Source organism: Rhea americana, unplaced genomic scaffold (assembly GCF_003343005.1).
Source record: "Rhea americana isolate MKP2758 unplaced genomic scaffold, rheAme1 scaffold_166, whole genome shotgun sequence".
NCBI classification, from domain to species: domain Eukaryota; kingdom Metazoa; phylum Chordata; class Aves; order Rheiformes; family Rheidae; genus Rhea; species Rhea americana.
Genome location: NW_028185772.1, coordinates 119,352 through 191,440, shown reverse-complemented (window position 1 = coordinate 191,440; position 72,089 = coordinate 119,352). Strand labels below are relative to the sequence as shown.

The following is a 72,089-nucleotide window of genomic DNA, read 5'->3' as shown; positions in this document are numbered from 1 at the left end:
TTATTTACCCTTTCTTTTTACATTCCTAAAAGTAAAGGTAGTTGATTGCTTATATGTGTCAAAAGTGACTAACATATCAAAACAAATTAAGGGTAAGCTGTGCTACCTGGGCTGCACCTTATGTTGGGTTCGCAACATGGATTTTCAGCTTGTTGTCGGCTGACTGTGCAGGGGATTCCTGAGTTCTCCACCAGCCTTTCATTTGCCATTTTGATAACTGATATCCAAATTTATGTGATGTGAAGGTCACATGATGAAAGTATCCACCAGTCTACAAGTGGAACATCTCCCTTCCAGAGGCACTTGGTAGACCAGACCATTTGGTCTACATTGCACAAGAAGATTAGGGCTTATCCTTTGCAATGTAAACAACAGGTACTCTCATACACAGGAAGGCCACAGAAGATCCTGCATAACATGTGTGCAGTGTGACTGAACTCATCCTGCTGTTCAAGCAGTATTTTTTATGTCTGCAATTTTGTTGATACCTCCCAACATTTATTAGCCCAAAACTGAGTTTTTCCTGACAAAGGGGAAAACAAAAATTCTGAGCTGAAGTTGCAGTTCTGACCTACAGGTAATTTCAACCCTTTACTAGTGTGTGCAGTAGGGAGCAGTGGCATCACCTCCTCAGGTCTATTAGGCTGAAGGTGAAGCTGTGGCCAGCTGCTCACACATACAGTGGCCGCAGGGATCGATGTGCACCCACCACTGGCTTTCAGGTGTCTCTGCTAGCAGCAGTAGGCATCTGCACAGTGAGAAGCTGAGTATTCATAATCTTTAACAACCTCATCCCTTGCAAGTGCTTTGAGTCTAAATCTTCGGCATAAGGTTCAAGTGTATTAGTATGTCACCACACCTTGCTGCTACTTCTTGCCGTTCCTCAACCACATTTCTGTGGCTGATGTTATAGGATGGATGTCTGGAGACAAAATAATCCCGGAGAGAAATGTATCTGCTTTGCTGCAGTCTCTCTGCCTTCCTTCCCTCTAACAGCAGTGATGGGTGCAGTTATTGTGCAGCCTGCGTTGCTTGGTACAGCTCATAGCCTGAGGAGGATCCTCTAAGGGTTATTTGGAATCTTTCTAAAGAGACAAAAAAATTGTTTATCAAAAGATGGCTATTAAAACCAGATGCTTTTGCAGTTGAAAGGACTGAATAGATGGCAGATTAGATTTTCTTCTGAATGTAATATAGTGTGGCAGTCTTTCTAAAATCAGCCATTTGCCTATAAATTTAGTCATTTGTTTGTTTGTTTGTCTGTGATGTTCTTTGTCAGATTCAAAGAGACCGTATCAGGAGGCCTGAAAGAAGAAGGTGTTCACAGGTGCTGGGAATGCTGAACTTTCCATGGGTTAGTCTTACAGCTCTGGCAGACCCTCATCACCTTTTGTATTGCAAGAAAGCAAGGATGGGCTTGCTTATGCGAAAAGAAAAGTAATCCTAAAGAGTGAGGACTTAAAATCTAGCTTTAAAATACTGTTTCCCAGTGATTTCTGGTGCAGAGGTATTTTTGAACTCAATTTATGCAGCAGAGTAGCGACAGGCTGTGCACTGAAACGGAGAACCAGGTTGCTGTGCTGATGTGCTGCAAACTAGCCTGCAGATGATTTCTGAAATCTAAAAAAAAAAAAAGCACTTCAGTAATTAAGGGCAGCTTACTTTCTCATTGGCGCCAAAATCACTCTGTTTGGTGTCTACTGTTCATTATCTCAGTCCAAATAGTGCATGTGTAAGATTGTTTCTGCCATGTTCACATGTAGTGTCTTAATTTAACATAAATTAACCTCAGAAGAAATCAAGTTAAGCTGTTTTACACATTTTGCCTGGCAGTTACAGTCTCCATGTGCAGCCTTAGATCAGAATAGCAAAAGGTGTAAATTAGAAAACATACAAGCAATCAAATCCAGACTTGTGTAGAGAAGCTCTGAAAGATGAAAAATATAATCTGAAGAAGAAAAACAAATCGTATGACTTCTTCTCAAAGAGAATGTGGTCATATGTTGAAACTATTGTTAAATACAGATTTTTTAGAAGCACGCAATATCCGACAGTCCCTCTCTGAGCAGACAAAGCAAATTGCAAAAGTTCCTCACAGCAGCGTGCTGGGGAGCACAGGATATCCGTGTGTCCTCAAACCATCTGTGAGAGACCAGTTCCTGAAAATGGTTTGAGAAAGAGTAATTTCCGTGCACAGGTAAGGTTTAATGTCAAAGTGCCCAGCTGTGTGAGAAGCACTGCTGAGTTGCACAGCAACTACCGTATCTGATTTATTACTGTGTGGCTGTCTGTGTTCAGCCATGCTGCATTTCATTCTGCCAGATGCTAGTGACCCCCTGCGAGGCGCTAAGATGCCTCATTTGTCAATGGGTGCTTAGCGCCTGGCAGAAAGCAGTCAGCACCCTGTTGGGTCAGACCCACATATGCCGAAGAGCAAAGGTTATCCAGCCTCTTACATGCAGAGGGGTCTGACACAAAGTCAGCACCCTGCAAAGAGCCTCTCTGCCCTCTGGGGTGAACGATTTTTAAGGATACATCACTTCCGAATCTGCTGAATCTCCTCCTAAGCTGCTGCAACAAAGATTTACTGTGAATAAATACTTTTTTTTCTAGCTTTTCTTCCTTCACTGTTTCAAAGCTAAAAAGCACCTTTCTGGACGCAGCAGAATGGAAATGATCTGAGTCCTCGCAGCCAGAGGATCTCCCTGGTAGCTTCCAACCATGGGAGCCTCCGCCAGCCGCGCTCAGCAGGACGATGCGGAGAGAGCCCTGCGTTGCGTGGCCCTGCCTGGCTGTGCTGCACGGTGCCGAGCTTCTTCCTCTGGAGGCTTATTTACATCCAGAACTTTGTAAGGTTCAGAAAAGGACTGAAAACTTAAAAGCTAACAGGAATTTGCAGGGAAAGGAAGAAAAGCTAGTGCAGTGTCGTTATACATATCTCCAGTTGTGAATTACACAGCTCTGGCCTGGGATATCACTGTGAGTGAGTTTTACGTAGTTGTGCCATGGGACATCTCCTGCAGTCCTAGAGGAGAGCCTGGATTTCTTCACGGTCTCTCAGTCACATCAATGTGCTCCTACCTCTGCTGCCACTGGGCATTGGGGTGCTGAGCCCACTCTCCTTTTGCATGTACCTTGCTAAAAATCAGTCGAGTAAGTTCGGTCTAGATGCATTGGCTGAAGTCAGAGTCCTGTTTCACCAGGCTTTGTAAAAAGACAGGATTACACTCAGCCTCTCATGAAGGTCTTGCAATCTGATGAGCTGGAGGGGAAACAATTATGATAAGAAGAAATCTCTTGCCAAAAGTCATGCTACAGAACAAACGCTGACCCAGAAATACTAGCCAGGTGTCCCYGTTCCTGCCACTGTTTGTTGGGGTATATTTGCTCCTGGTAGTTAGAAATGGATCTGGGTATCCATAACAGTGGCTGCTGCCTCTTAAGAAACATGCTCAAAAGATCATACCGCTAAATTAAATATACACTAGAGGGATGGCTAGTGCCTAGCAGGCTAGCACTGTACCCGAGGAACAGCTCCAGCAGTAGCTGCTCTCTCTGGATGAGTCACGCTACCTTCCTTGGATTTTGCAGAGCTAACAGCATACAAGGATCTGTCAGAGGGCCAGATGGTTCCATTGACTTCCAGTCCAAATTCACTGTTGATTTCAACAGAAAGTGCTACCTAAAAATACTCACTGTGGCTTGGCTCTGGCTTTGAGGAACAAAGATGCATGGATTTTTAACCGCTGAGAAAATAGTCTGGTATTCTAACCTCTCCTTCTGCATAAAAGCAGACCACTGAATTTCACCCAGTCATTCCCACATCCAGATCATTCGTTTTGGGCAAATGACAAATTATCCTACTGTAGTCTGTATGCCAGCAGAGCTCCTCCGCATTTCAGCTGGAATTAAACCATGCGAGCGCGAGTCCTCCTCCCAAGCCCCTCGGCCCCCCTTGGCTGCCCCGTGTCCCTGTGGACACCACGGCGAAGCTCCTCCCAGGGCTGCAGGGCGCCGCGGGCTCGCCCTCAGGCACGCGGCATGAGGTAAGCGCAGGCAGGCAGGAGCTGGCACAAGGAACAGGTTGCCCGGAGAGGTTGTGGAGTCTCCTTCTGTGGAGATCTTCAAGGCCCGCCTGGATGCAACCCTGTCTAACATGCTCTAGGTGACCCTGCTTGATCAGGGAGGTTGGACTAGATGATCTCCAGAGGTCCCTTCCAATCTTACTGATTCTATGATTCTATAAGGTACACTGCTCCCAAAGCGCGCTGCACTGGCAAGGAAGGGTGTGGGGCAGCAAACCCTTAATATTTTACTGGGCTGAAGTATTGCTCTTGAAGTGAGCTAACGCATAGGTAAATAAAGCTTTCAACATTCAGCAAATGATTATTTTCAGATAAAAGCGCTTCTTGCTGGCTCTTGGGCTAAGCACGAAACTTTAACACAAAGTATGTCCAGCAGTGGCAGTGAGGGGTGCGGGGGAATTGGTGCTGAGTAACAGTGCTGTACCCTAACACATACCTATAGATGGTCCTTATCTCCAACACCTTATTTAGCTGCTTCGTAAAAAAAACTTCTCTTAGAGCACTATGCTATGTGAACAAGAAGTTCTGTGCTGCTATTAATCTTTCCAGAGAATCACAAATTGTTTAAAATGCTTGCATATGTGATGGTAGCTGGTCAGCATCTTCCACTTTCTTAATTAAAATCAGCTCCCTGTGAAGGGGGATTAGGTTTAGCATTTGCTTTTGACAGTGTTGCCTGTTAAGAGCGTCAGAAAAAAGATACTGCTGTAGCCTGAGAAACATAACCCTGGAGATTTATATACTTGAGCCCTATGCATGCACTTAGAAGTATGTGCTGAGATTTTCTATTGTGGTTAGCCTACTGCATTTTTAACAAGGGAATCCAAGCCCTTTATAATAGTCAATATCTCTTTTAAGACTATTCTGCAATGAGCTGATCCAAATTATTTCAGCTCAGTCTAAAGTGTTTTTGGACAGCACCAAAATATAACGCAACATCCCCATGATACAAACACAAGGACAAAGGTGAGGTCCTCTGAATGAAAAGGAGAGAAACAAGGTACTGAACTCCAGAAATTACATATTTTGTTAAAAACTTACAGTCAACTGAGGGGAAGCAGATATAATGCTAAGGAAGATGACTGAGCAGCTTGGCTGCAAAAAAGAAGAAAAATCAGAAACTCAGGCATTCGCTATTCTGAGAAGGTGACTTTTTTCTGCGATGCTGAGTGACTTTGCTTTGCTCAGCGAAGGTTGAGCTGCCTCGTGTGGCTAGGGCTGTAGGAGTTACTGGTTGCAGTACTACCCCAGCTTGAGAAAGCCCTAGTGGTGAGGAAGCTGTTGTGACACTGGAAAACTCTAAGAAAAAGCTGCACAAGCCACCAAAATGATGTGTTCTCACCTGCTTGTGCAGCTCAGGTGCGAGTGGCTGTCACCCGCGGAGTGCGGAAAGGCGGCCGGCCGCGCGCAGAGGATCCCTGCGGGGCCGTTTAGTTGGCGCCGGACAGGTGCTTTCTTGTAGCTCGATGTAGCACAAATAAATAAAGTTTCTATCGAGAAAGGGACTTGCTGCCAAAGTGGAAAAGAAGCACAGTTATAGATACAGCAACAGAAATGAAGTTGAAGGAAATCCGAGGCCATGTCCTGTGCGGTGACCAGCAGCAATATTTTCTCCTCCTTCTGCTGGACTTCTTTCTAGGTTTTTAAAGCAGACAGGTCTGGTTTCAGAGCCATTATGTCTTTGTGTGGCCAAATGTTCTTTTCCTCACTTGGCTGTTCCAGCCATGTGAAATGAGTTTGATTCATTGCATGACTTTTACCATTTTTTGTTTGTTTGTTTGTTCTTTTATAAAATTCTGCATGGGATGAGCACAAATAAGGCAAAAATTATACTTGCCAGAGGCAACAGCTGTTACACTTGTGCTTGAAGAGGAAGAAAGAAAATCTTTTTGCAAGGACTGCCAAAAACTTCTTTATGCTTTTTGGAAAGAACGCAATAGCAGCTGGTACAGACACGTGCTCCTCTCCCTGCCCATCTTGTATTATTAGCAACTATTTGTGCAAGTCGAAATAATAGTCATTTACTGGCAATAAACATTTTTTTCCTGAAAACAGTTAATTCCTTACTGTGTGAATACATTCTCAAATAAAAAGATACTAATTATGATAACTTTATTGAAGTAATATTTTTAAAGGTTTTTTTATTGCCTAAAACTTGTGCAATTTTTAATGTCTGTGGCTATAGCAATAAAAGAATCACAAAAAAAATCATAAAATCATTTTGAATGAGAAGTTAGAAATTTGTAACCCACAGTCTGAGAAACTTATAATGTGACAATACTCTTCATTAAGCAATTGAAGAATTGCAGGAGGTAGGAAACGAGGCTGGCAACATCTCCTCAGACTGAGGGAAGAAGAACATCACCAAAACACACTTTGCTGTGATTGGAAGTCCTTCTGATGATTAGAAAAAATTAAAGACAACACCAGAGAGGTTCAAACCCAGCACCAAGAGCAGCATTTTGTCCTCTTGTCGGAAACGTGGTATTGGTGAGCTGTTCCTCAAGCTGGCTGCCTTTGTCATTCCTCGTTCTGTGGAGGGGAGATGGCCCATAACAACTTTGCTTTCCCCTTTCCACTCGAGATGATGTACCATTACTTGCCTTATCTCCCTTAGCTGCAGGACAAAGGAGGAGATAAACATGTGTCCTACCTTGGCTGTGCATGCGTTTTTTTTTTTTTCCAGAAGGAGTCTGTGTTGCTCATTGAGCTCATCTGCCGGCAGTTGGTAGCTCTTGCTGCCATTTCCTCCAGCAGCAGCAGGGCAGTATGTTGACAAGGGAGACCCTTTCCTCTGCCTCATGAAAGCCACGGTGCCCTCTGCTCTTGCCACAACTTCCCTACAACAGCTCTGTCTGGAATATGCCACTGAGATCTGCTTCTCACAGGGATAAATTACTAAAAATTGAGCAATCCTCTGGGCTGGATGAAGTCTCTTCAGCTTCCAAGTCCTATGGAGAGCCTTAGACCCAGCTAGGTGCTGTGAGTAGTCACCACTGAATTCATACTCATATGATCTCCACCTGCTACGTACCGCAAGCTGTGCATACCGATTCACACCTTCTCTGTATGCCTCTAACTTGCCATCCTGTTCACAGCTGTGCTGCCAAATTGCAAGTGTTGGGGCTGAAATGTGAGGATTTCTGGTAAAAAGTCAAGTGTGTTAATCAATTGCAAGACTATGATGAGTTCCCAGTGTGATGCAGCCATAAAAAAACCTATATACATAGTTGTAGGATGTATCAGGCCAGGTATTTTCCATAGGTTTTGGTGCCATTGTGTAGGCGCAGCCGGGTCTCTGTCTGGAATACTGTGAATAGCTCTGGTCACTCATGTTCAGGGAAGCTTAAGGCAAATGGAAACAGATGAACATTCAGCATATTCTTGGCAAAGAATAAGCTAACGTATGCCAAGGAGAGGTCCATATATTCTTCTCCACAACTGCTAGGGAAGCGAGCATGCTGGGAAACTCTCCAGCCCCAGCGCTGCCTGCGTTCAGCACACAGGCCCTGCGATATAAATCTCCAGAGGACTGGGGAGCCAGCTCCACCTCTGAGTCATCACCCAGCCTCCAGCATGGCTGTGAGTCATCTCTCCTTGACTGTTTCTCTTTACAGAATTTCAGCAAGGCAGGAAACCCCAAACAAAAGTGTGTTGGATACAGGAAATGTGGTGCTTTCATCAAAAGCGTTCAAAAGCTAACGTCCTGTGGCATGTCCAGGCAGACCCACTGCTGTCATTAAGAACTTTTCCTCTCTATAATGCCGTAATAACCCTGGGCATCTGGCTTCTAATGCCACATAATCTAAACCATTCCTCTGATTTATTCAAATGTTGGTTTACTCAATTCCCAATTCCTGCTTCAGCCAAAGGAAGCAAGGAATGGCTGAGGCTGTGAGCAGTTCATCACATCCTTCAAGGACCAGGAGTGGCATGGTGGCAGCAGACCTCAGACAAGATGTGCTCGGAGCAGGGAAAACTGTGAAACACAGTGCTACAGTGTCAGCTGACCAGTAAAGCCAGGGCTCAGCCAGAACAGCTTGTGGATCACAGGCTAACAAGTATTGTTTGCAAATTAATGCTAGTGATTACTTACATGTAACTGGATTATGTGTGGGCTGCAGGAACAGTAGGAATTTAGGCAAGTGGGAAAGTATGGAGCAACATCAGAACCATCTTATAAAGTCTTACTTCTAGGAAAGCCAGGCATTAAACCTTTTCTTGGTAGCCTTTCCAGCCCGGAATCATTCATTCACTCTACAAAAGGCATGGACAGACCAGTGTAAACCAAGGCTTGGCCAAATGGGCATCCCAGGCGACTCAGCCAAGCAGTGGCCACTAGCATCAACCCAGCCTAGAGGATGTAACACCAGTTTGAGAGCAAGGATGACACACTGTGCACGTATAGCTGCCTGCTGCTATGCATCAGAGTTGATGTTAGAAATGCTCCTTTATCCTAGCCCAAAGAGCTAAGTGTGGGGGTTGACTCCTTTGGGCAGAGGGCACTGGCCTTGTTGTTCCATACCTGCTACCTGAAACTCCTCATTCAGAGTCCCAGCGATGTCCTCAGCAGTGCGCATCTGTTTTCTGGTTTGGTGCTGCCATTGAATGTCCCACAGTGCTCATTGTCTGACCAAGGCTGAATTCTCAAGCTGGCTCATCCTGGCCATGCACCATCCATGGTCCGCACCCTGGTCTGAGTGGTCTAGGGGCTGACCCCATTGAGCCCCATGTGTGGCATAGGGAGCCAGCCCAGTGTCCACCTCCTTCGTGGCCTGCTGAAGAGCATGAATCTGGCTCCATTCTGTTCTTCTCCCCTTTCACTTGCTTTTACTGAGGGAAACTTGGTTAGTTTTCTTTCCTCCACTGGCTTATGTTTGCTACCTGGGATTATAGGCTGTGTGCTGGACAGAAAAAGGATAAAGATTGTTCCTAACAGATGCAAGTAGGTTACAAACTTACCTCTCCAGGGTGGCAAAATCCCAAATACAGCATCCTGGAGGGCCTCAAGCTCAAATCCTCTGGAAGGGGAACAGCCACTGAGAGTCAATTTTAAGGGCAGCAGAGGAAAACCCAAGGGGGCAAGAGGAGGTAGTGGAGCACTAACTCCACAGAGCCAAGTCACAGTTCAGGAACTGCCATTTCAGGTGGTGTCTGGAAATGGGAAGCTAGAGATGTTGACACTGCTCTAAACTCTGCATCCCTTATTTCTGGAGGCCTTGGAGAGGAAAATCTTCAAGGAGATTGATTGGTCTGCCCCATGAACAAGCAAAAACCAGTGCCAACTTTCAGTTATTTAAATGCGGTCAAATGGCCCAAGGTTTTGCCATCAGAGGATGCTGAGCCAGCTGCTATGGGAAGAAAGTACTGTGTGAGTTGGCCTCCATCCTGCTAAATGGATAGATGTTCGCAGCTGAGGTGCGCACGTGGTTATCTCTGCCCAAGAAGGTAACTAAAACGGACTGGGCAGCATTACCTTGATAGCAAAAGCAGAGAAAAGCGTTGATGGTACAAACACAATATACTCTACTCCTCCTTTTAGATAACACACAGAGAAACCAAGACATTAGCAGAAAAGAAATGCTGAAAATACCTGTAAAACAGATAGTCAGATATGGTGGAAACGGAAATATTCCCTTAGGAAACAAAAGTCGTATAAGTTGTTACGGCTAACACATTGCTGGATGTTGGATATGAACAGTGTTGAAAATCACTGGATACTGGCCACAAATATATCTGAATAGCTAAAACACAGATGAAACTAGAGCCTTGCTAAAGCCAGGGAGAATTTTGCCATTTGACATATTGTGAAGCACCAGTCGCCAAGCCTGAATTTGGTCCAGTGTAATTGCTACAACTCCAGAGCGTCCATCGCAGTTTTGAGGTGGTCACCATGTTTTGCTGTTTATAACTTAACCTAGTGGTATAATAACGTACTAACCAGTAGGTTAAGTTATAGTATAGGATTTAAGTTGCAAGAATAGGGTTTCACCCTGCTGCGCAGAAGGCAGCATTGGTACACACTTTCGTATTTACTACACACTTCAATATTTACTACCAAAATGCTGGTTCTGAACTCCCAGCCGAGAGAATGGAGAATTTAGATTCAGATTTAGGAGAGAAATTAGGCTATTCCATTGATAGAAACATATTTTAATTCTTTGAAACAAACTTTTTATTCTAGGAGTGATGCTTGCTGCTATTTTAAATTTGTTCGTTCTGTAGACAGAGCCAGCTTCCCAGACCTCTAGAAATCCACTCTGAACGTTTTCTTTGTTTCTTCTACTTAAGCCCTTTCTAAGTTTGTAACTGTTCTTTCATATGGACTGTAACAGAGGCTATCTGCTCCCGCAGGCTTTGTGACTGGAGCTAATGCTGTGCGGCTCTTGCATGAGCAGCCCTCCGTGTCCTCCAGGTTGCAATAAAATAAGATACTGCCACCGCTCGTCAGGTGCACGCTGGACTTACAGCTCTGAACACAGATTTTCAGGTCAAATGGCAAAGACAAATCATTTGATAGAGGTAGATTTCCAAGCTGTCTGCCTAGCTGTTCTCTCGCAGCAGAGGCAGGAGTCATTTCACGAGTTTCCATCAGGGCAACAAGATGTCCGTAGGGTCACGCTCCTGTGCCCTGCCGCGCCGGGCACGAGGAGGAGTGTTTTGTGCCTGGGGCCCTTGCCGCAGGGGTGGTGGGAATGGCACGGGGGCACGAGGGGCTCTCAGAGGGGCTCCCCCTCTCGCCCTGCAGGGCAAACCCGCTCTGCTTGGATTCGGTCCGTGCCCACGCGAGGCTGCCGAGCAGCTGGGCAGCCTCCCTGCCTTTTACACGCGGCGTGGAAATGTGACATTTCCCAGCACAGCGGTGGGCCTTCCCTCGCTGCAGCAGCACTGTAGAGCATCATCTGCAACACGAAAAAAATTCAGCTGAAACAGGCATGGTGTGCTTGATATAGCAGGGAAATGTGGCTCTGATGAGGTTATATAAATAGCTGAGAGAGGAGAATTGCCTACAAGGCAGAGAGTTCAGCAGTCACGGTGGTGAAAGCTGATGAAATGAGCTGTGGGGGCAGGAAGAGATCACGAGTTCAGTGTGGTCCTCCATCACGTACGCCTTATTTCTTTATATGTAAGGCAGGCGCCATCTCTTACTCTAAAATACCATGTGCCATGTAATGCTTTTCCCTATGTCCTCTCACAGCACGCCTGCTACTGGAGTGTAGCAAGTGCTTGCAAAAAATAAGATAATGAAATTCTAGCAAATTGTCAGAATATTGCTTTTCCAGTCCGAATATGAATGGTGGCATGCACACTGGAATACCTGTGTTTCCGTTCACTTCGTATGTGTGTGTATGTGTGTGTGTGTGTGAGAGAGAGAGTGTGTGTGTAATCTCATACTGCAAACTTGGGAAAAGTAGGCAAATAAACTGGAAAGCAACCAGCAGATACTCGTGATTTTGGAGGTGATGCGAGAAATGGTCAAATAGGATAACTCAGGTTCTAGAAATGAAACTGCTGGTAATGCCACCTAAACAGAACTGTCTCCCACCTGGCAGTAAACAGAGAATATACCATTAATGGGATGAACCAAACAGGTATGGGCTCACTTGGGTGTGCTCCTACCTCCCCTGATTCATTAGTGAGATTTGGGTAGGCTTCTGGCTTCAGTGTTGTGAATCATCATCTGAAGGAGCTAATGTCTGTGTTGACTCTTGGTGGGGGGGCCTAGCACCTAACCAAAAGTCCTGATGGTGAGATTATTCCAAAAATTGCAACAATTAAGCTCTGTATTTTTGCTATTAAATATGCAAACAAACTGATTTAGAGCACCTTTGAAAACTGTGTCCTTTTCTTTTCCTTTTAAACCTACAGCTCACAAAGGTCCATTTCTACAGGTTCCTATCACAGCAATCTGGCACTGGAAGGGCGCTTGCAACTTGTTGTAACATAAACCAGAACAAGGGCTGAAGATCTTTCCTTACTTTTCAAGGCATTATCTTTAGGTACTTCTTGATATGTACTCACAAACTTTGCTCCCACAGAGCCCAAACTTGCTCCTTCTATTTGTAATGAACATATATTATTATCATGTTCATGAGCAGTTAATTTGCCATTAAAGCAAAGCATGCTCACAGAGTATGGTGCTACATATGAGGAACGTATCCAGCAGGCCCTGGCCCTGATTAATATCAGATGTTTGTGTCTCCTAGAAACACATTACTCCCACAGGGAGAGCAATATTTGGGTTTGAAAGGAGGCTTCTCTCTTTAGGAAACCTACTTTGAGAAACGAGGTCAGTTCAGGAGAACCCCAGAGAAGGCAGAAGGGAGTATATGATGCTTCCAGGACAATGCTCAGATTTAAATGAGACCCTATAGTGATTTGCATAAAAAAGGATTGTGTTTGTTGGATGAGTGATTCAATTACAAGTAGGCAATCCCTCCGCTGCTGACAAATGATCCTAAGGTTCAGTGGGCGACATATTCCTTTTCCTTGACCTTTTTCCTTGACCGAATATCTCTTTAAAGATGAATCCTGGTGCTCCATTTGGACACCTCATATATCTTCAGAATATTTTCCAAAATTATATTAGCGTTGTCTACCAACAATATGTAGCTGACTATCTTATTTGTGTTATATGAATAGTAGGTTATAAATGCTCTATAAATCTGCAGGCCTCAACTGAGTTTGGGCCTGTTTTGCCAAGTACTATCAAAATATGTAAAATAAGAAGCAATCTTGGCCTTCAAGACCATTTCCAGATACAAGCAATAAAATGAAAAACAAATCACAGTGATGAATAACTTGCTGAAGTTCAGTCAGTAGACTGGTGACAGTTTAGAGTACAAAACAAATATCTTGAGTCCAAGCCATTAGAGCAATCTACCTATAATACTGAGAGTGCTCTTGGGTTTTGTGATTCGAGCATATGCTGTGAATTGATATTTCTGCAGAAATATGCAGAACTTCTGGCCAAGTGTGAGGGGCTTTGTGTTCTAGAAGAGTGATGGGAACAGAAATACTGCTCCCAGATGAGTACTTTTCCTAAGGACAGTCATTCTATGGCCAAAACTGGGATTTTTGTCTTTTGTGTAAATATAGTGTGCAAAATATATACTTTAATACAATAGTTACAAATGCTCTGAGTTGCCTGGAGCCTGTTGTTCTATTGTCTTTGGTGACCTCTCATCTGAAGCATGGACCAAAGCCAGGCAGCGGCTGAAGCGTGTGTGGCACAGAGAGATGAGAATATGAAGTGGCAAGTCCCATTGTGTTCCTCTTTGCCTCCTAGTGAACAGCATTTAATTTTGTTTTCAGTTGTCAGAATAGATTACATAGATAAATTCTGGTATCAATAAGTGGTTTGTCTGATCACTTAGGTGCAGAAAATGAGTTTCATGGAGGAAACTCTTAGATGCATGATTAAGCCATTTGTGTATTAGCACAATGGTATAGCACTTGTTTATGGAAAGTCAAATTTTGAAAAAAGCATTTGAACAATACAAAAATAATTTAATTAACAAGAGTCCTGGGGGTAAAGGATTAATTTTCTCAGCAGGCTGCCTGTGTGGATGAAGGCTGGGATATCAGCTCTACATAGGGCAGGTCTTTTCTAGCAGACCAGCAGAGGTGTCCTTAGAAGGCTCTCCCCAGGGGAACAGCACTGAAACATAATTGTTCTTCTAAGATAAACTAAAATGTGAGCAATGGGAAGAAACCAAACAGAAAAACCTTATTGCATGAGGAGGAGAAAAGGAATGGGCTATTATTTAGAAAGCTTACCAGTGGAAAATACTTGTGTTAGCAGAACAAAAGAAAGTCGGAAAAATGACGGTTTTTCAGAACACTACGGTCAGCTCTGTAAGGGTCTGAAATCACAGTGTGAGCAAAATCTCTAAAGATATGGAAATGTACCCTGTATTTTTCTCCCATAGACAGTGGAATATATTTTTCTTCACAAAATAAGGGATGAAAAAAGTTTATCAAGAGCATCATGCCCCCTGTTTGCTCCTGGTGGGCTGGCTCCCCGGCGGGCATTGCCTTGCCTGGGGAAGCAGCTTGGCATCCTCGCAGAGGTGGCAGCTGCCACCAGCTCAGCTGGGAAACGACAGCAGGACAGAGGAGCCTGCTGCTCCTCTCCGTCTTTAGTAACAGCAACATGTCGCTTGTCAGCGGTTTCCAGTGTGAAGGAAGCGCAGACTGCGGCGTTCCTCCTGCTCTCCAAACGCCGCCATGGGGAAGGACATATATAATTACGATAAAATTTTCTAAATACTGTTGAGCAAATGCCCCTTTTATCAGTCTTCCTTGGGGTTGGATGGGACAAGATTATATAGTTATGGAGGCAGAATGAAATTAAATCCGGGCTGAATATTAGAATAGGGTGACAGGAACTCAACAGGGGCAGGTGAGGATGTTTTAAACTGATTGTAGAAAGCAAGAGAAAACAAAATTCAGGGAAGAATCCTATTCTAATAGAAGTGATAGTTCAGAGGGACCACAAAGTCTTCACAAAACATTGGACATTGCTCCCTCTCTAGCATTGGAAAATGCAGAGGAGACAGCAGGTAGAGACTGGCACCCACAGGCAAATTGCTCTATTATCATTTGTAAAGCTTTGGGGAAAAAAATGCAAGAAGGAACTGGCCAGATACTGGAGCTGGTGCAGTCAGGAGCTGTTTGGGCAGGAGCTCTGGACAGGCCGTTACTGCGAGCTGTGGGAGGCTCACCCCAAATACCCACTGCCCTTGCAAAGAGGCCACTCTCTCCCACCTGACACCCCTTGAGCTGTTCTGCTCCTTGGCTTCATCATCTCCCTCCCTTCTCTCCCCCCTCCGTGTATTTCCACAGAAAGGATTTAAATAACACAGCAAAAGGAATAACGCAGTTGCAGCGTTAATGTGCAGCTTGCGGCCCGCGCAGCGATGACTCTGCCTGCATCCCTGCCTTCCGCTCACCGATGTGGTGCGTTGGCAGGGCAGCCAGCCCTCCCCGTGCTCTCTGCAACTACAGTGGCGGCCAGCGACGGCTGTAATGGAGACCATTAATGGTATTAACAAAGCAGGGAGGCTTTGCCTGCAAGAAGGAAGCCAGTGCGAGCCAGACTTTGTAGTCACAAAGACTTGTTGTATAAACAGTAAATTAGAGACTGGCATAGCTCGGTGGTTTGCATAAACTTTATTGTGCTTTGGAGAAGATTGCATACAGTCAGTCAGGTTACTTCAGCAGCATGTCATATGCTTCGTATGTGTGGTCTGGTCTTTCTCTTTCCAGCTACTCAGCGTAATTCTTAGCAGGATTTTATGCTCTAAAGAGTAACTAAAACTATAAGCATCCTCTGGGATCTCTGTTCCTATTGGGATTAATGACATTTTGGGGAAAATTCCTAACTTTATCCCAAAATTAAGAAGAAACAAACTGTGTTTCCGTGGAAATTCAATAATACCTCTGTGTCATTTCCTAGTATGATATCTTAAAAGGTTCTTCTTAGACAAAATGTACTGCCAGTGTCAGAGAACACTTTCTTCAAACCAAAGCTTTTTATCTGTTTTACTTTTTGTCATACATCACTATCTCAAGTCTTTTAATGAGTAAAAATTGAGGGTTCTTGAGAGGACAGATTTTGGTTCTGAAAAGCACAAGAGAAAAAAAATGATGTAGCTGTGATTGCTTTAATGAAGTGCATTTAAAAAATCTCTGGTGGCAAAAGATTAATCATCTGGCAGTGAGAAGGGTATTGCTTAAGGAAGTAGCACAGCCATGGTGCTCGTCAGTGCCAGCTTGAGGTGCTTCCATCTCCCCTTACATTGCACTGCTTGTTCTGCCTCTGTGCCATGGCACACTACTCCCAGCCTCGTGCTGGCACAAGTATGCCTCTTGCTGCACTATGGTTCTGGGAGCTGACTTGGCTTTTAGAAGAAAAAAAGAAAAAAATGACCCGAGCTGATAAAGGATACCTCTCCTGGTAAAGGAGATCTCCATACCAGTTTACAGTCCGGCAACACCTGGAGAAGTGCTGGCAGAGCTAAGGGTAGCTACACTACAGCGTGGGACAAGAAGAAGCAGCTACAGAAGTGCCATAAATTGGAATGGCTGCTGAAGACTTTCTCTTGTCAAGTCACAAGCTTACTGTCTCCTTCCCTGCATCAGTTTTTAGCCAATGCTTTTTCTCTGATGTCAGGGGAGTTATACCCATTTTCCACAGGTAAAATGCCACTGACAAGGGAACATGTTGTCCTTTGCCCACAGCTATCCGTGATTTCCTCTGTTCTTAAAAACAAGAACTTCAGTTTCAAATTCCTGTGTGTTTTAACCCCATGTTACCATTTGAACAGTTATTTATAGTCAGATCTAACTTTAAAATTAGGAATTGAAAAAAGCTCTATAAAAATAGAACACAGAGTCCTTGTTCCGATCATTAAAAAACAAAAGGAATCAAGGCTTTCCTTGATTTTGGATAGTCCGTAAATGTCTTGAGATAGTACCTGAAAGAAAATAAGCAAGAGTGAAACTGCATACATGCAAGAAAACTGCACAGTTTCAATACAGCTCAGCTGAAGAACCTTAAGACTCCTCCAAACTATCTCATTTTGTAATGTATGAGTTACTCTGCAAAAGACTTGTCCCAAAAGATTTACACCAGATGATTTAATTAAATGGAAACTGATAATAATATTAAGATTATAATAGACCTAAAGTAGAAACTTTAAGAGTTCAGAGCATAGGACCATATTTATTCCAGTGTTGCAAAGGGATTACAAAATTCCGTAAAAAGAGGCCTTGACATGGCTGAAATAGTAGTGTAACTCATGTTAGATTAAATGACTATCATCAGCTTCACTCAACAGGAGTTCCAGCCCACTGCTATACTTTCAGCCAGTCACAAATAGGCTGATAAACTCCATACATAATATCAAATTTCAGTTTTATCTGGAATTCTGGCCCTGCTCCTATGCCCCTCCCTGGCATTTTGCAAACTCAATTCCAAGAGCAAGCAGCAAGATACTGCAGGAAACAGTTTGGATTTTGATACCTGTGATGGTGATAAGCACGTGGCCCAATGCAGCAAAGAGTAAAAAACGCAAAGGCAAAAGCTGGTAGGGACCAGGTCGCTATGGCAAAGCCAAACCATTCCACAATTTCTCCAAAGTAGTTGGCTCCAGAAACATAGGTGAACAGTCCCCCTGCATTGAAAGATAAAATATTTATTTTTCACAATCTCAAGCACATGAAACGTCCTTTCCCATAAAGTTGGCAACAAAGCACCGTACCTTTCTTATTCAGAGCCCATAAAAGAAACCTAAAATCACTTCCCTGAAGCTGGTGGAGCCAAGCCAAAGTACAAGGAGGATCTTGAACAAGACCTTTGTACAAGTACAAGAATTGGAGGCAATTCCAACCCAGAATCTTCCAACACTTTCATAATCATTCATTTTCATTTAGAGAAGGACATAAGGAAGTCCATTATCAGAATTATTAAAATTAGAATTATTAAAATTAGAATTCAGTGAATTTTCTTCTGGCCTTAAAAATATTTTGCAACTTCACTATCTCTGGGGAATGCACGATCTGGATTCTGGAATGCATAATTCTGAATTTTGGATCTTTGCTAATGACAGGAGTGCAGCTAACAGAGGCAGCGAACAGATGCAACGGTATGCGCAGCACTGTCTCAGCTCTGCCTTGAACTTCTGGGGCCCACGTTGGACATTGTGGTCTGCTGACCCCTGTGGAACAAGGGGACTAGAGAGTGACTCTGCTAACAGGTAAGGGGAGCTGGGCAAGGGCAACTGCAGGAAGCCTTAAGCTCTCCTGGGAGAAGCCTCAGCACTTATCACCCACTCTAGCTGGGTGTAGCTACTGCTAATGAGCAGTCTCCATTGCTGCTGAATAGAGGGAGTTGGGGCTTTTGACACAGGCAGCCCTTGTTTAGGCCGTGGATCAAGTACCCTGTGAGTTGGCAGTAAGGAGAGGTCTAATTAAGAGCCAGGCCTGGAGCACAGCAGTTTGCACAGCAGGAGCACAGTTAGGTGCAAGAGGACATCTTTCTTTTTTCAGCACTAGTAGTGCCCACTCTTGCTAACATGGTTGTAACTCACCATAAAGCACATTTGCCAGTGGCTGTGGGAATTGCTACATCAGCTGTGTTGGAAGCTTCAACCCAGACAGACCCTCTTGCAGCAGATGCTGCCCCACAGGTCTCAGGCTGCAGGGAGTGCTTGGAGCCTCTCCGGAAGGCCTGGACTGATGGTCCACCCTCCTGCAAGAGGTGTGCTGTTGTTGATGATTTGTGTCATCAAGTCAAAGAGTTGCAGGATGAAGTCAGCAGACTGCGCAACATGCGAGAAAGTGAGCAGGAGATAGACAGGGCGTTCTCAGAGACCATACTGCTCCTGGAGTCCCAATCCCCTGCAGCAGGGGAGTTGCTGGAGGACTCTGTGAAGAGTTAAATGGTTCAGCACAGCAGTGTCAAAGAAGGCTAGAAGCAAGTGGCTTCTTGAACAAAAAGAAGAAAGACCTCTAATCCTCCTGTAGACTTGGAGTTACAGTTGAAGAACAGATTTAGTGCACTCCAGGATGAGGAGAATCCGGACCTGGCCTCAAGGGAAGCAACTGGGCTGTCTGACCCTGTGACTTGCATGACCACTCGGAAGAGGTAACGAGTGGTTGTAGTAGGTGATTCCATGCTGAGGGGGACAGAGGTGCCTATCTGCTGACCTGACCACTCCTCTAGAGAGGTTTGCTGCCTGCCGGGGGCGAGATGTGTCTGAAAGGCTGTCAAGGTTTGTCTGCTCATCAGACTACTGCCCTCTGCTGCTCTTTCATGTGGGTGCTAAAGATACAGAGAACAAACCAGAAACAATCAAAGAAGACTTCAAGGCCTTGGGCGTGGTGGCCAAGGATCTGGGAGCGCAGATGGTCTCCTCATCTGTCCTGCTAATTAGGGGGAGGCATGGGAGGAGGAGTAGGAAGATTTTCCAAATCAACAACTGGCTATGCCGCTGGTGTTGGCAACAGGGTTTTGGATTCTATGACCATGGAACATGATTTGAAGACCAACACCTGGTTGGGAGAGATGGGATTCACCTCACCAAGTGGGGCATATTTGCCTTTGCAAACAGGTTGGCCAGCCTAGTAAAGAGGGCTTTAAACTAGGTAGGAGGGGGGAGGTGGGGGCATCATACAGACAGGGTAGACAACAAAACACAAGTTGGGTTGGCAGGCCTCCAACAGGTGCATGCAGCTGGGGATGTGCATTTGGGACATGGCTATGGGGGACCCCCACACACCCTTCCTGGGAAACTTGCAGGCATGACCACCTCTCTGAAATGCCTGTACAGCAATGCACGCAGCATGGGGAACAAACAGGAGGAGCTGGAGATCTGTGTGCAATCGCAGGACCATGATCTCATTGCAATCATGGAGACATGGCGGGATAGCTCACCTGACTGGAATGCTGCCATGGATGGCTATGTGCTTTTTAGGAGAGACAGGCCACGAAGGCGAGGTGGTGGAGTTGCTCTTCATGTGAGAGAGCAACTGGAATGCATCGAGCTCTGCCTAGACGGGGAGAAGGAGGAGGCAGTTGAGAGCTTATGGGTAAAGATCAAAGGGCAGGCCAACATGGGGGACGCTGTTGTGGGTGTCTACTACAGGCCACCTAACCAGGAAGAGAAAGTTGATGAGGCCTTCTATAGACAGCTGGAAGTAGCCTCACGATCACAGGCCCTGGTTCTCATGGGAGACTTAAACCACCCTGACATCTGCTGGAGGGACTATACAGCAAGGCACAACAGTCCAGGAGGCTCCTGCAGTGCATTGATGATAACTTCTTGTCACAGGTGGTGGAGGAACCTATGAGGAAGGGTGTGCTGCTGGACCTTGTCCTTACCAACAGAGAGGGACTGACTGGAGATGTGAAAGCTGGGGACAGCCTTGGCTGCAGTGACCATGAGATGGTGGAGTTCAGGATCCTCCAGGAAAGAAGTAAGGCAACAAGCAGGATTGCAACCCTGGACTTCAGGAGAGTGGACTTCGGGCTCCTCAGAGACCTAAGTGGTGGAGTCTCATGGGTTAAGGCCCTAGAAGGAAGGGGTGTCTGGGAGAGGTGGCTAGTATTCAAACATCACTTCCTCCAAGCTCAAGAGCGGTGCATCCCTATGAGTAAGAAGTGCGCAAAAGGGGCAGGAGACCTGCATGGGTGAGCAAGGAGCTCTTGGCCAAATTCAAACAGAATAAGAAAATACACAGAATGTGGAAGAGGGGACAGGTAACTTGGGAGAACTATAGGAATGCAGTCAGAGTATGTAGAGATGCGGTGAGGAAGGCTAAGGCCCAGTTGGAATTGAGTCTGTCAAGGGATGTTAAGGACAACAGGAAGGGCTTCTTCAAATACATCAGCAGCAAGAGGAGGACTAGGGAAAATGTGGGCCCACTACTGAATGGGGCGGGGGCCCTGGTGACAAGGAATACAGAGAAGGCAGAGTTGCTGAATGCCTTCTTTGCTTCAGTCTTCACTGCTAAGGGCAGCCCTCAGGAATGCTGTAGCCTGCATGTGAGGGAGAAAGTCTGGAGAAGGGAAGACTTTCCTTTGGTTGAGGAGGAAAGGGTTAGAGACCTTCTGGGCAGGCTGGACATCCACAAATCCATGGGCCCTGTTGGGATGCACCCATGGGTACTGAGGGAGCTGGCAGATGTTGTTGCCAGGCCGCTCTCCATCATCTTTGAAAGGTCCTGGAGAACTGGAGAGGTGCCTGAGGACTAGAAGAAAGCCAATGTCACTCCAGTCTTCAAGAAGGGCAAGAAGGAGGACCCAGGCAATTATAGGCCAGTCAGCTTCACCTCCATCCCTGTTAAGGTGATGGAACAGCTCATTCTGGATGTCATCTCCAGGCATATGGAGGAAAAGAAGGTGATCAGGAGTGTCCAGCATGGATTCCCCAAGGGGAAATCCTGCTTAACCAACCTGATAGCCTTCTATGATGGCATGACTGGCTGGGTAGATGAGGGCAGAGCAGTGGAYGYTGTSTACCTTGACTTCAGCAWGGCTTTTGACACYGTCTCCCATAACTTCCTCCTAGAGAAGCTCTGGAAGTGTGGGTTAGATGAGTGGACAGTGAGGTGGATTGAGAACTGGCTGAAAGGCAGAGCTCAGAGGGTCGTCATCAGTGGCGTGGAGTCTAGTTGGGAGGCCTGTGGCTAGTGGTGTCCCCCAGGGCTCAGTACTGGGTCCCATCCTGTTCAACTTCTTCATCAATGACCTGGATGAGAGGACGGAGTGCCTCCTCAGCAAGTTTGCTGATGATACCAAGCTGGGAGGAGTGGCTGACACACCTAAGGCTGCCATTCAGAGAGACCTGGACAGGCTGGAAAGCTGGGCGAAGAGGAACCTCATGAGGTTCAAGAAGGGCAAGTGCAGAGTCCTGCACCTAGGGAAAAATAACCCTAGGCACCAGAACAAGCTGGGAGCTGACCTGCTGGAGAGCAGCTCTGCAGAGAAGGACCTGGGAGTGCTGGTGGATGACAGGTTGACCATGAGCCAGTAATGTGCCCTTGTGGCCAGGAAGGCCAACGGTATGCTGGGGTGCATTGGGAAGAGTGTTGCCAGCAGGTGGAGGGAGGTGATCCTGCCCCTCTCCTCAGCCCTGGTGAGGCCTCATCTCGAGTCCTGTGTCCAGTTCTGGTCTCCCCAGGACAAGAGAGACATGGAGTTACTGGAGAGAGTCCAGCACAGGGCTCCAAAGATGATGAGAGGCCTGGAGCATTTGGCCTATGAGGAACAGCTGCAAGAGCTGGGCCTGCTTAGCCTGGGGAAGAGAAGCCTGAGGGGGGATCTTATCAATGTCTATAAGTATCTGAAGGGAGGGTGTCAAGGGGACAGGGGCAAACTCTTTTCAGTTGTCCCATATGACAGGACAAGAAGCAATGGGCAGAAATTGAAGCACAGGAAGTTCTGCCTGAACGTGAGGGGGAATTTCGTCACTGAGAGAGTGACGGAGCCCTGGAACAGGTTGCCCAGAGAGGTTGTGGAGTCTCCTTCTGTGGAGATCTTCAAGGCCCGCCTGGATGCAACCGTGTCTAACATGCTGTAGGTGACCCTGCTTGATCAGGGAGGTTGGACTAGATGATCTCCAGAGGTCCCTTCCAACCTTACTGATTCTATCATTCTATGATTCTAAGAGGCAGGTAAAGTATTGGAGGTGAGATACTTGGAGGAGAGAAATTACCATCCATTACAAGCCAGCAGAAGGAGACAAGAGACAAGGAAACCAAAACCAGGAAGCTCCTGGATCCCCATACATATTTCTCTACAGAGCTAGAGATTTCCTGATTCACTGCTGTGGCCCATGGCCACTCTTCCTTACCAAGCCCAACCTTGAAGGATACCAAATAGAAATTCTATGCCTTGCATCCTTACTGAAGTTTACAGTTTAAATTTCCCTTTTGCAAAGGAAGAAGTCCATTTCTTCTTCCTGGGCATGGAGAAGAATATTTCCTTCTTTGCAGCTGCCTTTTACATGGCTAAAGCTTCTTACCACATTCCGCTTCAATCTTCTCTAAATTACTCAACTCATTTCCTACAATTCTTCATCGCAGTTCATGTTTTCCAGACACTGTTCTTCCTCACTTGTGGAATCTCTGTGGTCAGCCCCTACTAGCTCCTGCCACTCAGAAGGACATCGGGACCAAGTACCTGAGTGAAACTGTCATTACTGTTATTATTGTTGTTTTGCTATGTGTTGTTCTTCAGTCAGAAAACATGATCAATTCTACTTTCTTTAAAGAGAGGGACAAAACTATACCTTGTGGAATCTTGTAGGTGACTTCCCCTGGTTTTCGCAGCTGGCGCAGCAAGAGATCGCTGTGAATGTTGATCCCCATTCCGAGCAGAAATAAGAGAAGGCCTAAGAAACAGAGATGAGAAATGGGTTGCAAAGATGGTACCATCTAACCCACTTACACCTACTCCACGGACTTAAGCGCATTTGTCAGGTTCATTTTTAGAGCAAGTAGATATAATATCTAGGCTGAATGGGATGAATTCCTTTTCAAGCCAAAAGTTGTGCTTTTTGATATGCTACTGAGAAGGCTACTGAACTGGAAAAGTATGAACTGTATATCTCTGTGTCAGTTGAGGGATTAGTTCTGGGATCACCAACACTGGATAGCTTCAGTGTGGACCGCAATCGTGCACAGAAAGATGTCCACCCTGAGAGCGCTGTTTTGTCAGCAACTTGAGCAACTTTCTGCTGGTGTGAGAGAAAGCTGGACTTCCCAACTGGTCTTATTCACCTTTTATTGAATGTCAAATGTGAGGGTGAAGTACCTCACTGCTGTAGGAGAAGGCAGAGCTGTTAAGGGTGATTAAGGGAGGGGAGACTGAGCGGCTCCCTGGAGTATGCAACATGTGCACGCTCCAGAACTAGAGGAGAGATCAACACTCAATTTTCAAGAAGGACATGAGTCAGCACAAATATCACAGAGACAGAAACTAAAAGGACTAAATGGTCAAGAAACATCTCTGCACACAGATTTGTAGACACTGTAATTGTTCATCAGATTTTTTGCCATCATGCTTTGGTGAACCTCTATGCCCTATTCTCAGCTAAAGAGCAGAGCTTGGTGCTACTGAGTGCCACCAGCCAGAGTAGCTCAGGTAAGGACAGTCCCTTTTTTGTCTAATGTAAGATTAATTGTCACATGCCTCGAGGTCCCTTGTTGGGTCCCACAAGTATGTTCATTAATGATCTAGAAAGAGGGATGAGCAATGATCAAAGCTGCAGATAACACAAAGTCCTTTAAAGACTAGCAAGGTCATGCCTCAGAGATGAAAATGCAGGTGAGCAGGCAGTGTGACGGCAACTGAAATTAAATGTAGTGAATTCAATGAACCCCAAATAATGCAAGTTAATGGGAAAAAAAAACCACATTAATCATACAGCATTTGGGTTCTAAACCCACTTCTTCCTTTCAAGTAGTTAGTGAAAAAAGCCTGCATCTGTAGTAAAAACAATTATTAGAAGTAGAGTATTGGATATATAGAGAAGACTGCAATTGTCTCAAACCAGAGATATTGGCCTACCTCTTACAGTGCACTGTGGGAAGGCATTGCCAGATGGCCAATATTGAGCAATAAACTGAGAGGGACGTGAAAAAATTCTCATTGAGAAAGACTGGAAACTTTATAGATGTGAGAAAATATAAAATATAATGAACAGCAAGGAGAAACAGTGAAAAGGAACATTCTGTTAGTTAGGAGGATTCCAAATCAATAAAAGAAGATATTAAATTCAGGACTTGCTGCTACCAGGGTATCACTGAGCTCAGTTATTCAGCAGAGTCCAGGAGGAGGCTGAGCAGCTATCTGCATATACAAAGTTCCAATGGATATCAGACAGTATTGGGATGGGATGGGATGGGGCATTTGGGAGTAGGGGGGGGACTGGGAAAGAAAACATCAAAAAGAAGTGGGTGCTGGAAAAATCTGAGATTACTGACAAGATCCTGACAGCAGCTGAACAGAAAAGTAAGGGAATAGGCAAAGGATCTGAGATGGAGGCTTATTTCAGGTTGCTGAGGACAAGGTGGGTATGTGTCCAGAAAGGTTTGCTTAAGGCAAGAAAGGGGCTATCTGCCTGTCACTGGAGGAGAGCCCTATCACCCTGCTCTCTGCTGGAGGAGAACACTTTGCCAGCTGCTGCTTGTTCTTCTTCCTGAGGCATCTCTTAGATCAGGGAAAAGTGGAAAAGAGTAGTGGAGAGCCTGCTAGCAAGCTCTACGCCACATCCGCGTTGATGACAGTCAGCCACAGCTATGGATATTACTACACAGTAACTGCTGAGCTGTAGACAAGTTTCACTGTTCTTATTTTAAAGCTGGGAAAACAGGAGCACAGATAGCACAAGCATATCCAGCACCTTAGTGGCACCAGGAAGGGAACCTACACCTAAGTACAGGTCAGCCCACTATCAGCAAGGCTCTTTGGACACAGCTATGTGCACATGCACGGAGCAGTTAGCTGCTCACTGGAGATTGCTGACAGCTGCTGGTCAGAATGATTCATTGACCAGACTCCGTTCAGCTGCAAAACTAGAGGCATTTGATTGAGAAACTCTGCAGGTGACGTGCCCTACATTTCATGCCCCATTAGATACTGAGGAAACCATCTCTAACAATTGGAAAGTAAGGAAAGAAAGATAGATGGTGTCTGCTAGGATGAAATGTAGAAAAAAGACTAAGTTCTGGTAAAACCTCACAATTCTAGTAGCAACAGAAAGTTGATAAGAGCCTGTAGAGGAGGAATACATTGCTAGCATCATCATTTGTTTAAAAATTATTTAATATTTCAAGTATTGCTTATACTGATTTTCTTTCTTCTTCTTCCTTTTTTTTTTCCACTGAATCTGTATTTCTATTTATCATGCAAATTGTGTGGTGGGGTGGGGTTTTTTGATGCTATGGGAGCTGTTATTAAACAATACCAGAGTTTTTTAAAATGTGATGCTATCTGAAAAGCCAGATCTTGGATCCACAGCAAGAAACAGCATACAGAAAGTTCCTTGGTGACTTCGTCCTTGTGACATCCAAAACATTTCCTCAGACTTCTATGTTAACCTTCATTTCTACACATGTATTTAAACATCATCCCTCTATGCAGGCACCATATGTGTAATGCTACCTTGCTGCTCTATCACAGTTATTCTCTCAGAGAGTTTACTGGGTCAAATTCAGCTAGGCTATTAAGCTACTGAATATAAAGGAGCTGTATTAACATACAACCTGACTGTGCGTGCTCTCTAATCTGCTCATGTGCCTTACACAAGAAAAAAAGAGCCCTTTGTTTCTAAAGTCTCATTTATGCTGGGGTTTTGCCCTTCTTTTCTCTGTCAGAATAGCTGCATCAAGTGCAAACCTCCGTGGTGGGGAAAGCAAGCCACAGCTTGCACTTGCACACAGCCACTGCTTGGTAGACATTGCTGGCCGAACAAGGGCAAATCTCTGTTCAGATGAGGCCTGAGATTGCATCTCCCGAGCCCAAAGCAGCAGGATGCTCTGGTGTGGTGTCAGTAAAACAAGGCTGGTGTTCTGAGACTGTGCTCTCATATCTTATGCTGTGTGCCTTCAAAGGTGGCTTCCCAGCAAAAAAGAAGAAAAAGAGGCATTGTACATTTGGTTATTTTATCTAGGCCAGCAGGCAGGTTTTATGCTGATTTCTATCACAGCTTGTTTGACTCACATGTTCAGTGAAGATTGGGACACAATTCAAAATGCTTACAAATTGCTTGGAGATTAGATCTTGGGAATCCTGCAGCTGTAATTACCTGATGTAAATCTGATGTCAGTGCACCAATCATTTGGATACTCAGCGCAGTAAATCAGGTAGTACCCCTGAAGGAAGCCATTATAGATACAGAATAACATGCCAAAGAAAAGCAATTGCAGTGGGAAAGGTCTGCCTCTAGTGAAGAAGGGGTAAATGAATGTCCTAAGGTAGATAAGAAAACAAAGTCAGACCAGAAAAACGTGTTAGCACATTAAACATGATAATACTGTATTTGCAATTTCTCTGTTTGAGGAAGAAAATCTTTAATAAAACATAAAATATTAAAAAGGTCAACAAAGATTAAAAAAATGGGAAGCAACTGTAACAAAATCAGACTATCCAACAACTAACGGGAATGTGAAATATTGCCGATACTCACATTTTACTGGTCCTTCTGGACTGAACACAGGGTGGGGAACTAGAAATCTCCATTCCATAGTCATCGTGGCCTTGAGAATATCTCTCTGCCTTGCTTGGCCCTTGTTGGTGAAATGAGGAACTGTTGCCCACAAGCAGCACTGTCGTATTAAAACCTTTGCTGCCCTTCACTGTAGTGCTGCAGAGGGCTGAGCAAAGGAGCGCACAGAGGTATACCAGCACCCTGGTGTTCACTGCAGTAGTGAGGGGCAGTGCCGACTGCAATATTGCACAGACCTGTCTCTGAGGGCCTTCGTGCCCCGTGGTGGACAGAGCCCACGGCTGTGCAGACAACCCTCTGGCTCACCGGTCACCTGAGATGTGTAGCCTGAGGCATAATCCCTTTTCCTGGCACATCATCTATGCTCTCCCTCTCCTCTCACAGACCTCCCCGCGCAGCCTCGACCCACAGCAGCTCTGCTCTGCTCTGCTCAGGCACTTCGATGACCAGCATTAACATTTGTAGGAGCTAATAAGTTGTGATTGTATAATTTTAATTTTCACTTATCTTCAGTTCAGATGAGCCTCTTGACACTGTGGGCAACCTCAGATCATCCTTGAGGGAGTGAATTGGAGACGTTATATTCATGAAATTTAAGTATTTTCTTACCTGGTCAGTTAAGTTCTTTATGTAGTAAAATCTAAAAACTTACTGTTCTTTCTTTTGCCCTCTTGGACTTTAAATTTTGCTTATCATTCTAGTATATGAGCACCTGATATGAGCAACTGATAGGTTATCCACACCCCAGATTGCCAATGTGAACTAAAGTAACCTTAGACATAAAACATAACACTATAAATTAGCTTAAATCTTATCGAGCGTGTTTAGAAGTGAGTAAGCTGTGTAGTGTACAAGCAACAACATGCTGATATATTCACTGCTTTCGAAATCAAGGTAAGTTAATCTTCTGGCAATTAAGACAGTGGTTGTGGCGCTGAAGTGTTAAATATTTCTAAATATATTGAAAGCTAAGAGGTACAGAAAATATTTTTCAGGCTGTGGTATCACATTTGTCATATTTACTATAGCACGGAAAGGCATGCTCTTTGGAATTATGTTACCAATTATCTTTTTGGCCCTTCAAGAACGTGATGCTGGAGTTGTTATAAGTAGGCGAGGTCAGCTTTAGCAGTCAGACCTTCTGGTCAAAATAATATTGACAAATTGGATACGAACAGCTATGAGAAGTGCAAATGCTTGCAAATGGAAACTCAGACTAAGCAAATTGTATAGAAGAGAGGAAAAGAGAGTTCAGAAGGGCAATTTGCACAGGAGGTTGGAGTGGGACTCACAGTGCTTCACCCTTTGTCAAAAACAGCGATGTTGGAGAATCTCTTAATTTTTATAGCTGATGTGAACAGATGTTTATGCCACCCAGATTCCACTATTTCTAGCATGTACTGGCATATCTCAGTTCCCAAGGAAGCTGATTGTTCCATGACGCTTCCTGATTCTGTTGTTGCAATATAAAAGTTATATGCCCTTGGGTGGTGGGTTGTCCAGAAGGCTTTACAGTAACAGAGGGCAAAAATGAGACACAGATCTATCTACTGTGGATGTAGTAGATGCAGGACAGATGGAAACTGCATGCAAAGTGTAAGGACAGTCCTGAGGGTACAAAAACTATTGTCAATGGATTTTGAAGAGGCAACTGAGAAAAGTGCGTACATTCAACAGGTTTAAATATTCCATACAAGAATCTATCTCTACTGAAATTATTTCCCAGAGTGCGAATCAAAAGAGGATTCAAGCCACTGTTTTAGAAGAACATATCAAAAATTGGCCTTCTGGAGTTAGATCGAAGACACATTTGATCTTTTTCTTTCATTACAGTACTGATGACTAATCCTTTTTTCCTTTATCATCTGTACTGGCCAAAGCTGCTGCATCTGACTAAAGCATTGCCAACAACTTCCTTTTAAATGGATGAATAATAAATTATTCATTTTAATTTCCATCATTTATTTTCCAGAAGAACAGATTTTGAAGAGAAAATTATAAGAAAATGCTCTTTGTCATTGACAGCTTGTCAAATTTCATCTTACAGATATTAGTCTAGTTCCCTTGAAACCACCAGTGACCCTCACCCAAACTGGAGGAAACTATAGATTTGTTCCGCTTTCCACAAAAGATGCCAATCTTTTTACAAATATTATCATAATCCACTAACGGTGGGCTCTCAGTCCTCCTCCAATAGCTTGTAAATTAGAGATATTTATGCAGCTGCTATGCTTTTTCCTTTCCAGAGCCCAAATACAGTAGTTCAGACAGTAGCAGCTTTTCAGTTCAGAGGCTGTAGGTGTTTCCAGTTCTCAATAGGTGGTTCATGCCTGGGACAACCAGTCAAGAGCTCAGGGCTGGCAGCTGGGGATGGGTGACACCTAGCTCCCTCCCACATATGCTCTGTATCAGCCAGTGGGACACCAACCTACTGTTGTGTCTGGCCACCTAGATCTCTTCCACCAAGCCCTCTCCAGGGGCTAACTGGGAAGAATGGGGGGCCAAGAATGTGAGATGTTGCAAAGGTGGGAGTCCTGGTCTGCATCACTGGCAAGGATGAACTCACATGCTGAACGGTGCCTTGGAAACATTTCTAAGCATTCAGGGCTCCATAAACTCCAGTTCCTTGCCCGTCCCACCAGCATGTAAAGATAGGACATCAAAAAAAGATGAGGAGCCCTGGCAACCCACAGGAGGGCTCTGAGCCCAGGCAGCCAGACCTCCAGGAGGGGGATGCTTCCAAAGCCCTTGCAGCCCACTTATGTATTGAGCTGACTCCATGGCCCGCTGGGGACACACATTGGAAAATCCTTCAGAGTAGTGAGTACGCGCGTAATGATGGCAGAATTCACCCAGTTGGCTGAGTTATGACCCTTCTAGTTCCTGCATCACTGGAACTGTGCAAAACCATCAGATAAATACAATCACTTGCTGGTCTAAGGCTCAGTTCTCTAAACTCCTCTTAAATCGTAATCCAGTGACTGTAGTGAGTACCAAAGGATTTTCTTTATATTTTGATCGGAGAGATTAACAGATCTAGCAAGGTTAGAATCAGCTCTCCCTTCAGAACCACATCCAAGACATCCTGCTTTCATGTTCCTCCAATGAGCTTTGGATAAACTTTCGGTCATTATATTTTAAGGAACAAGAAAGATGTATGTATTGCTGAAATGCTTACAATACAATTGTATAAAACAATGGTGAACCTGTAATGTCAGGTTCATTACTGATTATTCTGTCTAAAAAAAAGATTTGCTCAATCTATCCCTGTTAGGATAGACTCAGTCTATCCTTGGGCTGTTACATGATTCATCCAACATGGCACCTGTTTCTAAGGTCACTCCTTTCTGAGGGTCCCCTAGTAGCTCAGGTTCTGTGCTGCATAAAGACTTCTGGCAGGAGCAGACTCATCTTTTCTGGGAAAGGACACAAGCATGCATCTGATGAAGGGATGGGAAGACTGAGGAAATCCTGAGACAGATGGCACTATGCTCGGATTTAATAAGTTTTTGAGAAAAAGGGCAAAGGACAGCAGAAAGGCCGGGCAGCACTAGTTTAAAACAAAGCTGGCAGAAATGTAGGAGGGTTCAGAGATTAGAGGCAAAATGAGAAGAGGCCTGGAAGGGTCTTCTGTACTACACCACTAGGGCTGCGGAATTTGGACTTCGGAGATTATAAGAAGAGACATAATACAGATTAAAAAAAACAGGCAATATTAAAAACAATCTATTTGGGGAAGCTGAATAGCAGTGCCCAAGAGTTTTCATGAAACCGAAAGGAAGTAAGCTCAAATGCAATGAAAAAAATTATTTTTTTATGCAATACACAACACTGAAGTAAAGAGCTCAGCAGGATTAGAAGAAGAAGAAGAGGGATTACCACTGGTTACAGATACAGGCAAGTCCTTTAATAAAGAGGAGAAAAAGTCTAAGCATTTGGAATGCGCATTCATTCATATATTTCAGGGGATAAATCAAGTTCCAGTCAAGAGATGCAGAAGGCAGCCTCTCCTCTGGGTGACTGCCCACCATTTACTGTGCTTTCCTTTGAACGATCCATTATTGGTTTCTGCCAGAGACTGGATACTACGATGGACTTCTGCTCTAACCCTGTATGATAACTTTAGAATTTCATAATGCCGAACATCTCATCTAACAACACTGCACACAAACTGAGCAAGTTAAAAATGGCTGATTAAACTCCCTGGAAGAAATAAGCAGTTGCTTAACATTGGTGTTTGGGAGCAGACCTTCAGAATGATACTCGCTATTCCAGAAAGGCTGACATCTGAAAGGTGGTAGTGCTTGCAGAAGCCAACTGCATCTAACACTGACAGTCAAAGGGAATCTGCAATTGTGTTTGACTTTTGCCCATTGAATCTTTGCTGCTGGGTTAGAAAACATCAGTTGCTTACAACAACATTTGAATAAAGTGGGGTGATAGGAAAAATCTATAAATATTTGCAAAAACATGTACATCTGATGTGAATGACTAAAAATAAAACACTGCTTTTACATTGCTGTCGATCACTGCTGAAAAAAATAAGGATGCAGTTAACCTCAGATAAATTTAAGGAAACTGAGTAACATAATGCTGAATTCTAACACTGCAAATAGTCTTTCAGACAATCTAGTACTAGTCAATACTGCCTCATTGATTGTTACAAATTTTATGTATGTGATAGAATTAGCAAAGGAAGAAGTCCTTTTCACACTGCATATAAGTGTTAGTAGATTAATAGAGAAACTGAAAACAAGAAATGAAAGAAAAAGGTTGGGACCTAATAATGAGTATTTATTTTTAATCAGTAAATAACTATGTGGGCTTCGACTCCAAGAGAATTATTTTTGATCTTTTAAATTCATTACAATAGCAGAGAGGTTTCAAAAAGGTTTTCTAAGTCTATGTATAAATTAATCCCTTGCTCCCCTTGTTCTTCTTCCATTATTTCTGAAACTATCACTGAAAAAAATCTATTATCTCCCAGTGATTACCAGCATCTAGTCAGAACCAGCAAAGAAGAATTCTTCCTTTTACTGTTATAAGCACTGGAATCTTTTCTACTTACCTTAACAGGTATAGAAACAGGCCTTATACTTCAATTATTATGCATTTTCTAAACGGAAACCAAGAACAGAATTCTTGGGTTTGGTGCATTAACAACCCATATCAGCAAGTTACAATCAGTACACATTTATGTTTGCATATTTGTTCCTCAAATATTTTATTTTTTGAGTACAAACACCAAATAGGTTTTAAATCCCCTTAATTATGAAATATGATTTTATTTATGCTTGCTATTGGCTAACAACTGATGTCTTTTATTTCATTTGCAACACGGAAAGTAGATTTGGATGAAAGCTGAACTAAAAATTGGGAAAAATGGACTGAGTGCCTATAACTAAAAGAGAATAAAGAGCTTAGCAGCTGTTTAAAATCTTTCTCACCATTGCCTGTCAAACTGGATAAATTAATTGGAAGAACTGTGATCTGTTTTTCAAATATTTTGCTCTTTAATAACTAAAGATGGAAAAGTGAAGCTAATAAAGTAAAGTAATTATTGCCTGTGTACAGATTCCTGCTGGAATCAGTATCGTCTTGTCCAGATTACAGTTTGCCCACAGGCACTGCATATAGAAGGCTTGGAGCCCAGGATGTATAACCTGACAGTCTTCTTTTGTCTAAGAAGCCAGACTCATATCTGCAACAGCATCCTAATCTGTGAGAGCTATATGTCTACAGCAGCAGAAGGCAGGACTCATTTTATATTTAATTTAGGTAATCTTATTTTCCTAAAATAGGCTTGTTGACTGAAGGTATTGACACAAATTGGATATATTCTGGGGAAAAGAGGGCAGCAGCAGAAGACGTTCCGTGTCTTGACCTTAGTAAGACCTTAGTCAAACTTTTTACACTGTCTCACACGTCTATCTCATAAGTAACATAGGTATTCCTGATTTAGAGGATGCTATTTTAACTGGTTGCAAAATTGGTTGAAAAATTGTTTCAAGAGATAGTTAACAATAGTTCACTAACACACCAGAAGGATATTGTGAGTAAGATTCTGCAAAAGACTTCTCTCTCTGGTACTATTCATTTTTTCCATAAATGGCTTACATCTTGGAAAAAATGAGTATTCTTAATATGTTTGTGAATGGCATAGCTCTGGGAGATGTTGAGCAGATCATGAGTGGGAGCTAGAATTCACATTAATCTTGAAATCTTCGTTTCATAGTTTAAAACAGTAGATTTGATCCAATAAATACAATGGCAAAGTACTATACATGGGTATAGTATGGATGGATATGGGTATGGATATGGCACATTTTACAGATGTAAAGGACAAGCTGGAGACCAACCTAAAGTAATCTTTCCACTCTGCATAGTAGTAGTAAGCACTTAAATTACACTGTGTCTAGCTGAACTCTGCACCTCAAAAATATGGACGAAGTGAAAGCATTCCTGAGGAAATTAACAGCAGTGTAGGAAATGGGACCTATGAAAAAAGACTGAAAAACTTGGGATTGTTTAACCTAAGAGAAAAACAATGGATGACATTATAACAACTTACAACTATATAAAAAGTTGCTGCAAAGAAGAAAGGAATAAAACATTCTCCCTGTCTGCTGAGAACACAATAAGACATTATGGGCTGCTATATGGAAAATTTATCTTAAACAGAAGGAAAGGGCAGTGATGCACTGGCACAGATTGGCTGAAGGGCTGGGGGAATCTTTGTCACTGGCAATGCTTAAGGCTGACAAGCATCTGTCAGGAAATGCGTACATGTACTTGATTCTTAGACTAGTCTTTCTACATAGTCTTTCTACGTCTATGTAGTCTATCCTGCAGTTGCAATCCTGGGCAGTTGCAGACCAGGTCATTACAGCGTACAGGAACTCACAGAGGTCTCTTCTCTGCTCTCATTGATTTCATTCTTATAGGCCAAAGCACTGAGAAGAAAATTCAAGAACTGTATGTGGCCAAGAACTATCTGGAAGAGGAACTTGGAGCTGTCTTGGTGAGAGAAAGGCTTCAACAACAAACCAGGGTGCAGGAAAGAGATCTGGAACTTTACCTGGGAGGAAAGAAACTAGCATAGGGAAATTCTCTTAGTCTGCAAACTGAGCTCAATGCCAGGCCAGCTATCTACATTGAAACCCTGACTAAATTTGGTCCAGTTTTAGGCTTAGATGCAAGGTACAAGATAGGAGTAGGGTCAGCTTGACTAGTTGGACTGTGGTTCAGACAAATGTATGGATTCCACAGTGCCTCATGCTTGCCTCTGCTATGTGGTAGTATCTAAAGGGCAGCAGTTCTTAAAGATCGTGAGAATATTTGTTGTTTTATCTAAGCAATGGTGTGTCAAAGGCTTAGCCAGCCAAAGTGTACATTTCAGCAAGGTATCTCACTCTTTTCTTCTCCAGAAATAACCACTTGATATTTATGAAGACAGATAACTTTGTTCCTAATACTAAACTATGGGTGTCTGCCAAAAGCATAAAACATGCCAGAGTAACTTAACTAGACACTATCCTAGCACTTTGAAAAGCTCACTGCTCCACTGGAACAGAGAGTTCAAAGAGTTCACAGGGGCTCAGAGCATGAGCAGAACAAAACGACATATCTACTTGAAAAATAGTACAAATTCCAAGCATGTATAAATTTTTGCTCTTACAATGCACTTATCAGAGAGAGTGTAATTATTTTGTGTGAGTGGTCCACATGTGGTTGAGCAGTGACCAAAGAAAGCCAGATGTTTCATAAGCTATCCCTCTCCAAAGCTAAATCTTCATCAAAATGTATCATGCTGACATACACTAGACTTTATATCTCTTGAGAAAGTTCTTGGAGAGTTGTGAGATTGCTAATAGTCCTTACAACTGGCTTTTTTCACTCTAGTAATTCCCTTTGTCCTCTTTCATGTCTAAACTCACACTCTTTCTCCATTTCAATTCTCCTACCTTCACCACTTTGTCCTTTTTTTTTGTCTTTCCTTCTTCAGGAAAGACTCTCATCTCTTTTATAGCTCTTTATATACTTTTTATTCCATTTCAGACTTGTACCTCTTGCAGCACTACCACTGCACTTTGTCTTTCTCTCCTTCATTGGAGTGCTTTCACCTTTGTCCTTCTCTCTTTGCAATTATGGCTGTTTAATTTTCAGCAACAGGACTGCACCCTTCAGATTTCCAAGTAGGTCATTGTCCCCTCTGCAGCAACGTTTCTGAATCCTGTAGCTGAAAATGACTCATCAATTACACAGGATTAGTATGGTTTATATTCACCTATACATGGAACTGCATCGTGCTTCCTCTATTATTTAACCCTGAATTCCATTTTCTTTGCAGTCTCCATAGTTGCAGTTTTTGATAAACTATAAATTGTTTACATAGTTGGAAAATATAGCAGCATTGACCTGTACAGGTGACAAGGGAGAGCCTGGCCTTTCATCCCAGCAGCAAGGTTGTGCACCTCCGGGCCTTAGGGGAGATGCAGACCTCCCAGGTCTCCTCTCTCCTTGCCCTTACATCCCCATGCAATTAGTTTGTGTGAGGGAGAAAGGGGCTAAGCACTTGGCAGTGGTGAGTTCCCAGTGCCAGGCTCCAGCTGGGGAGTGTGTCGACTCCTGGGCACACGTTAGCCAGCCTGCTTCCTGCTCCCACTTACAGCCAACAAGCTCGCCACTGCCTTTTGGTCAGGCCAAACAACTGCCTCTGGCATGAGTGTCACAGAGAAAGAGCAATGCTTCAGGACTACAGAAACTCAGATTCAGACCCAAGGACACAAGCACATGAGGCGAGAGCCAGCTGTGAGAGTCTCACCCCCAGCACAAGTGACTTGACACATTTGGGTTGTTTATTCTGCTACATGAAGCAGTTTGAAATTGTAAGCTATGTGCTGCTGCTGCAAAAAAAAAATCGATTTGTGAGAAAACTGATGTCCTCATGTGGTTTCTTGCTAGCCTTGTTCTAGAGCTGCCCCATCAACAACAGTTCAAAGCCTTACCTCTGCTGATACTGCTTATATCTTTTACCATGCACTAGGATCACAGTAGAAGGATTTTTGAGTTCAGAAATGCTGCACTGAGTCATCTTCTTGCTTATTTGTTACTATGCTGTGAAATGCCCTAAGAAGCTGAAAGATTCAGCAAGTCAGCAGTTTAGGCCCACTGCACGTTGGGAAAGTCCTCTTCATAACCATAATGGCTAGAAACACTACATACAGTTTGAGCCTAATTCTTGCAAAGGAAATTTTCAAACCTTATTAATAGACTTGCTCCTTATGCATATCAAACAACATATCTAACTAAACAATTGCAACATTTAAAATTATTTTTCATCTCTGACAGTTTTGTACACTCAGCATAATTAAAACAAATGCCTTGGATTAGTCTTATTAAAAACATGATGTCTCAGTAAATTCCACTTCTCAGACCAAGCTCTGTCCTCAGTTAAGTCTATGTTTCAAACTAGTTCAAAAGTAGTAAGGATGAACAAGATTTTCAAAGGAAGACAAATTTGAAGGCCAAAATATATCACTATTGATATACCGGTAAGGAAAGTAAGCCAGTAAGGAACTTAGATTCTTGGGGCCCACACTGTATTTGAAGGCATGTGGATGAGTGTAATCATTTTTACTAGTAGTCTATGTAAATTTGAAATGGAAATCACTAACAAAAACATGAAACTCCAACCTGCACATCTAAAAATTACAGAATTTCAGCTCCATGCTGAAATATCTTAAACTTATGTTTGTACAGGCATGTGTTTCGGGTCTCGAGGTTTACTGAGTATGTTCAACTTGGTTGATTTGCCATACCCCCATTCACTCCCCAGTAATTTGCAGTATCTTGACACTATAGTTCAGAATCTCAGACACGTCCTTCTACCAGTAGTTTAATCCCATTAAATTCTATAGCTGGTACTCAAAAAGTTGTTTTATCTTTTAGAAGGGTAAATAATGTTAATATTAAAAAATATCATTTCTAAACCTTTAGGTGCACATTGTGAAGAACACTAGTTGAAATGTCTTACATTTGGAAAGGTAATAATCCAAATTCCTTCTGAAATGGTATGACCTCATGGAATCTGAGGCAGTACATACATATAAAGAGGAAGTAAATTTGAAATAGCCAGTTCACATCCTGAGTTTGTGGTTATAGAATCACAGAAGGGGTAAGGGACCTCTTTAGAAGGAACCTCTGGAGATCATCTAGTCCAACCTCCTTGCTCAAGCAGGGTCACCTAGAGCGTGTTAGACAGGGTTGCATCCAGGCGGGTTTTGAATATCTCCAGAGAAGGGGACTCCGCAACCTCTCTAGGCAACCAGTTACACTAAAAATGATGAGACGACTTAATATCCTACCTTTTTTCCTAAAGAAAAGAGCTACTCTGGGCTGATTCTGAGTCACAGTCATCTTTGCTCCCTCCCTATGCATATATTACATTAAAAATTCCGTAACATTGAAAGTTACTAAGTCAAACACTCAAAGCATAGAAAGTGTCAGTATTAAAGTGTTCCTTCTCTCGATTTACCCTGATACTGCCCTTACTCAACCTTCTTTTTCGCTCTTCCCATCTTCTATCCCTGACTGTAAGCCTCACTATTTTTCATTTCTCTGCATTCAAGACAGATTGTATTCTCCTAGCCTGTGCTGCCAGGACTCCCTCTGGGAGACCATTTCTTCTCTGTTGAGTACCCACTAGCCAGAAGTATAACTAGACTAAAAAGTTCAGCTCTGCCCCTCCAGTCCTGGCCTGGAGAATGCTTGGCTCACACATGTTGGTTCTGCTTATAGCCTCAGAGGAACCAGCACCTGCTCAGCGCGGGTGGACTCTTTAAAGATGTTAGCTGGCAAACTTTATGTCCCTGAACAAATACAAATGTGTTTTTCAGAAACAGCTCTGCCAAATTTAGATTGCTTTTCCTAGGAACAGCCAGAGACACATCCCTCCCCTTTAGTAACCTTAACCCAAGCCAAGTTTCAAAACATGAATGCTTTAATGTTTCTTTGTCTAAAAATGTTATAAAGAGAAGCAAACAAACACCAAGAACCCAATAGCATAATGCAAATCCAACTTTTTTTTTCCTCTCATTAGTTGTTTTCAGGAGTGGCGAAAGTTTTACAGATGCATATGTATTGTCCTGCCCCAGATGTGTGACAGGCAGTCACTGCAAGGTCTACTTACAACAACTTTCCAAAGGTATTTGCATGTGTAGCTCTACCAGGAGCCACATTAATGTGGCTAGACAGCTTTCAGTAGTCTAGCTAGCCTGGTCAGAGCTCTCTTTAGTTGTTCTGCCCCGTTCTAAACAGTGGCATGAAGGCCTAGCTTAAGGGGATTTGGCTTGCTAGCAAAGCAACCCAATCCATCTCTACCAGTATGAGAAAGCACCACAGATTCTCACTGTGTCCCAGGACCTGCTGCTCCTGCATAGTCCTGCATAGGAAGTGATCTGCTCTCTAACATCTCAGACACGCAAACAAATTTTCTCCAGCAGACAACACAACTCTTGGCAGACACCTTGATACAGTGACATTTTCTAACAACATTTCTGTGAGGTAGTATCCTAGCATGGGAAGTGTTGGATTAAGCTGTTGAAAACTAGCACAATTGTAAGCAAAACAGTGCCATATATGGCAAATGTTGATTGTAACTGTTGGTACTATATTACATGTTCATAAAGACAAGTTAAGAATGAGGAGGTCAAAAGTAACTTCCTTCAACTATGATCTTTTTATGATTGCTCTTGCTGGTCACATTTCAGTATACATTTATAGGACTGGTAAAGCTTTCTGCTGGTCCTTAGGTATCAAAACTGTAGGGAATGTGATTTTGAAACTGCAGTGCTAGAGAAAATTTTGCTGTTCTTAGACTGGTAACTGAATTCGGATCTGTAGAAAAATGCACACATTTTTCTTCCTATCAGTTGACTTTTCCCACCTTTCCATACAGAATATTTTAACCCCGTTTTAGTATTAGATTTTTTTTTAAGAGATCAGTTCAGTTTCACGGCTATTGTTGTATCTATGAGATGTTCCAAAATAATTACAATGTCACCTGAGTGTTCAGCAAAGACTAACATTGCTCCTTTCTTCAAACGAATGTGGATATACACGAGTTCCAGGAATTTCAATTATTTGACCAAAATCAGTAAGGATGACCTTACTGACTACTTTGTCTGCCATGTTTAGATCAACATCTAGAGGAAGAGAAGGCCACTTAAAGGTACGTGACTTAAGCGATCAACTTATTTATAGTCTGAAAGTATTTTTTCATCATAATTACTCTTAAGCAAAAATGACTTTAATTTTGAAGGCGATATCAAGCATATAGATTCAATAGATGGAGCACCTGGGATGGGCATATATTTATGGTTGTAATATCAGAAGGTTATTTTATAGACTTTTATTCTTATCTGATCTCCCCAAAACTGGGAACTGGCATACTATAAGCTTTTGAGTACACAAAGGGCCTTGTTAAAGAAGTTCAACTATAACTTTTGTTCAACTATATTTGGTGGCTTATTAAAAATAAATACTAGCTCTCCCCACAGAGGTTGTCTCTCTTGCAGTCTTAGGTAAGAAATGCAAAAAAACCTCAGATTTGTGGACCTTGGAAAGTCTACAACAAAATTTCTTGTTGAATGTATGAAATGAACCTTAACATCTCTTTCTTGCTTTTTATTTCCTACTTAAGAGAGCAGTGTTTAGCCATTAGGAAAGGAATATTAAAGGCACATGGTTACAAAACAACTAATTTATTTGTCTGGCAGAAGCAGTATTATTTTAAAGAAAAAACACTTACTAAGACTCCTGCATATTATTTAATCTTTTAGTGCTTTATAACTGCTGCTTTTCTAATATGGACAGCAGGAATCCAGTAACACGAATCCAGATCTTTATACTCTCATCAGTCTTGCCAAAGCTCTGTGGCATATGCAGTTCAGTGCATATGAATACAGTGCACAGAATACATCTTTCATTAAGACTTTAATCTCTCAGGACATAAAAAGTTACAATTTTCATGCCTGGCCCAGACCCCACATAGACAAGGTCAGACGGACCTGCCTGCAACTTGGTGGCAACCTTGCAGCCAGGATGTCAGGTCTCTGACCAGAAGTAGGGGCTGTGATTTGAACAGCTCTCCAGAGCGGGCTGGAACTGAGTGCTGATGAAACCTTAGTGTAGTTATCAATGATAGGTAAATAGGAGTGATAAACAGAGGTGTTTCAGAAAGAGCATGAATACTGCTTTAGCTAGATGAAACCCAAAAAACAAACAAACAAACAAACAAACAAACAAAAACCCTTCTGTGACCTGCTCTGCATGTACTGTGCTTTCCCTTCTTCTGGAGGACAGAAGAGACTTCTGGTATATGAAGCCTAGGCCAATGGACTGCAAGGCAACAAATAACCATCAGCTATGATACTGGAATCATAAACTGTAATACTGTATAGCACTTGAGAACTCCCTACGTAACCAGATTTGGGAATTATTGCCTTATGCGACACAATAGGAGTGGAATGGTCTGACAGGGAATGGACAGCAAAAGAATGGCACGCACTGAAGTCTATCTGGAGAGAAAACCTCTGGGATAACTATAAAACTATAAAGGATTGTGAAGTTGCCTGACAAATCTTCACTGTTAATGATACATCAGCACGAATAAATGGGCATCATATAGAAATATAATTTTAATAGACACTTTTTTTTTTTTTTTTTTTTTGAAAGGTGAAAGAAAACAGAAGTCTAAGTTACCTCTGTGGAAATTCTTCCTGTACAAAGGAGAAAAGAAAAACTATGTGGGTACACTTTGGGCTGGGCAACAACTACAGGTTTCTAAAACATTAGGCCATATTCCAGTAGAAACAGAATGTATAGACAGGACTATTTGTGCTCCTAGCTGGGAAGACAATCATCGAGTCTTCTATTATGAAGGCACAATTAGAAGTATATTTAATAATGCTAGAAGAGACTGCAAGGAAGCAAACTCATTACTAGCACTAGATAGGTGAACATATTAAACTTCTGTGACAAAGAATGCAAAGAGAAGATGTTTTTGTTGACTATTCATACATTCATTTGAAGAGCCTGGGTAAAAACAGCAATATTGTTGATAAGAATTGATAAAAAGAAATGAGAAATGGTCGGCATTACTAAAACTCATGGGGAGGAGTTGCAAAAAGTTAAACTGATTTATTGAGGAGCTTGGAATAACACATAAAAGAGGTAAGGTAAATGGCTAGCCAATATTATGGATGTCACTACCAAATTTAGAGTTACTGATAGGTCTAAATATCACAAGACACTATGTAAATGTATTCCTCTAAAGCCAGTGAAGCCCAAAGAGGAGTTTGGCTAGGGTCTATTGCAAAACACTGAAGTGAAACAAATCAGAAAATAAGATTAGTTACTTGTCAGATACCTGTGTTTTGTATGTTGGGAGATGAATGATGATAGGAGACAGAGGTTTCATAAGACCACTACTGAATATTTCTTTAGTTCTTGACACTCAATGATAATGACTTTCTAAGACCAAAGGATGAAATAACTATTCTGATGGAGAAAATTAATTTCTGGTTTGGAAGCTGATGTTTATTATATAGTCTGATTATATTCTGGATTAGCAAGGAGAGTCACACTTAGCAATCCATAATTCAAATTTAATCTAATCTCTATTTATCTATTTGGTGTTTCAAAAAACATAGTTAAAACCCACAGGAGCAAATATAAAATACCTTTAAAAATTATGAGCAAAATTAACTTATAAATGATTTATTCATTCAAGGCTTACATCCATCTGCATTTCTCTGGAGGCCTCAGTTGCTCTTCGTCCTGATCACAAATAGGTGCACCTTTATAAGAAAATAACCAGTGTTTAGGTAAATGCTGCACCTGCTAGACCAACCATGGAGTACAGATAGGCTTTGAAAGGGAGGACAGAAGCCACACTAGGCAGAGTTGGCAATAAGGAGCATCATTTTTTTTCTCCTCCTCAACTCAGTTTTGGAGGGAAGGAAACTAGACAGAGAGGTGTATAAAATGAAAACTGCACATGGGATATTGTTTTCAAATGTTCCTGGTTTCCCATTCTTTTGCCATAAAAATTTGTTTTTCCTGATTTTTTTAGGAATATCTCAATTTGTAGAAAATTAAGTACAGGCATGCCAGATGGGTCACCTGCAACTGAAGGGGTTTTAGGGGAATCCAGCTGCTTAATGTCTGTCTGATTTACTTAAATGTTCCTCAAAATGAAAACAGTAAGTTTAAAGATTATTTTTATGCTAACAGAGTAAAAGGTTACACTCTTGACTACAAAATTAGAAATAAAGTTGCAAGAGAATAAAATATAATTCTAGATGGTATTTGAAACTGAAATGCCTCTGTAGATTGCTGGTGCCTCCGCTATTGTGGGAAAGACAGGGGGACCAAATGCAGCACTTTCTTTTACTTCAGTATCTCCAGGATTAGTTTTTCCATTGTAGCTCACTCAGACAAGACTTTATTCTCACCACTGTTCAAGGTGGCATCTCTTCTGCTCCCTCATCCATCTGTCTTTCTCAATTCTTGCCTGGTTCTGGTTCTAACAGGAATGTAGCATTAGGGTTTATATGAAATTCAGCTGTGATGTCTTTCTCTCATCCAATATTTTGTTCTTCTCCTTTGTTTCTTAAAGTTGAACTTCAAAATGGGAATGCAGCAAACTATCTCCCCCCTGCTACTTGAGGGCTTCAGTTGGCATTCTCACTGTACTCCTTTACCAGTATAGCTCTTCTAGCAGGAAGGATTGTATTACAAGCCACATTTTGAACCAAAATAATTTATAAACTATTTCTCACAAGAAGAATTCCTTTACACACATCTTATGCCACTCATCATTTTCAGCTCATGGCCAGCTTTTCATAGAGATTGTATATACAGATGGTAGACTTGGCATTAAGTGCTTCTCTCAGTTTCTTCCCCCTTCCCTCTGCCTCTCCATCTCATTGGTTTTGGATGCCTTACCATTGCACTTGTCCTGACCTTCATGAAAGTGAAGAAGCTATGGCTTACCTAAAACAGATGTAAGAAGCTCAGATTTTTATGGGATATTTGTCTTAGCACCACAGGGCATTTGGATTTTATTAAATACGCACCATGCTGCAGTAATAAAGAACACATTTGAAAGACGAAGAGCTGGCTAATGTAAGGATGACAGACAAAGAGTCAGGGCATGGGATTTGGAATTCCTCCCTTCTACTCCCTCCTTAGCAAAAGCAGCAGCAAAAACAGTCTGCCTTTAACCCTTCCTCAAAGCCACAGGGAGCGCACCATCTTGTGCTTGCCACATGGAGAGAGACTGCTGCCTAGTGGTAGCAGAGCAGGACGAAGCATGCGCTGCTGTTACGGTTCACCACAGGCAGCTAGGCTGCTGCTCCTGGGTCAAGGGGTGAAGCAGGCAAGACTTGGATCTTGCCCAAGGATGCAAGTCCCTCTTGCATCCTCTGGGAGAGAAAGTCCCAGAAGATTAGATAGTGCAAGCAGAGGGATTAGCTCTTCGGCCAGCAATCCCTGCTCAGGTGGAGATCTCCTGCTTCCTTCTGCAGTGGGCTGGACAGGAGTACTCGGCATGCCAGACCTGGCTTGCTGGGCTCTTGGCAAACAGAGAGATCCTACAGAGTCCTTGTCAAAGAGGACTCATCAGCATTAGCCCACAGAGTTTCCAGCAGAGGATTGCAGTGGTCCTTACAACTCTCCTCAGCGTATTCCTCAATGATCTGACAATAAACGTAAAATCACCACTGATAAATCAGCAGATGGCACACGTTCTAGATGAGGGCAGAGACATTCATGTGGGTAGGACAGCCTTACTGAGTGCTAGGCCCTTTTGGAAAAATTACTTTCAAATCAAACAAATGCAGCCCATATAACTACAAGCCATGCCCAAAGAGTGATAGGTTGTAACCTTGGAAAGCAGTGATGCCAGGGTGGGACTCAGAGCAACCTGGAAACTCACAGGGGTTGTTGGTGTGTCTCCAAGGCAAAAAGCACCATTTTGATCTGCAAGCATGGGAACAGCACATGGGAATGGGAAACTGATGTTGTCTCTAGATATTCTACTACAACTCTGATACAGTAATCTACATCCAATACTGATGTGTTTATTTGCTAAAAGGATGTAGGAAAAGAGGGGAGGAAAAAAGCTACAGAAATTATTTGAGGGTTGACAGAAAAAATATTTTTCAGTGAGGCTTCAGCTGCAGTTCAGTGACATAAGTCTGTTTAAGGATGCCTCAGATCAAATAAAAAATGTTGAAGCTACATGACACCACGTGCAAAAGCAGGACAAAGTCATTTTGCAGGTTTAAACCTGTTCCTAAATTTATGAAAAGGTAATTTTATCCTGACAGACTTCATGCTGGATGAAGTATCAGATGTCTGCACCACTATAATTCTATGTCAGATCAGCTCATGTCTGTTCCCATGTAGCTAGCATAAAGCTGCCAGAAAAACATAAATCCAGCATAAACACCATATCGTATGCAGTAGCTAATTAATCAGAAATATGATCATGTGCTCCTGTATTATCTGGATCACACTGGTGCAGATGGAGGTCCTGACAGCTCTGTAACAAGCAGATTGAAAGATGATCTGATTACTGTGTAAGTGACATCATGGTAAAAAAATACTGAAGGATACTATGGGGTGCTTTAAATTAGCACAGAGAAATAGCAAGCACCTTTGGGAGGAAATTGAGACTAGTCAAATTCAAGCAAGAAATTTTAAACATGTTATTTAAGTAACAGTGAAGTAAATTACTACAAGAGTAAATTACCAAAGAAAACAGTGGATTCTCCATAGAAAATGGTGTATTCTCCATCTTCTGGAGTCCTCAGGTCAAAACTTTAATATAAATTCTGAAATACATACTTTATCCAAACATAAACTTACGGGGCAGCATAGCTGTTCATAATACACAGGCAGTACTCCTTCCATGCCTACATCTAATCAAAACTTCTCTTCTATTTGCATGTTTGGTGTAAGAGGTGTGACACAATTAGGAATGACAAAAGCTTCCCTGCGGAAAGACAGCACTAAATTTTTCAAGATTGCATGAAGTAACTTTTCTCTGTACCAAACAGGATATTTTCATAGAAACATAAAGGAATGCTTAAATACAGATGTCAGAGATGATCAGCAGTAGAAGTAGGAGCAGATTAATAAAAACATATGCAGAAGAGGTACAGCTTTATTCACTTCAAACTTCAAATTCAAAGAGAAAAAGTGCAGTAGGCTACACTCATTAAGTAAATGTAGTTTTATTATCAATGAATTGTACATTTTACTCATTATACTTGCAGTCAAGTATAATCATGAAAGTATTTAAAAACTGTTGTTCGGTTATTTCTATTAAAGGTCTTTGTGTCTGATAAGAAATTAGAAAATATCAAGATACACTTTAGTTGTTATTTCAAAATGCTGAACATCCTTTCAAATACCATATGTCAACTGGCTAGCGAATGAAATGAGGAAAACCTCCTCATTTGTTCTTTTTGTTTCTCTTTTACCTAATTGTATAGCACTATTTTAATGTAATATTTCAAATATGATTTAAAATGGCTTGTATGAGAAAAGGCTACACACTACAAAAATAATCCTGGAGTAACAGACTGTATTAGGAAAAAAAAAAGTCTGTTACCTAGACTTGGTTAAAATGAGGACTTTTCAGAAGGGAGACAGAATATTTCAGTCAGACATGAAGAATCCTCCACTATTTAAGAAAATGTTTGAAAACACAGTGCTTCTGTGTAAGTCTAGCAGTAACATTGGAAAAGAACCACTGCGTCAACAGATGTAAGTATACAGAGTAGAGTAACATTTCTTTCAGTTATCTAATTGTGGCCATCAATTTCTGTGTTTCTGAAACTATCAGGAATCTTTGAGAATAAGAAAATGAATTAAACTAAATTTAGTATGACTGCATATAATTAACATACCTGGCTAAGTGGGGGCTAAATTAACATATTCGTAACATGATTATGTTTTAGCACTTGAAGCTATTCTCCTGTTTTGAATGTACCTACAACAACCCAGAGTTTCTACCCCTAAACTGTCTCCCTAACTCCAGAGACACTATAGCTGGATTTCCAATATATTGATTTTGGCTGATTTACAGGTAATCATTATTGATGAATTCTTATATCCACGTTTTATATTTCTGGCAAAGCAAATAAACATAGAAATACGAATTGTGGTGAAAGCGGCAAACCAGCTCAGAAATAAAGTTTTGCTTCAGAAGTTAGCTCTTTACTACATTATGATGTAACACAGCCATGTGCATATACCATTTGTGAAAAATCAGTTTTTTTCATTAAAACATAATCAAAAAAAAATCAAACTCCTTATGAGAGTACTCCATGGAAAATGGAAGTGACATAGAAGATAAAACACACACAGCTAAATTCCTGTGATATACTCCAGGCACTTCAGAACCAAGTCGCATTGACTGCAGACCTTACTCTTTCTTGGAGCTCCTGATGAGTAAATATAGAATTAATTGCAGAGACAAAACACTGTAGCGTTCACTGACATCTGATACAGTAGAATTTCTGAATATAAAGATCTTATGGACCCAGAGAAACCGCTACATAGGTAGTAGAGTGGTAATAACAAATTGAGTATAAGGAACCAACTTTTTTGTTGTGATATAGAAAGCCTGCAGTTACTCAATTTTTTCATATGCTGACTTCACACTAGTATGTCTCATTCAGTACTTGCTCTCTTACTGCAGCCGTGCTGTACTGCTTTTGCGTTCGGGCTGTGCTCACTCGCATTCCCACATCTTGGACTGGCAGTGGGTGCTGCTCCCTGCACTGCGTGTGCATTGCGTTCTCCTTCCTGTACTTTGCACGTGTCTTGACATAACAGTTGGATTAATTTCATCCCCTTTCTCCAGCTTCTTGTTTTTGAGTTTTTTAACCAAACATCTAAAGCATACATCATCTCTCCCAGCTTAAAGTATCCTAGTGCCACCTGCTCCTTCCTGCGGCTGTTGGGATGGGGGAGAGAAGCCGACCCATCTGCGTGGGGAGCAAAGCGACCTCCGTCCCACAACACACACACACACACACCGTTTTGCGCACACACACACACAAACACACACGCACACACACTGTTTTCCAGCGTTAAAAGAGCCGGATCTCGCAGGGAAGGGCGCGATGCTGCCCCGGCCCCGCCGCCCGTCCCGCGCGGGCTGCTCGCGCTCCCAGAGCCTCGCTTGATGCCCCTATTTCTCCTCGCTTTTTCAGGACGGGGCGGACGGGGGGCTGCAGCTCTCCGCGGCGGCGCCCGGCCCCTGCCCGCCGCCGGCCCCCGAGCGCTGCCCGCCCGCCCCGCGGGAGGGGGCCGCCCGGCGCGGCGGCGGTACCTGTAGAAGTAGTGCCAGCAGAAGAGGCAGCAGAGGAGGCGGCAGCCCAGCGGCTCGAGGCGGGGCGGGCTGCGCAGCGCCAGCAGCAGCGCGGGCACCAGGAAGGAGGGCAGCTCCTGCAGGAACCAGGCGCAGCGCGCCGGCAGCCGGCCCCGCGCCCGGCACAGCCGTTCCTCGTGCTTCCCATAGCGGGACGGCACCCGCAGGTACAGCGAGAGCTGCAGCAGCGCCAGGGCGCCCAGCAGCGAGCTCAGGGCCAGCACCAGGCTCGGGAAGCACTGCATACTCGGGGGCGGCGGGCAGCGCGGGGCACCCAGGCGAACAGCCCTCGGCCAGCGCTGGCCGCGGCCTTATTAGAGCGAGCCGCGGCGGTCACCCCGCCCCGCCGCGCTGCCTCCCATCGCCCGGGCTCGTCAGAAGGGCGCAGCCCCTCTCGCCGGCGCCCCAGCCCGCCCTGAGGGGAGCTGCCCCCCTCGGGGGGCTCGCTCTGCCCCCCTCCGCCCGCCCCTGCAGCCGGCCCCTCGGTCGCGTCCCGCGGTGCCGCCGGGAGCGGCCCCCCGCACGGCGTGTGGGGCCTCGCGCCGCGAGCAACGGCTGCGAGGGCGGCCGTTGGCGGCCGTTGGCGGCCGGCGCGAGGGCGGTCGCTGAGGGGGCGCGAGGCTCCGCGCCGCCCGCGAGGGCGCTTCGGCGGTGAAGGCGCCTGGACAGCGGGCTCCTGTGTGCAGACGCCCTGTGCGACCCCCAGCAAGAAGAAATTGCTCAGTAAAGCGGGAAGTGGATGTTTCCTTCCCTCTGCCCCACGGACGTGTTGCGAGGAGTCACTCATTGCAGGCTGACAGGCGCCCACCTGTTCGTGTCTCCGTGCTGGCAGCATCTTCTGGCCGCAGATCGCTGCGTGACTTCGGGGTCACCGGGCACAGGGTGGTTTGCAGGCCATGTAATGATAACTCAGCCTGCCACCCTAAATGCCACATTGTGGCTGGCTGATAATCTCTGATCAGTCTTGACGGAGCAGCCGTCTGATCGTAGGAAGTACTACTCCTTTCTTTCACAGATAGAGATTAGGGGCAGAGAGATGGTAAAGGGCAGATAAAAGTGAAAGGATCTTCATGCCATGGTAGGACTAGGGAAACCTAGTGCAAAACCTGTGTCTCCAGCTCATATTTGGCATAAAAAAGACATGTTCAAACTTTGTAAGTGCCCCAAGTTTAGGTCCTAACACACCTAAAGCTTTGCTTTCGGGTGTGCTCAGAACCCTTCATTCTCAACAACACTGTGGTGGTGCGCTCCTCCTCCCTCCTCCCCAACCTGATGTGCTCTCTTCCCTACTTTCCCATTCCCCCTCCCCACCCACACACACAGAGGTCTTCAACAGCACATAGGCAGGGGCTAGTTGAGCATGCACCAACTGAAATCCATCTAGTATGGGGTTAGGTTTAGCTTGATTGGTTAGAGTGTCACGCTAATAATGCTAAGGTTGTGGGTTCGATCCCCATATGGGCTACTCATTTGAGGGTTGGACTAGATGATCTCCAGAGGTCCCTTCCAACCTTACCAATTCTGTGATTCTATGGTATAACTAAGAGTCAACCATCTTATCCCATAAATAGGGGGCAGCCCAGAGCCCACTGAGTTCTCCTGCACAGCAGTGGGCAGAACTGCAGAATCCCCTTTTGACTAGGGACACCTCTCAGGGTTACTCCTCAAGGCTGAGAGATTCCTTACCCATGACAGATCCTTGATAATATGGCTAATAGCATGCTGAAACTTTGCAAACTTTGCCAAGTTACATCTCTGATTGATAGTGCTGATAACTCTTAGACATAAGCCGTTGACCAAGACTGGAACTACGATTGGATCCAGCTGCACCTAGGCTCCCCTGAGAACGAGTTTAGAAAGCAAGGGGGTCCATTCTGAACCTCGTGACTCAATGTGACTCTTTATTAACTGTGCACATAAACCATTGACTAAGCCTGAGACTAGGACTGGATCCAGCACCCCTACTCCTCTAAGGAGGCATTTGGAGGGTCCGTTCTGAGCCTTGTGACTCAACAGGAGGACCTCCTTGACACTCTTATTTGACCCTGTCCTCAACACAGTAAATAACCAAGTGAACCTTGCCATCAACCCTTGTTAAATCACTGTTTCATTTGTTATTGAACTTGATTAAATCATTATTTTACTGCAATAAATATATTGTTGCTTCTCTTTTACAAGTGAAGTGCTTCTCTCCCCCCCCCCCCACCCCGCCCCTTGGGGTGCATCCCTCTGCACTTCACAACAAGCAATTTTGCCAAAAGTTTGCCTGAAAATACAGTCCAGGAAGTAGTGTTTTCTTTGCTTTTTTTTTTTTTTTTTTTTTTTTTTTTTTTTTTTTTTTTTTTTTTTTTTTTTTTTTTTTTTTTTTCCCCAGAGATCTTCATTTGGTAAAGATTTTCAGGACATTGACTTACTGCAGGAGGGCTAATAGGCCTTTACACCCTGTATTGTTACTGGCCAAGACAGCATATCAGCTTAAGGCCGTGAGTTATGCTTGCACCCATGTCATTTTGCAGCTTCCCTGAGAGAGCAGACAGATCCAGCCTAGCAAAGGATGGGACACCACACAAAATACTGGCAAAGCAACCCTTGTGGAGCAGAAGTGGTGGTAGTTTGGTTTTTATCCAATGTCTGAGCAGTGAATATGCTATTCCAGGTATGGGAGACTTGAGTTCAACTGCCTCCTCTGTTAAAGGGCATTTTCTTCCTGCAGAGACTGACCAAACCACTAGGCTGCAGACTATTCTGTAGTCCAAAAAGTTGTTCTGTTATGTTGGCTCTTTAGGGGGTGGTTACTTAAAACAGAGGAGCAGAACTCTTCTGACCATGAAGAGTTTCTCTCTTATCTGTACTGAGTGCTGTTGTCACTAAGGCCGTGTTTATTCTGGTAAGCAAAACAGAGCAAGACTTTTCTGGCCTTTGTGTGGCATATCATGGTTGACATCCACATGCCAAAACATTCCTCCCCAAGAGAAGATGGTGTCTGCCTCCAAGCTGCCTGTTGGAGACAGTCTCTGGCAAGTGCCATCTCACAGCTGTGTGCAAAAGAGGACTAGCTGGTATGGCCCAGAACTGGGCCAAGTATGCTAATCATCAAACAGTATGGATGATGGCAAATTTGTGGCATAGGCACTTACTTTCAAGATACGGTTTCTGGCTGTGAATCAACAGTGGAGAAAGTTCCCTTTAGGAAAGGTTTTAGAAATCTAAGACTATGTCTGTATTAGCAAGTGCAGTACAGTAGAAATGGATCTGTAGTATAGGAAATAGAGATGATGTCCCAGCATCCACAATATACAAGTTTCAGGGGGCTTCAAGGTACTTCTAGTCTCATCCCATGAACTAAATGCACACTAGTGACAGGAGCATGTTAGGTGCACACATAGAGTGCATTTTTCTGGCTTGGTTTCATCCAAAGAGAAACCAGTGACGAACACTGAAATTGGTCCATGAAGCAAACCAAGCTCAGTAGATGGAGGTGGTTAGGAGATTCACTTAAAAATACTTATATCCAAACTAAAACTCTAAAGTAGACACAGACAGTGTAAGAACTAGAAGAGGCTGTGATGTAAAATACAGCACTAGTAGCTGCAAACAGTCCCCTGCTCATCATCCTGGTTGTTTGTATTCAAGTCAGTATTCAAACTAGTTCTTATTTACTATGGAAGTCAGATAGGTTGGGAATTCATCTAATGTTTAGAAAGGAAACACCTCTGTCTGAGCTGCTCAGATAGAAACCCTTTCCAGACCATGGAGAAAAGGGAGCACATTTAAGGCATGATTCATCTCTCTAAGGTGGAATAAAACAAGTCAAATGAATCATACCCTGGAAAAGCCTGTTTCTGTCTGTTGACACTAAAGGAAGTCTATACAAATATCTCAGGAGAACTGAATCCCACCTTTGCTGTGTAAGTCAGAGCTCTGAAGTTTTTTCTGTAAGCTGGAGTACAGTGGAAGTAAAAAAAACTCTCTCTTACTTTTACCAAGAGGATATAAAGTTGGGTGTAACAAGTACCCTCAGCTGTGTAATTGCTTGCAATTGCACATATATAATCTGTAGGAAGGGCTGCAGGATTAAGTTCTGAATTTCCAAATTTATGACAATACTCAATTAGATGAATAGTTGCCTAATGTAGCTCCTTAGATCTCCCAGAAAGTAAATGTGCACTGACACAGTTTTGAACCAATCTCTTTCCGATGCTGATGTTAATTCAGCTGCACTGGAGTTGAGAAACATTGGCATCCATCAGCAGCTGTTGCCACTTTGCTTTACACCATATGTACCCTGTGCTGAATAAGAAACTATTCACTTTCTCATAATCCTTTCTATTGTGCTATCCTCTAACTCTGCAAGAACACAGTTCATAATCTGATACAGACATTTCCCTCCCAGTCACAAGTAGTGTTTCACTACTTGGCAGGATTTGTCATCTACTGACTTAAGAAGCTGAATTACTGTCACTTGTTATCACATGTTAGATCCAATGGATGAAAACAAGAGAAAAATATTTTCGTTTTCCTTCAGTCACACATGTTGGTTCAATGAAAGAAATAGGAAACAAACTACAAGTGGTTACTAAAACTACATTTCTAAAGGCTTGTTCGGTGGCTTGGGAAAGCAAATGTGGAAAAGCAATTAGATTTGCAAAAGTGTGCAATAGTTTGGCTTATGAAATTTAATGAATAACTTGCTGTTATTGTTTGTCCTCCTAAMACTGATGGAAGTATGAGAATCTTAGAAAATATAAAATTGTCACCAAATCCTGATATAAGCTGATCAAAAGGCAATTCTGACAACACAGTATTTGTGAGAGAGGGAAGAGTCAGTGCTAGTTGGCCTCATCTACAAAGCTTCAGTCTACATAAACTCTGTGGTCAGCTGTTGATTAAATGCATAGGGAGACTCACTTAAGCAAATACAATTTGAGTGAAAAGATAGTAGAGGTAGGTTTTTAGGGAGAGAGGGCAGATTAGACCAGGGAGGAAAAAAAATCTTGCAAGATTAACTTTAATCTAGTGCACACAGAGTTTTGCAATGAATTATTTTTAATAGTGTTTTGCATTGTTACTGGGATGGAAATAAAAACTACGACAATCAAAGAAAAGCCCACAAACAATAGGGAGAGACTAAAAATTTCAAGGCTGGTTTTCCTTTCACTTCGAATTCTCTTGAACAGCATCAATATATATCAGCCATGAGATCAGAATGAGGCCCTCAGTTCTACCCTTTAATTTATCTTATTTTATCTGGTGACATTTTTGTCTGGTATTCGTATTTTGATCCCTGAGAACACAGTTCTTTCAGCAGAGAAGACAGATAATATCTTTACACCCACACTGCCCCACCTATTCCAGTTTGTTAGCATTAAAACATCCTTGCATCTGAACATTACAAGATGAGGAAACACTTAAATTAACTGTCTAGCTCATTGAAATTGAGCCAGAAAATCATAAAATGAAAAGTAGGGGGAGCCTGAGGAGCACAAGAGAATCTTCCTCATCTAATATCTGGTGTAAAGCACTGAATTCCCAAAGCACAGAACTGCAGTTTCTATGCTCACCAGAAGCTGAGACATTGTTTCAGACAGTCTCTCCAAGGAATTTAGTTATAACATTCTAACAAGTTTCTCCTGATCATCATAAACCACAGATTTTCAAAGACTTGTCACTTGGCATGCCCCAGACACAAAGGTCGTCTCCAGCCAAATGTCAGGCAGATCCTCCAAAGCTTGGGGGTGCTAGACCAGCTCAAAGAAAAAATAACTACTTTTTTAACATTTTTAGTTATTGTCTTCCCAGAAATCATTGAATTGTTGGCTAATATTTTCCAAGAAGTTTAAGCAGACATCAAACTTGGAAAGTTGCAGTATGTATCGTTAAAGCTGGTAGTTACAAACAATTTAAGACTGGGCCTAAAAATGAGAAATGTCAGACACCCATTACAATTTCTAGTACTTTTCCCCCTACCTGTAATGTGTGAAAGTAACAAATGAGGTAGCACCACCCAAATGCTGCTGCATTTTCCTGCCCAAATTTAGTAGCAGGGCTTGAAACTATGTCACCATTGTTGCTTCCCCCACATATGTCTCCTGACTCAGTGATGTGGGTGGTCTGAGCCAGCCTCACACCCTGTGGAAACTCTCAGGCTGTGTTGGATTGCAGAGCAGATGTCTTCTCTAGCACTCCTAGGCACTTTTCTGTTAAAATCAAGGACCCATGTGATGTGTACCCCAGTTCTCATGCCTCTAGGTTTCTTCGCCATGGAAATAGAAAGCCTGGGAAGGTGACACAACCTGGGTGGAATAGGGCTGGTATCCTAATATGAAGTTGGCTGAGATATATACCCTGAGTACCAAGGTCCCGCTATTACATATTTATGCCTCTGTTGCCTGTGTACAGTCTTATTCCAACTAGGTAAGTGAGAGAGGTTTGGGTTTCTGAACTCTTAAAACTGTCAGAAAGTTCATAAACATGAAATTTGACTAACGCTTTATTTTTTGGAGCTTGCTAAACATCTAGCAATTGTTTTGTCTTCCTAGGAGCCTGGGAAATTTTCTCACCAAGAAGCACCCAGCTTCCAAGCAGGCGATGCTGTCTCAGTCCGCCTGTTTGCACTGCACTAAGACAGCAGACCCACTTTGGCTTCTCTGAGCCACTCTAGTATCCATATTGTCTCCTGAAAGTTCTCCATTGCTAAGGAGAATTCATAGGTGGAATTTGAACTGCAGCAATCCTCAGACACTAGAAAACTACAGGGAGCTTGAAAAGCTAGAGCAGCCCTAGCCCTTTCTCATAGGGAGGCAGAGTTGGCTACTTGGGGTAATTCAATGTGATGCACAAAACCACGGTCATGAATATTACTATATCATAATCTGTTTGTATTGTAGAACATCTTGAACCCTCAGAATTATGATAGTACACTGGTATTAGTGTTCTGTCCATTACTTCTCTATGGCAAGACAGCTCTAAATTCTGTGGCAATTTCTTTTAAATTGAGATGTGGAAGCTACCAAGTAAACTATTTATTTACTGTTTAATTTTCCTAATACATTTATTTCAGTAGCTAGATGCATTTCTTCATGCTTTCAGTGCATTTTCATTTTCTCACTGAATTTTATTTTAAGAGGTAGGGAGGTTTTAAGAGGTTTGGCACTACAAAGAATGCAATTGCAAAAGTTACACATTACACAACTACCAGACCCACTGTAGTCAATGGAATAATTACATCTCTTTGAGATTTCTTTAGGATTGTATTTATCTTCCCTGATTCCTTATAAGGAATTTCCTCTTGGTTGGCCATAGATCTTCAGAGATATTTGACTGACAGATAACAGTAGTCTCAGAATTTCAGTTAGATAAGCTGGCCTTTGCTGCCTGCAGTGTACTGGTTTTTGGTTTTTTATTTTTTATTTTTTTTGGAAAATGCATGCAGGTAAGTATGTCTAAGACATACAATATTCCTGGTAAAAGCTATTCATTAATACCAAAAGGTATTCATTAATACCATATAGCCAACATATATGCAGCTCAAGCAGTACTGTTAATTTGTGCATTAAAAAATTGGTACCTGAAAGTCATTGAGGATTGTCTTAAAATGACACAATTATATGCAAATGATAATAATTACAGTATATAAAATCATATTATATATAAAGATTGCTGAGCTTTCAGGGTATTCTGATTTCTGTTTCCGATTGTTTACTCTGCCAAGATTACAAGACTTGAACAAAACTAGAGTCCACACATAGTCTCTTGACTCTGACAATTAGAGCATTATGACAGACCTCAGTTAAAGTAAAAGTTGCAATAAAATTAAGATGATAATGCTGTATCATGAGTATAATTTGTTTATTTTGGGCAAGTGCATAAATCTCTCCTAAATCAGGGCCAAAACAACCATTAGTGAAGCAGCTGAGAACATTGGCATGCGAATTGCAATCCCCAAGTATAGCTTTAGCAGCCTATTGAGAGGAATGGGACAGTTTGTATGTTGTAATGATACTCCAGGCAGCCTGCAGACTCCAGAACTGCTTATGCATTGGTCTGCACTCAACAAGTGTTCAAAGGTTACTTGCAAATGGTATTGTTAAATTAGCCATGCTCAGGACTGTTTCCCAACGCTGAGATCAGCTGGCACAAAACAGCCTGGGTCGGTACAATTAAAATTTCCTACCCTCCAAAACAAGGCAATTGCACACAAGCTGTCTGTTGGGAACAGTCCCTTCCTTATGCTATCTACCAGACCGTGCCTGAGAATCCCAGCAGAGTGTTGTTTTGTCTAGGCCAAAGCTGTGCCAGGGATCACTCTAGCAATTTAACAGTTGTCCTCCAGCAACCAGGAGCAGGTCATCCAATCTGGTATTATAGACACAGCCAAAAGTAGCAGAATGCATTTATTTTTAATGAAACACTAGATTCAACATCATTCTGAAGCCAGTAACAGTTTTTAAAACAAATTTGATAGTCATGAAACTAACACGTTATTGTTTGTTATGTTCAAGAGACAGGACAACTGATAATTTAGTAAGCCAAGTCTGCAGAGTGCAAATAGTGAAAGAGAAATTTTTCTTTGAACCATGTATTTGAGCAAGAAGAGTAATTATAGTTGCCTGTCATTCCGGAGCCAACTTCTGCAGAGCCATGAGGAAAATTCATGCCCCACGTATTAAGTTGAATCTTGGAATATGAGTATCCTGCCTACAATCTGGCAGGATATTTCCTTGATTTTTGCCTTCCTATCATCCTTTGAAAGCTTGGCCTTCACTAAACTGTATAAGATCAAACACCTTATTTCTTTCTCTGAAACAAGTATAAACAACTGTTTCAAATGAATTTGCTTTCTCTTGGTGAGATACAACAGGAGATCCTGCAAGATGAGGACTTTCATTTCCTGACCTCACATGAAGCAGAGTACAGTTCCAGTTTCACCCTCTCCACTCTCTTCACCCTCCTCTGAATTACCTTAAAGCCATATGGTATTTATCAATGATGGTGACAGTTACAAGGAGAATTCTGTTTCTAAATCTGGCACTGACATCATTAAAGGATGTTTAAAAAGTGCAGAAATGAACTACAAAATGACTCTTGGACTGAAAAAAATCCATACAGCAATGTTTAAAGTTACTTATTTCTTTAGATTGAGACATAACTCTATTCATGCAGAAGTGCTTTAATCAAGAGAAAATACTTGGTACTAAAGGACCCTTTAACTTATCAGAAAAATAAGTAACAAAGCCCAATATCTGGAATTCAAAACCAGCCACATTCAAAATAGAAATCAATCACGTATTTTTAAAACTGGAGATGGCTATCGCAGAATAAATTGTCAAAGGGAAGTAGTTGATTACCATTGCTTAATACTTTCTAATTAAGACTGGCTGCATTTCCAGAAGATACACTTCAGGTCAGTATCCTTACTGAGTAGTTGGACAGAATACAGTGGTCTCTGTTAGAAGCTTAGATAAGACGAGTTAGAGATTTTTTCTGGCCTTGAAATGAGTGGGTCTATGAAAAACATGAAGAAACTGTTGCTGGATCTAGTAAAACCACTTGTTTTCTGGTTATAAACATGAACTTATGAAGCTGTACTGCTCATACCACAAATATGGCATACTTCTGTGGCCATTCAAGAAGTCAGGATACAGTCAAGAAACAAAATGGTCCCTGGTGCTGTGTGTTATACCAGTGGTATCAGCTACCTCTGCCTGTCATGTGGGGAGCATCAAGGAGTTTCTACAGCAGAAACCAGAGAAAGTAAGCATAGCCAAAAAGTGCAGCTACCAACATACACACTTACTAGCCCAACCTTTAGAGTTCAGGTTTTCACCTGGACTGGGAACTAGTTTACTGGTGTAAACAGTTCAATTACAAATGATGGCTACAGCAACAGTAAAGATAACATTGTACTGGATTATCTGAGAAAGGGCATGTGATCAAGCAATTCAGTGAATTGTTGCATAACAAATGGGAACCTGTGATTATGTACCTACTTTTAAGTAATTGAATGCACTTAATTTAAATAGGGTAGTGGTGACAGGAAAGATTGTGCGATGCAGAAATTGGAAAAGCATAGTCTTCTGTTACTTGGTCTGCTGGAAGCTGATTTCTTTGATTTTACTTCTAATTGCCTCTTTGTCTATTTTGTTGTCCCCACAGTTTGTTTTTGTTTTGGCTCACTCACTATATTGGCACTAATCTAGTAACAGGATACCACATGTTTCTATGCTGTGACTTCTAAAAGCTTGGCTGGAGAATCACTATTTGCCAATTTCTACTGACTTTCACCCTTGGCAATATAACAAGCAGCAAGTAGACCCTAATGAATGTATCATGCAGAATGAGAAGAAGTTGCATCTAGTGGTTGGACTCTGGGAAACCCTCCATCTGAGTAAAGATAACCATATCTTTGTATTACCTTTGTACAGGAATCTGAAAAAGGCAGCTTAGATTTCTCTCATTACTGCTAAAGATCTGCGGGCCAGCATCTGAAATGTCAGCAAGAACTGGAGGGGAGACACTCAGGAGTTTGGATGTACACTGAGCAAACAGCAGGGAGCTACATGTGAGGAAGAAAAGGTATATGACATGGGGGCAAAGCAGATACCTCCATGTTCTGAGGATATGTTTAAATACATTTTTGAATTAGACCAGAAAGCTTGAAATACCTGTCCTGAGGTCCTCAGAATAAGGTAAACAGGTGACATGGGTGTTTCTGATGTGTAAGCTAACACCCAGTACTGTGGTTTTTTTCCTACGTACATCTCTTCAGTTTTCATATTTCAATCACCATCACCTCTGTTCTATACACTCTTAATCTCTGTTTGCTACATGCCCTGTTCTTATGGCACCATTTAAGTTCATTGAGGTTACTTGGAAGGACTCCCATTGATTTCAGCAAGCTTGGAACTGGCCTTTTCTTAGATTTCAAGCACATGTTATACTAATCCTTGCCTACACTTTTGTGTTATGTTTAATCAGTACCATTCATGAAAAGACCTTGGGGACATATATATTTTCTTGCATTGTTTCTTCATTCTTTGCTGTTGTCCTAACTATATACTTGGGCAGACAATAGAAGTTTAGCAAGAGCAAGCACGGTTCAGTATTTTACCCAGCACTTGGGAAATCTACAGTCAGTTCTCAGATCTGCCACAAACTCCACAGGCAGCTTTGAGCAAGTTACTTGGTCACTTTTCCCCTCAGTTCTTGGTTTGTAAAATGGTGATTATGGCACTGTACTAAGTCATAATCCCCTGGTTTGTAAAGAGGTTAGTGTTTTCAGGACATGAGCTTCTCCAACACTACAACATTTTGAGCTACTTGCTTAAAACAGACCACAAGAAACCATACTAAGGAAGTATGCATTGCTAACCCTGCAAGAACTTGTCATTGGCAGCAGTGCTTCATGGCACAGTACATGCATGCGCTTTGGTGCACAAAGCAAAGAAATAAAATTGGCTGTGCCAATGATAAAGCATTTTTGACTACAGTTTGTGAGGCTGACATATTCCTGGTCTGACCTTAAACAACATGCACCATACTGATTCTACGACTGCTGTTGAGACATAATACCTTAATTTTATCCATGTCAGTTTAAAATTCCAAGGCAGTATTCTTTTAGGAATAGTTTGTCATTTTTCTCACTTACATTTTAAACATCTCTGGTAGTTCTGCTATTTGTGTTTTCCTTTTGTGTGACTCCAGCTGAAAGCACATGAAGACTAAGTATAGCCCACAAAATACCTGCTAGCTCTTGGATGCAGCCACAGTGGTGATGGAGGACATGATTTTGGGATTGCAAACTCATCCACGGTAATGGAGAGACCATAACACCATTCACTTCTTTCTTGTTAGGTTTTGCCAGGTTGCCCTGACTATTGGACAGGAAGTAGAAATCTGCATGTTTAGTGCTCTGAGCATTCGACTCCTTTCTAGCTGCACGCTTTCCAGAGCTGCTGAGCATGCCTAAGAAAAAGATCTGCTCTAGCTAGAGGCATATGTCAAGCTTATACTGACTGCTTACATTGTCTTTTTAGGGTGCTCTTGGGGAATGAATGCATCATGAGGATGCCCAGAGGCATCATCCATCCTGCCATCCGTCTAGGGAACGTAAACCACCCCGACCTTTGCAGGGGCCCTTCTGACTCACACTGACACTAGCTCAGCTGTGTCTGTTCCTCCTTAAACCCTACTGCAGAGTCCTGGGTAAGGTTCACTGCCTGATTTCTCTCACTAACCCCCACAGCCTTGTAGCATAAACAGTGGAGAGCAGGGGAGAAACAGGAGGGAGGAGAACATACAAACTAAAGATTTTATCTCTATAGTAGTAGCTTTAAAGCCACATTACCCCCTTCAAGTAGATTTCCTTTTGTGTAAACAGCATGGCCAACCCACATCCCTAGAGGCTTAGCTTGCTTGAATGCAGGAGCAGTGCAGAGTGGCCCTACATCCCAAGCCTTCTGTTGGGATACAGTGATGGGATCTGTGGCTTCCCTCTATCACATCTCTATCAGGCTACTCTCTCCCTCACGGTGAGCTTATGAGCCTCGTCCAAAATCAATACAGCTCAACAACACACTGAGACTTGACATGGCTGGTGGAGAAGGAGGGGACATGACTTCTACTTGGGAGTATTCTAGTGACATTTTCTTTGGTTGAAGGCTAGGACTTGCAGATTGGGAGCACTTGGATTTGGACTCTGTTAGAAATCTGGCGTTTGCCATTCCCTTGACAGTATACATGAATATGTTCAAGTTAAAAGTAATATTGTTATCATTAACTAGAGCTAAAATCAAAATTCATGTCTTTTTTAAAGAGAATTAGAAGTGTGACAGAATAGAAACAGCCTTCCCTGCACCAAACCATATGCCAAAGTCCAGTAACTTAGAAGTTCTACGTATTGGCAAGCATACAAAATTCATACATTGCTGAAAATTAGCAAGTGTCTACTCACACTTTGTGAAAACTCTAAAAATATCTAACTGTAATAAGAAGTGAAATATGCATTCCAGTGGACTAAAATAAATTTCTAGAACTAGAATTATCACTTAAACTAGTGTATACCCAAGAAAGATTTGGGATCAGTTTTAGTTTCTGACAGGAAAACATTCCAAATTCCTTTTTGAAGATTAACATAGCATTTATTTTGACAAATACATAGTTACATAAATATGTATTTCTACATGATGCTTTTAGTGTAAATCCCGTCACTCCCACTGAATTTACCTGGTTCTTTACTGTTATCTGAAGCCAATGGCTGAGTGACCTGTGGGCCTGCTGCATTGATTCAGGATGAACTCTGCCTTTCTCTCTCTGTAAGACAGAACTGAATACAGACACTTCTACTTTTCTTGGATAGGCATAGACACAACTGGATGTTCAGTCACCAGCCAGATGTCTAACTGCGTAGGCCAGCTGTAGTGTAGTTAACACACATAGCTAATAGATAGCTTCTGGTAGCATTATGAACTAAATGAACAAGATAGTATAGGAGCTGGAACTAAATGGGAACTAAAACACTATGATTGGAAGCCTTTGAGACAAATAATAATAATAATAAAGCATCACACATTAAACACTGAAAAAGACTAGCATTTTCTTTTCAAGTGGAACTAAGCTGAAACAGAGGCCATCAGCGCAGTTAGGGTATACAGAGCCACAGTAAATGAGCATGCCTTTGCCGCTTGAGCTAACAGAACTGGTGATACAATTGTCAGTTATTTTCCATGCTGACGTGCTATCTGATGAGAAGGGAGGAAGGACCCACACTGCTCATACACTCTACAGATATCTGTGAGACCCCATGAGAAGAGGAATAAAGAGGAATAGGGAGGGTCAGCCCCATGGTCTAAAGGAGTGTGTTTTCTGTTGCTTTGAGAGCCTTCTTGCAGAGCCTGGCCCTCTTCTACTGCTTCTAGTCCCTCGCCTCCAGCTCATTCTCTATGGGGTCTGCTAATACATCTCTAGGTAGCCCTGCCACTTCTTTATGCTCCTGTTTTCCCTGGCTTTACACTTTATTCCTACTTTTTCAAATTACCCCATCTTTTTTATCAAAATAATTGGAAAAAACTTCACTGTTTTTTAGGAATTGAAAGCAAAATATGTAAGAACGTCACACTGATGTATGTCCAAGCTTGAGTAAGTACTGTGATTGATCTTCCCTCTGCCATCCTGCAAGGACTGGCCTGCCTTATTATGCTTCTTTCTATGAAGAAGAGGCCTGTGCATTGGCTTCTTCCCCCCATTCACAGAATATTAACTTCTATCATGAGCATTAGAGCATATGTAGAGAAAAAAAAAGAAACTCCAACCTGCTGAAAGGCACCAGGGGTTGTGACAAAGCCAGTACATTACATTAGATCTATACAAAAATGTAAGGATAATGTCACCTAATCATCATCTGAACATCTCCAGTAAAATTTGTCTTACAAAGGAGTGTTAAATTAGGGCACATAACACAATGGTGCAAGAAGTTTTGCCAGGAGATTTAACTGGAAAAATTCCTTTCCATTTTCAAGCACTCCTCACAATGGTAAGAGCAGAAAGTAATTAAATTTCAAAACTGAAAAAAAAATAAAGGAAAATAGCATTTTATCTATGCTGGCAGTTGGCTAACATTGTTATGCTATGTAACTGTGTGGTTTCTCTGTTCTAGTAACCTCTGGCTGGGCATGATCTGTATAAAAAAGCTTGTTGATCTCACAAATCATTCCCAGGAGATGACGAACATGACTAAAAGACTGGAGGACAAGATACACACTGCAGGATGAAAAACAGAACTGGAGGAAGATTTGAAATGCTATTAAGGGAGTATCTGTGCAGTGGGTATATAGCAAAGGATATAGAGGAAAGATGCAGGACATGATCACTAGAGATCACAGGAGCCTTTTGCTCCTGTTGCTCCTTAGTTGCTGCTCCTGTGTAGGAAGTTCCCTGCAGACCTGTGTAGGAGTGAGAGGAGAGACAGTAGTCTCACTGGTCCCATCCCAAGACAAGGAGACCAGCAGTGGCCCCATTGGCACATATTTACAATTCCCTATTACACATGTACCACTACTAAAGCAACAGTGCTTTAGTAATCTGTGCAATAACTTGTTTGGCTCAATGTTGACATTGTCTTGCTATTTATGAAATCAATAAAAGCTTTTTGTTTATTGAGCGTATGTTCTTGATTACAAGGTTTATTGAAGCATGCTCATCCTTCATAAAACATGTGGATGTCTTTTGGGGACAGTCAAATTTTTAGTGTCATAAGAGGTCATATTCAATTGCAAATACCATGTCATGGCTGAATGAGGAGTGACACACTTCACTCATAAGAGAGAAGCAGCAATATATCTTATTGAGCTAAGATAGTGATTTAATGAAGTTCAGTTGTAAACAAGACAGTGATTTAACAAGAATTGATGGCAATGTCCACTCAGTTATTTACTACATGGAGGACAGGGTCAGATGAAAGTGCCACGGAGACCCATTGAGTCATGAGGTTTGGAACGGACCCCCTTGCTTTCTAAACTCATTCTCAGAGGAGCCTACGTGTGGCTGGATCCAATCTTAGTCCCAGGCTTGGTCAATAGCTATGTCTAGAGGTTTATGTACACGACCAGAGATGTAATTTAGCAAAGTCTGCAAGTTTTAGCATGCTGTTAGTTATATTATCAAGAATCTGTCATGGGTAAGGAATCTCTCAACCTTGAGGAGTAAACCTGAGAAATGTCCCTACTCAAGTAGAAATTCTGCTGTGCAGCCCGCTGCTACGCAGGAGAGCTCAATGGGCTCTGGGCTTCCCCCTATTTATGGGATAAGATGATTGACTCTCAGTCATATTTGCATACTAGATGGATTTTAGTTGGTGTATGCTCAATTAGCCCCTGCCCAGGCGCTGTTTACGGAGGAGTCATGTTGGTCGGGGGGAGAGCACATAAGGTTGGGGAGGAGTACACCGTCACACCATAGCATGTTAACAGCACACATGCAACAGCTTCAGAACTGATAACGTGCCATAGCAGTCTATTACAGTTGATAAAATGGAGTGGAGACTTTTTTCCAATGGATGCATGAAGAAGTACTGTGGCACATTCAATGCCCCTATACCTTGCTTTTGAACACAGAAGTACATCTTCACACATTTCTCTGACTGATGGAGGCACTGAGCAATCACCTCTCCTCTCTTTCTGTATTCTGCTAGGAAGGAGTTTTCTGTGATTCTGCTATCCACTGAGTAAGCATTTGCCTTTAGAAACTTCTAAAACACCATATGTATTGGTAACATCAAGCAGAAATTTCTCAGATGCTTCAAGCCATGTCCTGACACAGTTCCATTTTTCTTTCTCTCTTCCACAGTTTACAGTCATTCTTCAGACATTGATACTGTAGCTCAGAAGATATTTTCCTCAAACATCTACTCAATGAAAAGATTATCTCCCTGAAAGTAGAGAAAATCAGGTTTCTGAAAGTAACAGCACTATTAACGCACTATTTAATGTCTACAATATGGGACTGGGGAAAGTGGGGAATGCAGTAGTTATGAAACTAGATTAGAATTTTGAAAAATCAGGAACTATTGCAGTAGTTTGTTAACTGTTTAGCCTGAAGCGATTCAGGGAGAACAGTACCGAAACATGTTTTCAGATTCAATTCAGCATTTCAGCAAAAAAAAAAAAAAAAAAAAAAAAAAAAAAAAAAAAAAAAAGTCAGACTAAACCAATCATACATTTCAAAAGCATGTTCTCATTTAAAAACCAGAAAGATAGTATTAAAACTACTAAAAACTAAAAAGCATTAAAAAAAATTTTCACTGAATTTTGTGTTGTTCAGAAAGAAAAAAGCCACTAATTATTTGTATAGCTCTGTCTGACACTGCCTGCTACATGACATTTCCTGCTCTCTTTGGTTCAGTTTTAATACTGTTTTTATCCTTTTGCACACTCTATTGTTGCTTTTGCTTTGAAAATTATCCATGGCCCATTTCTCTTCTTCTTCTATATCTTTCCTTATGGATGAAAATTGGTTTTTTTCTTAATTAGTTTAAATTTAGCAATGAAAGATGATATGAAGAATATATTTTATATAGGTATGAGTTTATTTCCTATTTTAGATCAAACTGCAGCGAGAACATTCTCAGCTGTGTTCTTTAACAATAATTCTTGGTACAGAATTCTGTATAAAAAAGTATCATATAAGTCAGCACTAAAAATGAATTTCGTATTACCAAAAACAAGTTCTAAAACCACACCAATCTATTCTACGCTATATTATTGTATTGACTAACTTCAGCCAGCGTGGGTTGTTGATTTTATGTTATGAGCTATTAAGAGGTCAAAAAATACTCTAAACATGTTTCTATTTTAAAAAATGGTGAGTGTTACCATTAACTAATTAATTTTAAAATGTGGATCAGTTGGCAAATAATCATGGTGCTTTTCTTGGCACAGTATTTAAAAAGAAAATCATTGTATAAAAATCATTGTAGATCTGAAGCACCTGCTGTGTTTTATTTGTTAGCATAATTATGTTTTAGGTTTTATTTTCATTTCCTACATGACAAAGTTAGACAGATGTTCAGCCATGGTGTCCCTGAATTTCTTTTTCCATCAGTAGCACAACCAACTGAAACACTCACCACCTTCTTGCATTAATCTTCATGGGAAAATAAAAAGCAGGTTCAGCTGTAAAGAAATGTTGCTGTACAAAAGTTTGTAAGATAATTGTAGCTGGATGGAAACCAGAACTGACATTCTCCCCCCAAAAATCTAAAAAAAACAACCAAACAAAAAAAAAAAAAACCCTAAGAATTGCCTCTTTCACTCATCTGATTCAAAGGAGTGTAGGAAAGCAAGGCGCCCGAGCCCCTTGGACATCAGTGGGAAGCGGGTACCTAGCTGCTTGAGGTGCTGTTGAAAAGCCCAGATAATTATGAAATCAAGTGGCACTCAGCTGTCATCACACATTCCAGCGAAGGCTGTAAATCTCTCATTTGCAGGCTCCAGACTGTCTCTAACAATTTGTGTCTCTCTTTTTAGCACTGGAAAAGTGCTGCTTCAAGGAACAGCAGCAGGTTCCTGGTGTGTTATAAAGTAAAACCTTTACTGCTCTGGAGGCATCTGTGACCTGCAATGTGGGGAGACTAGATCCCCCTAAAGATGGGTTCATACTCTGGGTGTCAAAACATCCCTCAATGGCTCAGTTTCCTGTTCCAGTTTTTGCTATACTCCCTGCTTTACATTTTGCCACTCTTTTTTGCCATTCCTCTACAGCTAGCTATTTTTCATAAATACGTAGTCAGCAGGAACCTACCCTCCTTCAACTTTACAAGAATTTTGACAATTAAAATTCACCCCATCGTGTATTTCAAAGCAAATCTCAACAATTCTCTATCTGTCCCCTAGCTACAAACTGTCCAGACATCTGATTCAAAATTATGGCTTCAGCTGGCAGGGGCAGGGATTTGCTTGATGAAAATCAATTACTTCCAAAGAGCTTGTTTCATCCTCACAATATTTTTAAGTGCATGTTTAAAGAGCAGATTGGCAAGAGCTTCTTTCTGTCAGTTATTGCTAACTAAAGGCTGTGAAACCCTCCACTATTTGGAAAACAGATGGAAATTAATTTCCCTGAAACTTCAGTGTTCAGTGGGAATGTATCAGTTTTGATGCAAAAATTTAAAATATTAATATTAGAGTGATTTAAAATGAAAATTGGAGACTGTAGCTCAACTCTCTCAATTTCTTTTCAGCCATCTCATTTCTCTTTGATTGTTGTGTTACAAATTTTGACAGTGTCAGAAATGCTATCATAAGGTGGTTTCTATATCTTTGAATGAATTTCTCTTTTTTAAAGAAATTTTATTATAGATTTTGTTTGTTTGTTTTAACTTTTGACTTTTCATCCTAAGTTAGAATGAAAACAAGATTCAAAATGCAAGAATTTCTCTTGGAATGGAATTTTCTTTGTTGACTAGCTCTGAACTTGATAACAAGGCCGCCTGAATTGTTCCATTGATTTTTATCACATCTCAGGTTCCAAGGAATTGATTGGAGTTCATCTCCATTTCCAGATGGATGAACTATCTTCATTTAGGACTGCTTGAACCTGGGCTAGTACCCACTCGCCATGTGCAGAACTTTAAACAAGGGCCCATGAGCCTTGAGGCAGACAGGGTGCATTTACAGCTTGTCCCTGATTTCAGCTGTAATGGATAGAGTGCCTTCTGCCAGCCTTTTCTTAGGAGGTGAAACTCCACAATTTCTCCCAGACACTGAAACTAGCACCACAGGTTGCCCAATGGCCTTCTGGTTACCTAGTTGCATTTCTCAGCTCCACTTACGCATGGAAACTTGCAGTTCATCACTTACTTCCTCCAGGATAACAGAATAGGAAAGAAAGCAACACAGATGCAACCAAAAAAAAAAAAAACTTTATGCACTTCAATATTCTAGAGAATTATACACATAAGTATCCTGAGCGCTAATGAGCCGTCAGCAGGTTCTATCCCCATCTGTAAGTCTGAGATATTTCAGGCTGCATAGAGCTCCTCTTGGCCTCTTGTTCATCACGGCCCCTCTGAGGCACCTGCTGAGAGCAGCACATTTCTCAAGTGACTCTTGTATATCCATTTGCTACACAGCCAGCTGGAACTGTTCAGTCCTCCCCTTTAGTCAGAGAGATCTGCAAAATCCCCTGTTCCACAGCAGCATGGATTGGGCTTGAAAATCAGCTGAAGTTAGCTGATTAGCTCGAGACGTCTCATGACAATCCCTCCACACATTTCAAGGCATTTTTATGTTCAAGGCTCTGTCTGAAATCCATTTCAATATTCTTGGTCTGAATAGGTCTAAAACTACATCTAGCATAGAAGAGACCTAAAAATGGAGGCTCTACTACAATGTGGACCCCACATTTTGAGTGAGGTGCTGCTCAGATGAGACAAGACTCAAAGAGACTGACCAGACCTGTGTCCTCATGCACTGAGACCTCCCAGCATGTGGGTTAGGTTCCTTGAGTAATTACTTGTTTTCTCAGATGTCCTTGCTTTAGGAAGCCAGACAAATTCTTTGAGAAATTCCCCTGTTAGCTTTTGTATTACAGAAGTAAGGACAATCTAATCTTTTCCATCAGGGCTTCCATGGGTACAAGACAGATAGAAATGTTAAATGCCCTGTTTTTACATAACTTCCTTATCTCAAGTCTTATCCACCTGACCTTGAGAACAGCCTGGAAATCATCACATTTCCCTTGTAAGACTTTGTGTCTTCTCTCTGCTTAAGTCCGAACATCTGCTGTTCTTTTCATATTGATTAAAGTTTCTTTGTTCTTTTATCTTTTCTGGAAAACATGATAGTGGTTAGGGCACTGATCACTTGAAATCATTTTACTGAACTAGACAGATGTGACAAGATTTGATGTCTGCTTTGAGCCACCTACCATTACTATCTGAGAAGCCTCCAGACCTTGGTTTAACCTGTTGCTACTACACCTTGTCTGACTTTTATGTTATAAGCACTTTTTCTATTTCTTCACTATTATAAATATAAGCTTCTCTCTTTGGAAACAGACTTAATCTCAAAAAAAAAAAAAAAAAAGAAAAAGAAAAATTTCATGAGTGGAAGGAATGAGTATGAGTTGACTGCTTTAGAAATGAGCAAAACAAAGTGATTATATTAAAAATAATATTTGTGATACCTGATTTTGTCATGGGAAGTATTTTGCCCTTTTTTAAAATTAAGAAATATGAATCCTCCTATGTATCATAGTGGCACTGCACAATTTTATGTCTTTTAGGAGAGTTTCTGTCTTTTTGCAAAAATCCCTCAGCTTACATTTATTCCTTGACAAGAAAGGTTAGCTTCACACTTTTTGGAAGTTCTTTTTCAAAATGAGGTTTTGGCATCATTTGGGAAGAACACTTTTCCTTTAGGGAAAATTCTACCTTCTCAAGATAGTGTGTATAGATTTTGCTGGGTTTTTTTCAGGGTCTCATACTCAAAAAATACTCAAAGTAGAAACATTAACTGACAGGACCCAGGGATTTTATGGGATGTGGATCTTCTGGTCTTGCTCTTGCTTGGAAGTGTGGAAGTAATGAGGTTAATGTATCTTCAAGACAATCTTGTGAGGTATGGTTTCCTCCCCTTGTATCAGCCATGCTCAGATATCTGGAACAGGCACTTGCCACTTCAGGAATGCCTCACCCTGGCACGGGTACAAGTCACACTGTCATCCCCTCAGATGCTCTGCATGGCGGCAAGAGCAGAGCTGCCTGCGCTGGCAGGAGTCACAGGCCCCAGCTGCGAGAGCTGTAATAGAGAACTCACTGTACCATTAAGTCCTGCTTGCGTGCCCTATGGACACGCACAAGCTGGTGCATGGTGAAGTAAATGGAGTTCTGCAATGACTGCTCAGACCCTCAAGGTTTGACTGTGCCCCACATCTTTTACTGCTAGCATCTCTGGATCTCTGTAGTTTGACATAGGTTTCATCAGAAGAATTGATGTTCTGCTTGAATACTGTTTTTTTTGTGGCAGGAAACAAGCCTAACAACATCTTGTAAAGTCCTGTGAAAGCAATCCTGTCAGATGCACCTCATTAGCTGTTCTGAAAGATATAGCCTTAGGAAGAGACTTGATTAAACTGTGATATACACTAATGTAAACAGAACAGCGGCTGCCACAGTGTGCAGCCAGGAGGGAGATGGGGTTGCTGGGAGAGCTGGCCATGTCCAGAGGTGGAGCAACATTGATACTGGCATTTCTGAGCTCTTTCCACACCCTGAGTCAAGGTATCATTTTGAGGTTAGAGGAAACAAGGAAACACAAGAATGTTGTGTTGCTGATCCCTAAACTGTCTACTGCCGTAGGACCTACACATGGTTTTTGCATGGCCAAGAGAATTTGGTTTGTAAATGACTCTCCCTCCCTAGCATGCCTATCAGTCCCAGTCGGCTGTCCTGGGCTGACCCAGCTCTGTCTGATATAAACAACAGCTCAACAGTCACGGTCTTTGATAAATCCTCCTGAAAGCACAGACAAGTGGCAGAAGCTCTGGTAGAGGCTCTGCCTTTCCCCCTGTATATTGCTAGATTTGTTCTGTGGCTTCTACTCAGATGCTGCAGGACAAGACCTCTGCAAAGCACCAGGGGGAACAACACATAGACCAGTGCTGTATTCCAGACAGCTCGTAGTACAGCACTGTGGTTGATCCCCATAGCATTTATCCAGTAGTGGCTTGAACCTGGCTGTGTGTCAGCACGTAAACAAGGGGGTGAGCTAGGTCAGCATGTCGCTGGTACAACACAGAGAGCTGGTCCTGGTGGGATGCAAAGTAATGTGAGACAGTACTACCAAAACAGTATGCAATACATATATGTTCAAATGAATCATAGGATCATAGAATCAGTAAGGTTGGAGGGTCTCTCTGGAGATCATCTAGTCCAACCTCCCTGCTCAGAAGGGTGACCTAGAGCAATGATACACATTAATATGCAATGTATTTAGCACATTTTTAAACTGAACTAGAGAATAAGTTTTGTCCTATTAGTTAATACATAATAAGAGTTATATCATGCGGAAGCAGGACACTTCAGCAGAAGGACCTGAGTGACGCATATTCATCTTCTATCTCTCTCTCCTTTAGAAACTGTCCCCGTTTGTGGTCTGACAATTACTGATGTATGTCAAATCTGCATGTCACAGTCAAGATCCAGGCAATTTATGAGATGGTCTTGCTCTGTGAACATGGCATAAAATACGTTGTGTGGAATATCTCCAGTTCCAGGCTGCTTTGCAGTTCTTGAGTGCCTTGAGGTAGGTCATAAACAGTTTTAATCCTTTTAGCATGTGATTTAATCCATCTGGACCAAACTCTAGCCCCATGTCATCCATCTTGCTTTCACACTGTGAATCCTCCAACAGTGATAACTGCTTTCTGGTGCCAGATCAGATACTCCTTGATACCACTCCTTGTCTGTATTGGATCAAACTTTTCCACACGTTGGCTTGTCTGCCAAATGGCATCATCCAAATGACAAACAGAGGTAATGACTGGCACAAAAAATAGTATTTGGTGTCACCACTTACGTTTTTCTCTTTCCAACCCACCTCAGCGTTTCTGAGTGCTTACCTTGAAGTACATAGTTATTTTCAGCCCTGTTTCAGGAAAGTGGTTGCACTAAGTATAGGTTTAAGAGCTATTCATTTATCTGCTGCTGCAATGATAAGGTTTAAAATGAGTTTGCTCAAGCAAATCCTTGCACCAACACATCAGCATCTTTGCTTTAACCAACAACTGATGCTGTGTCCTACCTAGATCTCCAAGGCAAACTTCCGGTCTGCTATTTAGGAGTGCAGGAATTGCTGCATGGGAGGATGCCCAAGGTCCTTGGCCTCTGACGGCAGCTGGTGCTAGGTATCATCTCGGACAAACCCTGCAATCGGTACCCTTCCAACTCCCACAGCTTGTCCTGACACATGAGAAGTGAGATTGATTTTGACTGATTTTAAAGTTAAGGCCAAAATTTTCTAGAAATTTTTCTCATCATTAATATTAATGAAAATACTCTCCACTTGTCCACTCTGTAAGCATCTAACTTCTTTGTGAGCTGCAAGTTGTTGGTCTGAGCAATGTCTGTATTGTCAGGGGGTTACACCTCTGAGAATGGAAGCAGGGACTTGGGGTCGCTTTTGGTCCCACCGTGAGGAAAATGTGCCTAAATATCACAGAATCCAGAATCGGTAAGTTTGGAAGGGACCTCTGGAGATCATCCAGTCCACCCTCCCCCCCCCCCCCCCCCCCCCCCCCCCCCCCCCCCCCCCCGCTCAAGCAGGGTCACTTAGAGCATGTTAGACAACCATGTTTTTGGATGAATCTGAAGGTAGGATAAAGGTGATACTTGTTCCTGGACTTTACTCTATTTTTGTTGTCTCGTCAGTATATCATAGGCCTAAAGCCTGACAGCTGGAAATGTAGACTAAAGAAGGTGATGGCTGCTATGCATGTTGGACCAGTGATGTTGCTGGAGGTTAGTGGCTAGTGACAGCTTTGGTTTCAGTAGTTTGCCTGAGGTTTGGTGGTTGGCTCCTTTTCAGTTTTTGCAGTAAGTGTCACTCTTACAAGCGGTACAAGACGTGGGTCCCTGCACACAGGTCTCTTCAGAGAGATTGTTCTTATTTTCATAGTGCCTATTCTGAGATGCGATAGATTTATGTTTTGTGCCAAAGGTCCACTTGAGTAAAGACATTTGAACTGACTAGTTTACAGACTAGGAAAAGGAAGTTTTTCTTTATTGTGGTGTGGAGCTTGCAGCTCTGGCTTGATTTGATTGCTGTTCAGGAAGTTTTTTCCAGGTTGTTTATTGATGTTTTGGGATCCTCTTTTGATCATCATCTTTTCTTTAATTAATGTTTGTATTCCTTCCATAGGGATAATTTGTTCTCTTGGCAAATTGTTTAAAGACTGATATTTTATTCTGGGGGAGTGATTTGAAACACTCTCAACTAGATGTTGCACAGGAAACATTTGAAACTACATTCTCTCTTCTCAGTGATTTAGACTTGGCTGATGTTTGGTGACATTTCCACCCGGAGGAAAGATAGTATAACTCACTGAGTTTTAGTTTGTTGACTCACTGAGTCTGTTTGTTGCACATTGCACAAGTTTTAGTGCAATTGTAGATAATTTATTTTTTACCTTTATTGTCTCAACAGAGCTATAGATAAAAGTTTGGACTAGCACATGATAGTTCCTTTTTTTTTCAAACCTTTCCTCCCATGACATTTTAAAGATTCCTCTTATATAAATACCTTATTTTAGTACTGTTGG

The 72,089-nt window shown here is 42.4% G+C and overlaps 1 protein-coding gene across 1 annotated transcript; it reads right to left on the bottom strand.

Moving 5' to 3' along the window:
- Nucleotides 1–16,500: 16,500 nt before the first annotated feature.
- On the bottom strand, nt 16,501–47,536 carry SRD5A2 (steroid 5 alpha-reductase 2). The gene is made up of 5 exons (XM_085300576.1): nt 47,238–47,536; nt 26,405–26,568; nt 22,886–22,987; nt 17,116–17,266; nt 16,501–16,567 (listed from the first exon to the last, which is right to left on the bottom strand). Exons 1-5 carry the CDS (start codon nt 47,519–47,521, stop codon nt 16,501–16,503), a joined length of 768 nt encoding a protein of 255 aa, XP_085156702.1. The 5' UTR covers nt 47,522–47,536.
- Between the last annotated feature and the right edge of the window lie 24,553 nt (nt 47,537–72,089).

Coding starts and splice junctions, on each gene's coding strand:
- SRD5A2 (XM_085300576.1), bottom strand. CDS start 47,521: ATGCAGTGCTTCCCGAGCCTGGTGCTGGCCCTGAGCTCGCTGCTGGGC. Junction 26,569..47,237: donor TGCTGGCACTACTTCTACAG/GTACCGCCGCCG, acceptor TATCTACCTTAG/GACATTCATTTACCCCTTCT. Junction 22,988..26,404: donor TGACATCAGATTTACATCAG/GTAATTACAGCT, acceptor TCTGTTTCTTAG/GCCTTCTCTTATTTCTGCTC.